At 40.3% G+C, this 72,089-nt stretch overlaps 2 protein-coding genes across 2 annotated transcripts in view; both read left to right on the forward strand.

Moving 5' to 3' along the window:
* Positions 1 to 269: 269 nt before the first annotated feature.
* Positions 270 to 21,736, forward strand: SAMD7 (sterile alpha motif domain containing 7). The gene is made up of 8 exons (XM_047099024.1): positions 270 to 372; positions 2,853 to 2,979; positions 4,236 to 4,360; positions 8,191 to 8,269; positions 9,400 to 10,019; positions 11,049 to 11,170; positions 18,328 to 18,438; positions 21,569 to 21,736. Exons 1-8 carry the CDS (start codon positions 270 to 272, stop codon positions 21,734 to 21,736), a joined length of 1,455 nt encoding a protein of 484 aa, XP_046954980.1.
* Positions 21,737 to 49,444: 27,708 nt separating this feature from the next.
* The window catches only part of SEC62 (SEC62 homolog, preprotein translocation factor), a 24,132-nt gene continuing 1,487 nt past the window's right edge, over positions 49,445 to 72,089 (forward strand). The window contains exons 1-7 of the mRNA XM_047099169.1: positions 49,445 to 49,542; positions 57,499 to 57,607; positions 58,541 to 58,646; positions 63,729 to 63,933; positions 64,185 to 64,277; positions 67,194 to 67,254; positions 68,178 to 68,297. Coding sequence (XP_046955125.1) covers positions 49,507 to 49,542; positions 57,499 to 57,607; positions 58,541 to 58,646; positions 63,729 to 63,933; positions 64,185 to 64,277; positions 67,194 to 67,254; positions 68,178 to 68,297 — 730 coding nt within the window. The 5' untranslated portion in view covers positions 49,445 to 49,506. The remainder of the gene's footprint in view (positions 49,543 to 57,498; positions 57,608 to 58,540; positions 58,647 to 63,728; positions 63,934 to 64,184; positions 64,278 to 67,193; positions 67,255 to 68,177; positions 68,298 to 72,089) is intronic.

Consider the following 72,089-nt stretch of genomic DNA (forward strand, 5'->3'; position numbering starts at 1 on the left):
CTACTATATCAGATGTGTAACAAAATTTTATAGATCACATTCAATCTCCTTGGCATTACAAAAAGAAAATAAACTGCACCCAAGAACCATAGGATCCAGAACAGTTATGTTACCAAGAAGAGTTTTAAGCAGATTTAAATTAGATCAGACTTGTCTTTGATGTTCCATTTCTTCATCTCTGTTAACCTGATAGCCTTGAGTTCCCTGCTTACTTCACTAAACGCGTGACTAACAGTAAAAAAAACAATCCTGCTGTGTTGTTGCAGACAATGGACCCTACAGAACCTCGTAAATGTATTCCTCTGTCTGGTGAACCCGGTACTCCGGAAGAAAGGCATTTGTGCCAGCTCTCTACTGGAATGACATTAGAAGGTAATCACCTTGCCTCAACAGCCCCAGACACTGTTGCTGCCCGTGGGGCAGAGGGAGATATATGGGAGCTCCCCGTGGCCCCCTTCCAAGTTCATCTTCAACCATGGGGAAGTCCTTCGCCATCTCAAGCACCTGCCCCTCTCAGCTTCTTGGTCTGAAGGCTCCCTCCCACACCACAGGAGTTCCTTGCATCTAGATCAGGCATAATCCAGGGGCTGTTTACCCGTCTCTTTGTCTTTCATTGGGACAAATCCTGAGGTGTGTTCCACAAGATGTCTTAGCAGCGTTGATCCCCAGTTGCCCAGAGTAGTAATCCACACATTAACTCTCCCTGTATCAGCTTTTCCCTTCCTGATTTCACTTCCCCACTCCCCCTTGTGAGCTCCTTGGGACCACTACCTGCATTCAAGTCCTTGTCTTAAGGCCTTCTTAGGGGGAATGCCAGAATAAGACAGCCTCATCTGTTTTTGGTGACTAACTTTTATGGCATTTCCCTCAGGTGACGTGTGTGAGGAAGAGGGGTGGTCCAACATCTAGGCAATCCTTGCTCTGGAGGGATTCTGCACCTCTCCCTTTCTTCCTTCTTTTTCCTCCTCCTTCCTCCTGATTCGTCTCCAGCATCACATAAAATGCAAGATAAACATTATATTTTATAATTTTAAAGATTCTATCTCATTCGTGGGTAAGTTCAAACTTCTGCCAAAGACAGTCATTTTATGACACAAATGAAAGTTCAATAACACCCAGTTGTGTCCCACATTGTTCTGTTGTGTAATGGACTAAGGGGAGGAAGGGGGCTGTGCACCAGGTTGTGCACGGAGGACCTGAGATTTCAAGGCACGACAGTGTTCTTGACTGAACTGCAAGCCCATGTCTGACATATGCCCAACATTTGTTCTTTGTTGGCATTCTCACCGTGGCTGGCAGGTACCTGGCAAATATTTTTATTTTAATCCTGACTAGTCACTAGACTCTCTGAGGTCACTATCAGAGAGGAAACTATACTGACCTCACAGAAACCTAGTGAAAAGAAATCAACATAAAGAAATTTTTTAAATATATGAATGGGAAAAGCCAATGTTAGGTGAACTATGGACTATGACCACTAGGTTTCAGTCTTAAAAAGAAGCTAAAAAAGGGATTGTTTATTTAAATACCATTATATTTTTAGTTTTTGAGCTATATGAGTATATTAACTGTTTTAACAATCAAATCAAATATACATACAAGGAAGGAAAAAATGAAGATCACTACTTTGAAAAGCAGAACATTTTCTTCCCAATTCCCTAATTTTTCAAGTTTATTTATTTATTTTGAGGAGAAAGTGTGCACAAGTAGAGGAGGGGTAGAGAGAGAGGAAGAGAGAGAGAATCCCAAGCAGGCTCTGCACTGTCAATGTGGAGCCTGATGTGGGGCTCGAACTCACCAACCGCAAGATCATGACCTGAACTGACGTCAGACACTTAACCGACTGAGCCACCCAGAGGTCCCTCCTAGTTTCCTTTTTAAAAAAACACAGTTGTAGGTATCTGGGTGCCTGGGTGGTTCAGGCAGTTAAGCATCTGACTCTTGATTTTGGCTCAGGTAATGATCTCACAGTTTGGAGGATGAAGCCCCCACTTCAGGGATTCTTTCTGTCTCTCTCTCTCTCTCTCTCTCTCTCTCTCTCCGCCACTCCCCCACTAATGCGTGCATGTACGCACACTCTTTTTCTCTCTCTCAAAATAAATAAAATAAAATATTTTAAAAACCATACTTGTAGGTATCTTGAATTGTTTGAAGTGACAATGGAGGATGAAGGAAAAGAGACAATGACCTGCTTGACTAGTATTTGTTTAATATTTAAAATTACTCAAAGGACATGAATAATTAACAGGAAGATGTAAATCAAAATGTTATCCTTTTAACAACGGTCCCTATTTCTGGTCATTAGGTTCTTCAGATAAAGTTATGCATCCTGTGTTTATGTATATTTGGATACAACTTGCTCACTTGTTCTAATTAAACACAGTCCTAGTCTATATCTACTTTAACTAGATGTATTTTTAGCCACTATGATTTTCCCCTTTTCTATTTTAATCTTAACAATTAAAAAGGAAGATTTTTCTAAAGATTGAACATATGGGAAATAGACACATTCGTACCCCTGGAAATACAAAAATCAAAATAAGTTGTAAGAAAGGAGGTTGGTATTTCTGGAATCTTGCAAGGCTGGTTTAATTTTATTATTGCTTGTAATATGGTGTGGTATTTCCTGTGAACTCATCAACGAATTCCAAGGACAAGCTGAAAATCACTAAGTTCTGCAGTTGGGTCTGGGAGCTCACAGTGAAGGGGGTTTTGTGTAAGTGAAAGTTTGGTATAGCTGGTCTCCCCAGATGTTGGGGAAATACAAAAGGTGTTCGTTGTGTTCAAGAGAAATTCAAACAGTTCACTAAAAGTGTAGTTGTTTGTTTACATATTTATCTGATTCTTTTTAGAACTCCATCAGTGGCGAGAGATATTGATGATAAATCCAACGATGGCCATGAATCCTTTATTGACGGCACCAGGGCAGCAGAGGATGCCACTGGTTCCTTCATCATTTGAACCTCCAACGGTGGATCGGTATTTCTTTCCAATATACTATTCTGTTCGAAGGAGAAAATGGATGACCATTAACATTTCAAATGATGGTGACTCCAGTTTTGTTTTCTTGTCTAGTGTCACTTCCATGAACTGTGGTGCACAAATGCATATCAAGATGCTCTGCTGGCCACACGTTCAACACACTTCCCATCACTTCCCATCTGGGGCCTGATTGACACACTCCACACATAGCTAACAAGCACTTACTATGGGACAGGCATCATACAGGTATAAACATTGATGTAATCTGCAAGGACTGCCCTAACAAAATACCACAGACTGCATGGATTCAGTGACAGAATTTTATTTCTCCTAGTTCTGGAGTCTGAAAAGCCACAGATCACGGTGTCGGCAGAGTTGATTTGTGATGAGGCCTCTGTCCTTGGCTTGCAGACAGTCGCCTTCTTGCTGTGCCCTCACCTGGCATTTTTCTCTGTTCATGCACTCCTGCTTCCTCTTCCTCTTCTTCTTCTAAGGGCACCTGTCCTATCCGATCAGGGCTCTGCTGTTATGGCCACATTTAACCTTACATACCCCATGAAAGGCCCTATCTACAAATATAGTCACAGTGGGAGTTTGGACTTTAACCTATGAATTTGGGAGGAACACAACTCACTCCATAACAGTTGAGTACCCTGGTTTTCTCATGATAGAACAATTTTTTTCTTTCAATAAAAGTGACATTATCAGTACTTAGGTTGTACACTCTAGCAGTTTCTTATTTTCCCCTCTTTAGAATATTTTGACATTCTGAGAGGAAAGTAATGTCCATTATTTATTGTTGTTGTGGAGTGTGAACAATAAATTTTGACTTCTCGAGACCACTGAAGTTTGGCAAAACAAACTGCCCACCACATAGTCAAACACTGATCCCAGATGGCAAAACCCAAGGCAAAGTGTGTCCGTTACATGAGGAAAGAATGTGGTCAGAATAGTATGTTGGTCATGGGAAATCAGAGAGCAGTATTAATCTGATTAGATTTTTTTCCAGACATTTCTAAAACTTTTTTTTTTTCTTGATGTTTCTGTTGTGTTGTCAGCTGGGTCGATCCTTCCTTAGTAGATGTTTCTCACCACAGTTCCACTGAAACCAAGAGGCTGCAGGATTTTTGCATCTTATTTTTGGAAGAGATGATAGAATCTCATCTGGCAATTAGAAAATCTCACTGCCTATGCAATGGAAAATTTGTACTGTTCCATCCTCATTTTATCTATTTTATATCTTTTTTTCCTAGAGATTTATTGTCTTCCACTGTAGCTCCTGCTGACCCAAGACAGTTTTGTGTTCCTTCCCAATTTGGATCCTCTGTTCTACCAAATGCAAATATGCCAAACGTGCTATCCAATCATGTCTACTCAGGTATGAGCAATAGATGGTCTGTGGCACCAATGTGACCTGGATGGCTGCATTAAGTTCTGCCACCGTGCCATCTCATTTACTGCTAAGTTTGGCAAAGCTGTGTGGCAGGTGTGCTTGTAAGTTCTGCACTTGCTACCTAGGTTTCAATCATGGTTCCACCACTATGTGACCATGTGTAAGTTGCTTAACGCCTCCAACCACCAATTTACTGAGGAATAACATGAAAAGTTGCAATATCTCTATCTGTCTTATCTTACACTTGAGGAACTAAAGGGGTCATGAGGAGATGAGATCTGAGAGTTAAGGGGGCTTGGGGCTGTTTATCTCTGGCCTGATAGGTCACAGTGGAGGCTTGCCTTTTATCCTGAGTAGGAGGGGAAGCTTTTGAGGAGTTTGCACAAAGGAGCGACATGGTCTGACTTACATTTTACCAGGATAGCTCTGGCTCCTGTATTTGAGACAAACTTGATAGGATCAAAGCTCTGAAGATAAACTGATGGGAGTTAATGGGCTATCAGAAGAGCCAAAAGATTATGATGGGTTGGCTCTGGGTGGTGACAGTTGCATAGTAACATGTAGTTGGATTCTGTAATTATTTTGAAGGTAGAAATAACAGATTTTCTCACAGTTTAGATATGAGCTCTGTGAGAGAGAGGTCTTAAGGAGGATAGCAAAAATTTTGGTCTGAACAATAGGAGAGGTAGAGTTGCTATTCACTGTTGAGGAAGAGTGTGAGAGGAACAGAGTTCTTGGGGTGGGAGAGATGTTATGGGCTCTGTTTTGCTCCTGTTACGTTTGAGGTACCTAACAGATAATCAGTGGGAGATGTCAGGAAGGCAGCTAAAGTGAAGAGAGGACTTCTGGAGACAGCTTGGAGATATAATTTTGGAAGTCGTCAGCATAGATGAGACTAAATGAGATCATCTTTAGAGTGAGTGTGGATAGAGGTTAAACGGATGATATCTAGGACATACCAACAAGATCCAAAAGATGAGAAGGATCAAACAAGGGAGAAACAGGAGAAAACAGTGTGATGGGAGGAGACCCAGGAGAGCCTGGTGGCCTTGAAGGCAAGGGATGAAGTTTTAAGGAGAGAGTGAGCATCTGGGTCAAGTATGCCTCTCATAGATGAAGTAGACGAAAACTAAGAATATATTATTAGATTTAGCTGAGTGGAGCTCATTGGTGATCTTGATAAGAGCAGTTTCAGTAGAGGGCTATCAATGAAAACATGACTGGTGGGGGCTCAAGAGAGATTAAGAAGAGAGAAATTCCTCATCATATAGAAGATCAAACTGATGTATCTTATCCCCCAAAACTGTATTCATGAGTTTCTGTTTGTCCCTGCTCTCCAATTCCAACAACTCTCAATAGATAAGAACAAGTAGGAGTGAAAAGCCTGGCACAAGAAAAAATATGATTGGTGCCAGGGCCAGTGAAGACACCAGTCTGCCTGGATCTGAGCATGTTGTGCATGGATCCAGTGCAAGGGGATAGGGCGTAGAAGCCAGGGCCTGACTGAAACTGGACACACCCACTAGAGTGTTCCAAGGACCAAAAAGGTTGTCCCAAAGGCTAATCCTGGATGAAAACCCCATCTGGCATCAAGAACCCAGTAAATCTACAGCCCATGGTTACAGGCAACACATAAATAGACCAGCGAAATAGTTGCATTGCTGACTCAGAGCCCATCTTAGTGATAAAGAATCTGGAAGCTGCCAATGTTTGGAGGCAAGCAAGCAAATTCACCACCTGTCTCAGGGACAGAGGTCAGGTCTCCTGCCTCAAGGCTGATGTGTAGGAGAGTAAGCAACAGAAAACTAGGGCCTCAGTTCTATAGAAACTGAGCTACTAAGTTAGCAAAATAGAAACCAAGACACAAATCTATTTCAAAAAATTGGGTATCAGGAAGAAAGTAGGTTATTACAGCTGGACTAGCACTAAGTTTGATGTCATCTATTTAGGAAAGAGAAAGAAACTTGGAATAGGTTTGGGGATTCCAGATTTCAGAGGGTCCTAAAATCCAGGTAATTAAAATTGTGCCCTCTAAACTGGACTTCTCGTGAGAAATTTCTCAGCATTCTTTTGCAGTCAGTACCTCATGGGTTGATAGTTTCACCCATGCTGGCTCTCTAGAGAAGAATATTTTGACCCCCCACTGAATTATAAAAAATATAAAGCGTTAGCATTAGGAGGATTTTAGAGGTCACCTCATCCAATCTCTGAATTTTACAAATGACAAATAATCTCCCTTAAAAAAGACATAGCATTATTTATTTTAAGATGGGTTATTAATAGGAGTTAATGAGCTCTTCTAACTTAGTACAAAGCATGTGCAAGAAGAAATTCTCTCATGATACTGACCGCTGTGTTAGGGAGAACAGATTTTCACATGTAAAACTACATAAAACAAGTACAATTTGTATGTCTATTATTGTTGAAGTATTCTCTGTGGACCTGTGCTGGTCTATGAAGAGGTGGTGCAAATAAATGCATAAATAGATAAACTTTTGCAGCAATTTGACAGGGTAATTCTATGTCTATTAATCTGATCATTTTTTTTTTTAATTTTTTTTTCAACGTTTATTTATTTTTGGGACAGAGAGAGACAGAGCATGAACGGGGGAGGGGCAGAGAGAGAGGGAGACGCAGAATTGGAAACAGGCTCCAGGCTCCGAGCCATCAGCCCAGAGCCCGACGCGGGGCTCGAACTCACGGACCGCGAGATTGTGACCTGGCTGAAGTCGGACGCTTAACCGACTGCGCCACCCAGGCGCCCCTAATCTGATCATTTTTTACATTACACTTGTATTTGTCCTTGTTTTCATTTCAATTTTATAAAAGTTTGTTTTATTGTATTTAAAAAAAAAAATATGTTTATTTCTGAGACAGAGAGAGACAGAGCATGAGCGGGGGAGGGGCAGAGAGAGAGGGAAACCCAGAATCTGAAGCAGGCTCCAGGCTCCCAGCTGTCAGCACAGAGCCCAGGGTGGGGCTGGAACTCACAAACGGTGAGATCATGACCTGAGCCGAAGTTGGTCACTCAACCAACTGAGCCACCCAGGCTGTTTTATTATATTTTTAAAAATGTTTTGGCCCATGATAGGTGGAAATTTTAAAAGAAAAAAAAATACTGCTTTACCATAGATAGGTTAAAAAGCATCGGTATAGACTTTAAGTGCATTAGGAGTACAGAGAAAGAAAAAAAAATCAATAGAGCATAAAGTTACCAGGCAAGAATAGAGCCTTGAATTCCATAATGCTGCTGTTATTTCAAAACACTTCAGAAGATTGACACAAAGAATGTAATTTCTACCAACTTCATTGAAGGCATTTTGCAAAAAGTATCTTCCTCAGACACACCAAAAAGTCCACATAGAGAGCTTTATATCTTATCCATGAAATCATTGCATTTATTTCCAGGGGTTTTGGTGCACAAGAAGCACTTAGTTACTTTTTTTTTTTTAAGGTCAACTGATTTCTCTTGCAGCAAAAGAAAAGAAAAGAAAAATGATCAGTTTTTGCTTCAAAAGCTAGAAACAAAGAGATCCACAATTCATTTCATTTTTTTTTTCCTTTTCAAGTATGGCAGGAAAATGTCACCAATCATGAGACCTATACTTAAAGAAAAATAAAATTATCTAGTGTTTTATCACTCCATCACCAAAGTAACTCTAAGATGCTGAACAGCAATTATCTGATATTGTTTCCAACACTGTGCTCTACTGGTGGGTGGATGTTCTTTTAAATCATTGTATTTTATTTTTATTATTTTTAAATGGACATTGTTAATTTGTTTGTGGGGTGGGATGGTGGTTTTCTTTTTTAAGGTTGGGGCATTTTACCACCTGAATCCATAAAGGCAATGGCGAGAAGGAATGAAATGATTCAGAGGCAGCATACTGCCAGGTAAAATAATGGTGTTGTTTTTATTTATTTTCTATTCACTTGTTCATTGGTTTTAGATGGATAGATAGATAGATAGATAGATAGATAATAGATATAGAGATACTTTTTATATGCATTCATTATATTTGTATTTTGTGTTGTATACATATACAAACTCTAATTATATACATATTAGATAGATAGATAGATAGATAGATAAATAGATACCCGATTACATACAAAAAGCACTTCAGGAATATTACAAAAAGAAATATATACAAACATATATTTAAGTTAGTTACAGATAAAAGTAAGATTAGAAATTACATAGTGAATCTATGTCTGTAGATCTTAAGAGTTTAATAATGTCTCATAATTAAAATGCCTAGTTGTGAGTCCCCTGAAATTCATATCTGCACTTCTGTTTTAAAAGACTTCAGTTCTGCCCAAATATAGGAGCTAGGCTTGCCAACCCCACTTCGGATTCTACAAGCAGAGAGCCCAGGCAGCCCCATGTCAGTGGCCCCAAAAGTGGACTTCAGCTGTAACAACTAGGAGAAAGAAAAGACAGCAATAATGACTAGGGCATGGCCCTGGGGTACAAGAAGGCCTCAGACTCAGTTTTCCATCACTGAACCCTAATGAGTCCAGGTGATAACCAATGATCAAAATAAATTAAGCAAAACCCCCAACAAATCCTCCCCCACAACTCCTGCCAATTGCATTGATTTGTAACAGTTGAGACTTGCATTGACTTCCTTGAGTCCCACTAAGATTATACTTTGGGGTTTAGAAAACTCTTTCCAGAACTTTGATTTCTTCGAGGATTAATTTCTGGCAAGAAACTACCCTGTGCTATGTTATTCCCATTCCTGCAAAATTTGCCAGATCTATTAGAGCTAATGCTTTAAAGACAGGCCTTGGACTTCCATTGTGAGATTCGGCCAAACCTTTCATCCTCAGATCTCATTCCAAACTCTCCTTCCCGGTGATTTTCAAGGGAATTCGTGTTTCCACCCAACAAACTTCTGATAAGTAGTGGGAAGACCTGGGAAAAGCAGAGGTTCCATCTCAAGGAACACAGAGAACCATTAAGATTATATTTCTAGCAGTTTTCTTGGGGTGTATCAAATATATTGTTTTGTTTTTAGGATGGAAATGGAAATGCATGCATTTTACCAGCAAAGGAGAATAGAAAAAGTGAATCCCAAGGGACTAGCAGGACCAGGGATACCATTCCTCTATACCTCCAGCATCCCTCCTGGCCCAGCCAACTACCATGGGAGGAGCATGCTCCCTGCCAGTGACCTGCATTTTCACAGAAGCACCCTGAGAAACCTTCAGGGAACCCCCACGCTAGTGGCAGCTGGTCCACATTTTCTAGAAAGCTGGGGTCAGAAATGTCGTCTCAGGAGAGGTGCTGGGAATCAGAAAGTTCTAGACAGCGATATTGAGAGCTCTAAAAGTCAAGGAGAAGAAAAAATCTTAGGCCAGACTCATGTGATTCCCTACGAAGAGGATGAATTTGCAAAAGAACAAGAAACCGAAGCTCTCAACAATCAGAAGTCAAGGGAAACCAATGAACAGCCAGCTCTTGGCAACACCTGTGGGGAGCTCGAGCCCACCCATAAAAAACCTTGGGGAGCTCATGGTGCTCCCCTAGAAGCAAAGGCCTGGGATGGTGCAAAGGAGAAGACTTCAGAGCAAGGCTTTGCAGCCTGTGGTGAAAAGAATGGGGTTTGTCCCCCAATTCCTCGACCGTCTCTGCCAGGTAGGTGTCAGGGGCCAATGGCAGATTCTAATGAGCCACAGGTCACCACGTCCTTAAGTTATTACATAATGTACCATTCTCATCGTGTTTCCTTTTAGTCTTCTTTTTCTTAATCCTATTTAGGACTACGTCTTCTTGAAGTCCCTTTATTATGTTTGTTCCAATAAGCCATATTAGTGAAACTTGTCTCTATTTATATATTGCTGCATAGAGAATTTCCAGCCAAAGCTAGGAAGGCAAGAATGAGCAAGGATGGGGAAACCTACCAGAATTTTAAATTAAATTTTTAATTTAATTTGCTATTAACTTCTTCAATACAAAATAGAGGGATTTCTTCCTTAAAAGTATGAATTCCATCTCCCCTGTATTTAAGTGCAGAAAACAATAGACAGTTAAACAAAAGCATTAACTTTCAGTGCCCATTCCTGTTACGATAACTTATTACCTAAAACATTAACATACTACCCTCCCAAACAAACACTGAATAGTTTCTAGAACTTCTTTTGGTAAAAACATTTTAAAACACAGGTATTTGGGGGAGGTGGTTGTAATCTAGTCACCAAACCAATTGTGTTGGTGACTTACCCTTACAAAGCGTTAATTTGCCATTTCGATGAATATGTGGCTACATTCTCATGTCACCTAGAGAGCATGATAATTCATAGAACATCATAGAACATGACAGTGTTCATCTGGAGAATGAAATCCACAGGGCATGTCTATTAGAACCTGAGAGAAAATGAAGCAGTATGGAACGTCTTTGTTTATTTACGATAATGCTGTCGTTAAAGATCCTTTAGAAGAAGGAAAGAAAGGAGATTGCTAAATTTTTTAGAAAATATCTCTCAGTATTGTTTAAGGAGCTTGCACATAGATATGAAGGGACCCTCTGTGGTATATATATAAAGGGACCCTCTGTGGTAATAGAATATAAGGAAATTAATGTAACTATACATAAAACCGTGCTCTTAGTTTCCCCTTTTCCTGGAAATTGTATACCACAAAATAATTTCCTTTCCACTTTTAAAGGAGCGCACCCACTGGTTACAATTGGGGAAAATCTGTCTTTGGATGAAGATATTCAGAAATGGACCGTGAATGATGTGCACAACTTCATTAGGGGCCTTCCAGGTTGTTCAGATTATGCTCAGGTGACTGAACATTTAAGTACTTTCATAAAAATAAGACATTTTGAAATATGTTTCCTTCAACACGGGTTCTGCCAAACTTGCATTTTTCTCTCAGAGAAGTTTGCTTCTCTGAGTTTGCTTCTAAGCTACCCCTTGTATGTCATCGACTGACCGGGGACAGGAGCCTCTGATTGCTGAATCTTGGGTCATGTCCCCACAGCCCATCTGCAGGGGAGGCTGGGAAAGCCAATGTCTGGCATTAGTTTCTGTTCCATCAAGATTCCTGGGAGATAGGAATTTACCCAAAATTAGGAGATTCGGAGGCTAAACATCCAAAAATATTGAGAAATGATGAGTACTTTCCCTATTCTTCCATATAGCAAATATTGGGGGGCACATACTTCTGCACCAGAAGTTTTAGGCTACTCATAATAGGTAATAGAAATATATTCTTTATTCTAAAAAGAATAACAAGCCTATAGATCTGAAAAATAAGAAATTAACTACTTTAAAATTCTCTATTTATGCCAGGGCAATATGCAAAAGTGAATACGCATGTATAATTCAGTCTGGTAGATAAAATACTATTTTTTTGAATCATAATGAACCATCAGGACAGTTGGAAAGAAGACTAGCTCTCCTCATATGGGAAAACTGGTGACAAAAATAATGGGTTGGCCGGTTTTTGAAGTTTATGTCAATGCTACATTTTCATATATAAAGTTTATTTTTTCAAGTGATTTAATAACACAATTTTAAGCTGCAATTTGCTTACTAAATCTGGTGTCATTATCTTTGGTTTATATATCAAAGAAAAAAAGGCAAGGAAAGGACATTATAATTTAACATAATTGATGTTAGAAATGACTTTTTTCAGATCTTGGTTTTATGATCTTTTTTTTTTCTTCAATTTAATGCCATTAATTCTTCTACTTTTTCTTTTTTTTGTGTTCTGTTTATGGGACTTATGGAAAATTAGATAGAGTAGTAGTTAAGAGCATGGCTTATGAAACTAGAAAGTACAAGTTCAAACCCTGGCTTTTCCGTTATCTGGACATGTGACCTAGGACAAGCCGCCTGTCTTCTTAGTGCTGTTTTTCATCTGTAAAATGGGGATAATTATATAATTTATCCTCAAAGGATTGTGGTAAGCAGTAAAGAGGGCCTGGCACCTTATAAGTTCTTGACGAGCGTTAATTTCACCATGCTATCAGAGGCTCCTCAAGGTAACGGGTTCCTTATCAGGCAAGTTGTATTCTTTCAGTTATCCACTTTGTCTTTTTGCATACTTTGTAAAAAAAATTTGTCCTATTTTCTCCCATTCAACGAGTCTAACCTTATTATTTTCTTATTAGTCATTGACCATGGGGCAATCCCTTTTTAAATTTATCTATTCCACTTATCAAGTGCCGCACCAACTGCCAGTACAGCAAAGTTACCAAATTTTGATAACAGTCCGAAATAAGCAACAGTTGAAATCAGCAGTAAGCAATGAACATGTGATTGCTGGCTTCTGGTGGGCCGAATCTGTTTGGCCCCTCATTATTCTTCATCAGCCAGTGATCCACAGGCATGGAAGTGCCGCTTATGAGACCCGCTCTTGTAATAAATGATGCTACATGCATTTCATACTTTATCATCCCAAATGTCTTCTTGTGGGTACGTAGAAGTCACATAAGCACGAATACCCCACACTTTGCTGACTCATTATCTCTCACCAACAGGATGTCAGCGCTCCTTTCCCCACCCCAAGAAATGGAACAGTTATTTCAAGGTGTTTCTCAAATGTGGTTAGGGTCAAGTTCTGCTCTTGTTTCTTCATGAGTCTATTCCCTCTCAGCTGGTAACTGCTGGTGAAATCAACAGCAAGAACATTGCCCTGCTGGGCGTGCCCCTGCCGTGTTAGGGACAGTATTCCATACAGAAATGGACAGAGACCCCTTGGATGCAACTGAGCACAACAAGCTCAGAAGCAGCACAGCTCAGGCACAGCTGTCACTGGAACCCTTGTCTAGTATGTCACAGCCTGGGATTAGTCAGGGTCACACCCACCATGTCTCCCACACCCACCCTGCCATCTTCTTTCTCATCTCTGCCTTAGGTGGCCACTCAGCAACCTCCTACCAACTGCCTCCTGTAGGTATAAAAAGAAAGCCAGAAAAAAATAACCACAACTAAACCTCAAAGCTCCTATGCAAATGAATTCTTTTAAATAGATAGAGAGAGAGAGGGTTGGTAGCTCAATTGTTCAGGGACGTCCAGGAGAGCCTGTGACACATCTTGTTTGTTCTAAGTAAATGTCTCATTCAAGGAACTCAGCAGATAAAATATTCTCTCCCTAAAAGAACTGAAATTACTAAAATTATGTGTACATTTATATGGTGCTCCTGGCTTAAACTGCTGTCTTGACAATGAAGTAGGAGGGACATGTGAGTGACACTGGCATATTCTGCAACTTTGCCTCAGGCCCAGGTTCATCCGTCAGGGCTGAGGCTTGGGTCCTCATGCAAGTCAGTCCCAGCTGCCAACCTGTCTCTGTTTGAAAAGGTATCCTGGGGCAGCTGGGTGGCTCAGTTGGTTGAGCATCTGATTTCAGCTCAGGTCATGATCTCACAGTTCGTGAGTTCGAGCCCAGCATCAGGCTCTATGCTTATAGCTCAGAGCCTACAGCCTGCTTCAGATTCTGTGTCTTCCTCTTTCTCTGCCCCTCCCCCACTCACACTCTGTCTCTCTCTCTCTCAAAAATAAGTAAACATTAAGAAAATTAAAAAAGAAAAGAAAATAAAATGTATCCCTTCATTGCTCAATGGAATCCCTACAAAGGAAAGAGAAATGGGCCAAACCTTCCCACCATTAATACTGTTTTCACCAGTACCCCTTTCTCTGAATGACAGCAGGATTACATAGCGAAAATCCTGGATCAGAATGAGAAACCTTTTATTTTCTAAGTTCTCTACTTGGCAAGCTCAGCTTCTTGGCAACTCACTTAACCTTTTCTACACTGGTTGTCTCATTATTATAATAATGCCTACTTTTTGCTGAACATGGACTATATGCGAGGCACTGTATCAGGCACGTCGTTTAGATTATCTTTTAAATTTAATGTATACCAATTCCATGAAGAAGATATTAACTCTATGTTGCAGCTGAGTAAAACTGAGCATCACAGTGGCTAAGAAAGTGAGTGCTTGAAAAATGTGTATAAGACTACAAATCTAGCTCTTTCCACCACAATTACTTTATGCTGAAGATATTGGGCCATATGGTTTATAGTCAAGGGTACCTGGGCCCCTAGGTATCGTCAAAGGTGGTAAAAGGAATCCTTAATTTATTTCTAATACTTCAAAAAACGTTAAGAGAAATCATACGTTTCCCTAAGATAAGGTTACAAGCCTAACCAAAGTGTCGACTTTTTCACTTTAGCCTAAGATAAGTTAGTTCATGTTAGGCATTCTATAATTTTCTTTTTTTTTTTTAATTTTTTTTCAACGTTTATTTATTTTTGGGACAGAGAGAGACAGAACATGAACGGGGGAGGGGCAGAGAGAGAGGGAGACACAGAATCGGAAACAGGCTCCAGGCTCTGAGCCATCAGCCCAGAGCCGGACGCGGGGCTCGAACTCACGGACCGCGAGATCGTGACCTGGCTGAAGTCGGACGCTTAACCGACCGTGCCACCCAGGCGCCCCATAATTTTCTTTTTTTTTTTTTTTAATTTTTTTTAATGTTTTTTATTTATTTTTGAGACAGAGAGAGACAGAGCATGAACGGGGGAGGGGCAGAGAGAGAGGGAGACACAGAATCGGAAGCAGGCTCCAGGCTCTGAGCCATCAGCCCAGAGCCCGACGCGGGGCTCGAACTCACGGACCGTGAGATCGTGACCGGAGCCGAAGTCGGACTCTTAACCGACTGAGCCACCCAGGCGCCCCCGCCCCATAATTTTCTTAATTAAAGTAGGAAACAAAATAATTACTTAGCAAACACAGTTTATAAATAACTAAAATCTATTAGAACAAGAATTTCCTAGTACAGAAGCTTCCCCAAAAGACTTGACTTTCCAGTCAGTCCTGAGGCATGCCCTCCAATATAGTGGACACAAGGCAAATATGGTTCCCCTTGCCACTGAGCTTAAAGTCCAGAAGAGGGACACTAGTAAGGAGTTCCACATCAATGTGGAGATGCTACGAGAGAGCAGGTACGGAGCATGGTGGGCACACACGGGAGGGCCTTGTGGCTTCCTGAAGGGAGAGGCATCTGTAAGTGAGATTACTAGCTGAGGGGGGAGGTGAGGTGGAAGAGAGGCAAAGGAGAAATTTCCAAGTGAAGACCAGGAACCAGAAAGAATTTAGCACAGTTGGGATTTCGAGATAGCTTCCAGTGGCAGAGAAGGCCAGGACCAAGTGAGAGAGGGGACAACGGCAAGATAAGAGGCTGGATGAGGGGAGGGGGTCGGGTCACAAAGAGCTGTGGAGACCCAGGGAGGGACTGTGGCTTTATCCTGGAGGCAGTGGAGGTTTTAAGCGTGAGTGGCATACTTAGCTTTATATTTCAGAAAGGTCACTCAGGTTGCTCTTATGAAAATAGGTTGAGGGCAGCAAGACTAGTGGGGAAGCTCTAGATCCAGGGTAGCACCAGTGGGGCGGGTAGACAAGAACACTATGGAAAAGGCAGAACTGGCGTGATTCAGCTTGTGAGTTTAAGGTATACATTAGGGAGCCTTCGGCAGAAAGAGATATTCACTGAAGCCAAGAGAGAGACTGAGACGAATCAGGAAGACCAAAGAGCACCGGAGGCAGAAGCCTAAGGAACCCTAACCCATAAACATGGATAAAGAAATGATAGCCACACAAGTGACTGAGAAAGAAAGGCAGAGAGTACCCAGGAGGGAACGCCTTGCAAAGGCCAGGAAAGAGCTTTTTTCTTTTCTTTCTTTTTTTTTTTAATGAAAAAGTAGTCAACAATGTCAAATACAGCCAGGAACACCAGGAATATCCATGCACTTGGTAACAGCAGAGTCACCAGAGACCCAGAGACAAGCAGGTTTAGTGGACTAGTGAGGGTAGAAGTCAGAGTCCTTGAGACTGAGGAATGACTGGGCAGTCATTGAGGCAGGGAAGATCAAAACTCTTGAGAAACTGGCCTGTGAAGGGGATGAGAGGTATGGGGCTGTATCTAGAGACAGAGTGAGGAAGCGTTTGTGTAGGTGCCTTATTATTGTTTGCTTAATGATGGAGACTTGGGTAAATGCCAATGGGAAGGAGCCAGCTCAAGAGGGGAGACTAACACTGAGAGAGGGGGTTATCTACTGAGTGAAGCCTGAGGTGGGAGGGGTGAGGACACACAGTACACATGAAGAGATTGTCTTCAAACACTGAGAGACCCTCTTCCACCATATCAGGACCAAGGGAGAAAATATAAGTTTTTAGGTTGCTGGGCAGAATTAGAGGAAGTTCTTGTCTATTGGTTTCTTTCCTTTCCTTTTCTTTCCTTCCCTTCCCTTCTCTCTTTTCCTTTTCTTTTCTTTTCTTTTTTCTTTTCTTTTCTTTTCTTTTCTTTTCTTTTTTCTTTTCTTTTTTTTCTTTTCTTTTCTTTTCTTTTCTTTTCTTTTCTTTTCTTTCAATTAGGAAGCTATACAATCTGCTGAAAATGAGGGAGGATTCTGTAAGATCTTAAGTTTGAAGAGCGTGAAGAAAGCTTGAAAATAGAAAAAAGAGAAAACTTATCAGTAAATAGAGGATTGCTGGGCAGATCGAAGCTGGAGATCATGAAATTACCGCACTACCAAATCTGCCCAGATTTTTGATTCATCTCTTTATCTGCCTGGAATCTTTGTCCACCAGTGGCCTTCCTAGTTTCCAGAAGAAAAGAAGGCACGGTGGCATCCACTACACAGGCAGAACAGATAGGGCCCCGGAAAGGCCGAGCGCCACAGCATTTGCCTGCATTTCCCTCTCCTCCCCTTGCCATGCACGCAGGGCAGTGGACCGAGACACTGCACCTGTCAGCGTGAGAGGTAAAATTTGTCTGCCATGGTTTCCACCCACCACACTTTACTCAGCCTATTTGTCCATTCATTGGTTTGCCCAGCAACATTTATTGCACATCTACCATATCCCAGCCACAGCATTATAGGGGCACTGGTAAACAAGTCATGGGCCTGCCCTCAAGTCATAACTATTCCAGGTTGGAACTGAGTTCCAGAGACAGAATTACAATGTACTCCAAGAGTCATTAAAGAGCACAGGCATGCTACTGGATCACAGAAGAGAGAGTAACTGAAAATAAGAAACTTTATGACATTTTGTGTCATCCTCAAGCAGTCTTAATGGTTCCTTCAAAACTAAAATACCTATATATGAACAAGAATTTGGGGGGTGCCTCAGCCGGTTAAGTGGCCGACTCTTTTTATTTGAAAGAGAGAGAGAATGTGTGTGTAAGTGGGGAAGGGGCAGAGAGAGGGAGAGAGAGAGAGAATTCCAAGCAGGCTCTGCACTGTCAGCACAGAGCCAGATGAGTGGCTCAAACCCACGAGCCGATCTGAGCTGAAATCGAGAGTCGGATGCTTAACCGACTGAGCCACCCCGGCGCCCCAAGTGACTGACTCTTGATCTTGGCTCAGGTCATGACCTCACATAGTGAGTTTGAGCTCCGAGAAGGGCTGCACACTATCAGTGCAGATCATGCTTGGGATTCAATCTATCTGTCCCTCCCCCTCTTGCATTTTCTCTCTGTCTCTCTAAATAAATAAATAAGGAAAGAAAGAAAGAAAGAAAGAAAGAAAGAAAGAAAGAAAGAAAGAAAGAAAGAAAGAATTGGGGGGGGCACCTAGCTGGCTCAGTGGGGAGAGCATGCAAGTCTTGATCTCAAAGTCATGAGTTTGAGCCCCACATTGGGTATAGAGATTACTTTAAAAAAAATTGTTTATTTTTATTTATTTACTTATTTTATTTAAGAGAGACAAAAGGGGGGTGGGGAGAGGAGCAAAGGTAGAGAGAGAACCTTAAGCATGTTCCACGCTCAGCATGGAGCCTGACACGGGGCTCGATCCCACCACTGTGAGATCATGACCTGAACTGAAATCAAAAATCGAATGCTCCGCTGACTGAACCACCCAGCTGGCCCACACAGGAATTTTTTCCAAAGACATGCAAAGTTAACACCTTTTGTTTTTGATAAAGGTATTTAAAGATCATGCCATTGATGGAGAAACCTTGCCATTACTCACCGAGGAGCATCTTCGCAGCACTCTGGGATTAAAGCTAGGGCCGGCGCTCAAGATTCAGTCACAGGTATGGTGAGTTCTCATAACCAAATATGTATTAATGGTATGAGGCTTAAGAGAAATATGTTACTTTTCTCCTGTTGTAATATGCACAATACCCACTTAACCTCTTTATTAAGCTTTGCCCCTCTGTGGGTGGGGACCTGACAGAAATGGAGAAACCTGAAAGCTTTGGGTGGGGTAGTGGTACTCATTCCTAGCTATGGTTGGGAAGGCACAAAGCAGTGGTGTGCTGGTGAATGTTTAACAACTAGTTCCCTTTAAAAAACAAAATGAACGCTGACTTGTAGCATCTGTTAATTTCTGTAATGTAAATATGCCTACGATGGCTGACAAACTCCTAATGTCATGTCCCCGAATTCAGAATCGGGGAGAGAGGCGCAGCAGTGCCCCATTTTAGAGTATGTTCACCATATGGATACACATAACTGACCTCAGGAGCAGAATAATAATAATTAATAGTAAAATCGTTAGGTAAAAACAATTAAGGAGTGATGAGTCTTGAGTATTGATGACTCGAGTTTTCAATATAATGTGTTTAATTGTAAATTTAAATAATTTAATTTTTAACAATGCCACATTTAGCAACTGCGTTGCAAACTTCCAGAAAATGTAACGATTGGCTCTTGAGACTGGACCGAGCCAACTCCAGTTCATGACTTCTCACCATCTCCACTGCTTCCTTCAGGACTAAAGCACCAGTATCTTTCATTAGATTACTGCTTTAGCCTTCTGTTTGCCCTGCTCTGCCTTTGCCCTCCCAGCGCCTATGCACAAAACAGTTCAGGATGATCCTTCTAATACATAGGACAGACCATGTCACCCTTTGGCTCAAAAGTCTGCAATAGCTCCCCATTTCCTCCAGAGTAACCGCCCAAAGTTTATGTCATTTGTGCTCCTCTCCACCCACCACTATCCTTACCTTCCTGACCTCATCTTCTACTTACCTCCCCTCTGCTCCACACCCCCCAGTTACTGCTTTTGACCACTTGCCTCTGGATGCTTCTTAAATTTCTCGGCAAGCTCCACCTAAGGGCCATTCCCTCTGCCTTGAATGCTCTTCCCCTGATATCCTCATGCTTTGTTCCCTCACCTCCTTCATCTTTGCTCTGCTATGTCTTCTTAATGAAGCTTGCTCTGATCGCCCTATTTACAATTGTACCCATGCACACTACTGCTGTTCCTTTTCTTCTCTTCTTTTCTTCCCCAACAGCACCCATCATCTTCAATCATACAATGCAATGCATTTATTATATTCATGTTTATTGTTGATTCCCCCCCCCCAACCCCACTAGAATGTAAGCTCCATGAGAGCATAGGTCTTTGTCTGTTTTGTTGACTAATGTATCTTTAGAGTATACAAGACTCATAATAGGTCAAAAGTTATTTGTTGAAAGAGTGAGTTTCCTAAAAGTGAAACCAAGAATCATCAACTGATTCCTCCCAGAATTTATACAGAACTGAACCACTTTACAATACATATTTACGCAAAGAACAATGAGACTTCAAAATGTCCTTCGAAAACCATTTTTCTCTGCCAAAAAAAGTTTAGGGTAAAGAAGTTCTTTATTTCTAGTGTAAATACCTTAATGTTTCCATTGGTATTCTTTTTTTTTTTTTTCAACTTCTTATTTTGGAATGATTTTAGGTATAGAAAAGTTGCAAAGATAATAGAGTTCACCCAGCTTTTCTTAAGGCTAACATCTTACATAATGTGGCACATTTGTCAAAACTAAGAAATTAACATTGGTACAATATGGTATTCACTTTTAAATAATTTATTTTTCTTTTAATTTTTTTTTTGTTTATTTATTTTTGAGAGACAGAGAGAGAGCACGAGCAGAGGAGGGGCAGACAGAGAGGGAGACAGAGAACCTGATGCAGGTTCCAGGCTCCAAGCCTGGACAGCATCCAGAGCCCGACACAGGACTCAAACTCACGGACCGCGAGATCATGACCTGAGCCGAAGTCAGATGCTTAACCCACTGAGCCACCCAGGCGCCCCAACCATTTATTTTTCTTTAGTGAGGATACTATCCCTCTTGGCAGTCTAATGACACTGCATGTTTTTTTTTTTTCTCAAATCTGATTTACTTTGGCTTTAATTTATCACTCTGGCACTTATTTTTTTCTGCCTTAACAACGTGGCCAGCTCTAAGCCTTTCTTTTTTCTTTTTGACTATAGTTGGCATACAGTGTTACATTCTCCAAGCCAGTCTTCATCTTGTCCTCACTTGCCATCGCTATTAGCCCCAAATCATTTTCACAAGGCTGTAGTCATTTCCTGTGTTCACACCTAATGTGTATAAGTAACTCCACGGAGCCCAAGTGAGCTCTAAAGTCCAGGCTCCATCTGCCTGCACAACAGGACAGAGCTCCCCAGAAGCTGTGGGGGAAGATCTCAATCTCCAAAATGGGAAGCAGGGGCAAAATTCCATTATAGTAAGCCCTGCTGAGAAGAAGAAAACCCACCCGGATGACCAGAAACTTAGAAGGTGGACCTGAACAGGGCATACAAGGCATACAGGACATTCCTGGAATCTGAGAACCCAGTATTATTAGAATGGAAGAAGCTGGGTTTGAGCTATGACAATGTGAACGATGTAGAAATCCCCTGGGTCCCATGGAGGGTGAGGTTTGTGCAAGAGTCCAGTGGTTAATGCTGGGGCACCGAGGCCCAAAGCGGCAATGTTTATGTCTCAACACTAGGGCAACTTGAAGCCACCTGTGTGCTGAATCTCCCTAAAGAATTGCAGCCTCAGCTTAGAGAAGTGCCAGTTGGGCATTGGTAAAGGTGGAGTGGGGTGTCTGTGGGATCTGTTGAGGGACCCTTAGGAAAGGGTGAGGTGGAGTAAACTCAGAGTGAAATGATTGTGTCACAGATGAACCACGGCAGACCCAGAGCCAGGAATTCCAAAGTTACTACCACGGTGATAACCAGTTTTACAGTAATAAACACTGGATGTTTCTGAGAGAAAGAAAAAGCCCCCACATCCTAGAACGGTGTCCCTCACAACTATCTAGATGCCCCATGCCTGAAATTACCTATCCTTCCTGCCATCTGTGCCTAAGCAGAGGATGCTGGGTTATTGAAAGAATCTACAGACTTAATTGTTATAATCATTTTGTCTCCAAAGGTATCTCAGCAAGTGGAAAGTATGTTGTATAAGAAAAGTCTTTTACTTCCTACCCATACAAAACAACCATTTGATCAACCAGCAGATACATCCCCTCTTTTGGATTTTCATTCCTGGGGTGATACATTGGATGTTCCTTGTTCCCAGGATATAACAATTCCTAAATGAAGCGAACAAGATAGCGTGAGAAATTAAAACCCTCAAGGAGCAAGAACAGTCTTTATCAGTTTTCCAAAGAGTCCGGGACATTCTGAAGGGCGTGTGAGGGTTTCCCAAGATGAGATGGAAGCTGGGAAGAAGAGAAAGCCAGCCCTCCTGGAGCCCTTAAGGAGGCCTTGCCCGAGAGCCTTCCTAATGTGACTTCAGCCCAAAGTGGCTGCAGGTGTATCCTTGGAAGCAAATGCTGAATGAAGGAGAGCATTTGCAAACACCAAAAAAGCTACAGTTGGGTGATTCCGTGAGGAAATCTCCGAAGAAGCCAAAAGAACCAATACTGAAAAAAAAAAAAAAAAAGAGTTCCTTATCTCCCTTCATTCATTTCCCATCCCCCAACCCAGAAAGAGACCAAGGCAATCCCGTGGAGTTGAAAGATGTAGAGGAAAAAGTGGCAAAGTACAAAAATGAGAAAGAGAAGCTGACCACAAGGCCTCCACTTTTTCTCACTTCAGGCTTCCAGGCTGAAGAAGGACCAAGCCAGGGAAGAACAGAAGGTTTTTTTTTTTGTTTTTTTTTTTTTAATTTTTTTTTTCAACGTTTATTTATTTTTGGGACAGAGAGAGACAGAGCATGAACAGGGGAGGGGCAGAGAGAGAGGGAAACACAGAATCGGAAACAGGCTCCAGGCTCCGAGCCATCAGCCCAGAGCCTGACGCGGGGCTCGAACTCACGGACCGCGAGATCGTGACCTGGCTGAAGTCGGACGCTTAACCAACTGCGCCACCCAGGCGCCCCAAGAACAGAAGGTTTAACCTTTCAGTTCAGAGAGACTGTTATTCAGCATTTTCTTTCTGACATGAAATTGTCATGACTCAAAATAAGTCCTAATTATCTGAGACGGAGATGAAAAGTAACAGTACCCACCTCAGATTTCCCACAAGGGGTGGGGATAGAGTTATCTCTGCAAAGCAGGTTTGAATTGGCTGGAGGGAGGGGAGAAGATGAAGGTGACTTCCTGCTTGTCCCCGTGGAGTCCCTCTCAACTTTACACTTAACAGAAAGCCTCTGAAAAGATACACAAGAAACGGCTAGGAGTTTGCTCAAGGAAGGGACTGGCAACAGGGGCATGAGGGAAACTTAGCACATACCCTCCTGTACATTTTAAATGTCCAACGATGAGAATGCATTTTCTATTTTTAAAATTTACATTTAAAATGAAGAAACTGTAGCAGACAGCCTCGAAGGTAGCCCCCAATGATCCCTGCTTCCCGGTCCCTGTGCCCTCGTGTAACGCCCTCCCCTCTTAGGTGGGATGGACTTACTGACTCTTTTCTAGTGAACATAATATGAAAATCATGATGGATGTCACATCTTTGGTTCTTCTGTCTGGGATGCTCTTTCTCTCTCTTTGGAATCCCTGCTCTTGAGGGAGCCAGCTTCTATGAGTCCAGGCAGCCCTGTGGAGAGCCTGAGTGATGGAACGTGGAAACAAATCTTCTGAGGCTTGTCAAAAGCCACATTAAGGAACTTGAACGTGGCTTCTCCTCAATGAAGTGTCGAGATAACTACACATGCAGCTTCTGCCTACAGCTTGATGGAGGGCCTGAACCAGAGGTCTCCATTGAGTCGCTCCTGGATTCCTGACCCACAGAAACTGCAAAATAATAAATGTGTTGTTTTCAGCCACAAAGTTTTGGAATAATTTATTTCACAGCAATAGATAACTTAAACAAACAAATAAAGTGCATTGTACAACATGTATAGGCTGGTACCCACATTCACTTTTTGGTTTAAAGGTGGGTTTTTGAAGTTATTTCCCTACAATCCAGGCTAACATCATCAAGCTTTGCTCTCTTTCACTTTTAATCTGAAAGCAGCAAGGGGTTTTTGCCAACATAAAATTATATTGTACTTTCAAATATCCTTGTGGATTTGCTAACTTACTTTCTATGGAGAGAGAAAGAGAGACAGAGAGAGACTGAGGAGGGAGAAAAGGAGAAAAAGAGGAATAATCTGGGAAAATTTCAAAATTTTACAAAGTTTTGTCACATGCCCTTTCAACTGTTACAATTCTCAGCATAGAAAAGTTTCACAAGATACCAAATGTGAGTTAACAGATGTTATGGTGGGGGATAAAAAGGAAAGTTTAATTAATATTTTTAGTGGGAAAAGGATCATGTGGTTCAATCCGTATGACAGTTTTAAATTTCTTATCCCTGCTAAATGAGTCAATCGAGTTGGGAACTGATTCACTTGAACACATGTGTCTCAAAGTCGCACTAAGGAAAGTGTTCTGACATGCCTTCCTGGCATATACTATCACCAAAAAAAGCACTGTGCTTAATCTTAGATCCATGCATAAAAAAGCAGAGGATGTAGGTGAAGGAGGGTCCTCAGCGCCCTGCACTCTTCCGGTGGAAGGGGGGGAGGCAGGGAAGGAGGCTGGAGGTGGTTGTGCACACTAAGGTTACTTTCTTTCCAGATGAAAAACTCCGGGGTACTTTTTAACAACAAACCCGCTTTAGAGACAGAAATGGTATTGGGGAATGAACATTTCACCCACATTATCATATAGAAATAGTGTTTACCTTTTCGGCAAATACTACTTTAGTCTTGAGCATACTCTGTACCTTTTGTGAGAATAGAAGAAAGGACAGCGACAAAAAGAAGTCTCTCCTATGTTTGAAAACCAATCACAATGAAACTGTGTTGGCTAATTAGGATCTTCAACTTACGAAATACTCTGTGTAGACAGACTGAATAAACATCCACACAATGGAGCGCTATGCAACTGTTTCTATAATGGAAGTATTTATTACAGCTCTTAGAAAGCAAAAATAGAATTTGCATATCATCATTTTGCACCCCTAAAAAATAAAGATCTAGCTGATGACCACGAATGGCTGGTACCCTTACGAATAGAGAAACTACCAGACAATACATGCCTCCTTACGGAAGTCCATAACAAAATCCAAACTGTGGGAAACTGCATGGTAGAAACTGTTTTAGTAACTATATAGTAGAAATGACCTGATTTTCTTCAACAAACAAATTGCAAAGAAAAACAAAGAGAAGAAAAAGGAAAATCAATAGATTAAAAGATACTAAAGATTCAAATCACATAGATGTAAACATTCTGGAAACAGGTAGTTATGATGGTTGCACAACATTGTGAGTGTAATTAATGCCACTTAATTGTACACTTAAAAATGATTTAAATCACACATTTTTTAAATTAAATGGAGTCTGGCAGAACACTCAAGACTCTTGAGTCAGAGACAAGGGACTTTATTACTCATGACACAACAAGAAGCCCAAACATTAGCATATTTGTGTTGGTTTTCCTTGCTCTCAAGTGCCGCAAGGGTAATAAAGATGGGCCTAGAGATCGCCTGTACATGCAGTGTCTTGCATCACAGCTGAAGAGCACTGAGCTTGGGAAACCCACTAATTTTATAGCAAGCAGTAAGCAAGCCTGCTCTTTGACTGGGCTGGGGATGGAATGTTGGAGGGGAGTGGGGAAGAGATATTATGTCATTTCTTAAGGTTACCAGTACATAATTAACCCTGAAAATTGGCCCTGATGAAAGAACAGTCAGGATCTTGCAATCTTGGCCCACCCAGAAAGATCTGTAGGAACAAAGGAGACCCAGAAAAGAGTGTCTCTTCCAACAATATCATGCCATGGATTTGCTTCAAAAAATCCATTGAGAAGAGAGGGTATTAGTCAGTGGGAGTATAGGTGAAACAACTTTGACCATGAGTTGATACTTATTGAAGCTGGGTTATGAGTACATGAGGCTCACTATGCTGTTCATTCTTCTTTTATATATGTTTGAAAATTTTCCATAACAAAAGTTTTTTTAATCTTATTGAGTTATCATATACATTATGTGTGTGTTCTAATATTTTCTGATAGTATATTTAAAAATGCGTATTTGCTATTTAAAATCTGTGGAATATTTATGGGGCACCTGGGTGGCTTAGTTGGTTGAGCGCTGACTTTGGCCCAGGTCATAATCTCATAGTTTGTGGACTTAAGCCCTGCATCGGGCTCTGTGCTGACAGCTTGGAGCCTTGAGCCTGCTTCAGATTCTGAATCTCCCTCTCATTCTCTGTCTCTCAAAAATAAATAAAGTGTTTAAAAATTTTAATAAAAATAAAAAATAAAATCTGTGGAATTTTTTATTCTATCAATACTAAGATAATAACTTCAAGCAAATGCAGTTACTCATGATGGTAAATATTTATATTGTAATTTTATTACAGCTATATGAAAGGTCTGTTTTATAGAGAGTTGTAGGCAATTTATTGTACTTGTCCATCCTGTCCTGGGGAAAATGAATGTCTCTTCACAGAAGCCAAAAGTACAAGGTCTGAGGCCTTTGATATATCTGCTAATAGTCACAAGATGTCATTGTGCAGCCATGAGAAGTAATCTCCCCAGAAATGCAATAGTTTGCCTAACATGATTGGGTGGCATTTTGAAAAAATCGGAATGCTTTTAGGCTGTGCACATTTAAAAAACAAAATGCATTTCTAGTATATTTCACCACTACCCCTTTGGCTCATTCCCTACTAGGTAATTTTATTTTGCTGGCTAGAGTGACATAAAGTTTATTGACTGATTATTACATTGAATTCAATGCCTACTTCCTTTCATCCTGCTAAGAAGTCCTTCTCATCAAATAAAACATAAAAGCAAGAGTTTCAAACACCTTGTTGCTATAAAAATTTTTTATCACCTCTTGTCTTAGTCGGTTTGGGCCACTATAATAAAATGACACAGACTGAGTGGCTTATAAACAAAAGAAATTTATTTCTCACAGGTCCAAGGCTAGAAGTCCAAAATCCAGGTGCCAGCATGGTCGACTTCTAGTGACAGCCTTCTTCCAGGGTGAAGCCTGCCGGCCTGTCATTGTATGCTCGCGTGGTGGAAACCAGAGACAGCAAACTCTTGTGTCTCTTCTTAGAAGGACACTAATCCCATTCACAAGGGCACCATCTTCATGACCTAATCACTTCCCAAAGGGCCCTCCTCCTAATAGCATCACAATGGGGGTTAGGATTTCAACATATGAATTTGGTGAGGGGACATTCAGTCCATAATACATTCATCAGCCCATTTGCTGTCAGTCCCCTCTCAACATTTTTCAGCTCTTTGATGCCTAAAAAAATACTCAGCAATTTCAGCTCCCCTTCTGTGTCTTTGGGGGATGGGGTGCGTGGCAGGGAGTAGCCAGGTTTCTGCACTTTTTACTTCCGCAGTTGCATTCCTATATAGAAAACAGCAAATTTCACATTAAAAAGGATCAGAGAGTTACAGAGTTTATCCAGATGATAAACCAGCTGTTATAAAAACTTAGAAACCCTGCTTTGTAACTATACATCTTCCTAACCATACCCCTCCTAAGAGCATGCCTTGGGAAGCACAAAACTAAAGAGTATATTTCCCTTTGGGGGATCACTGTGATGCTCCTGCACTGGAGACATCAGTCTTCATACTCATCATGGGTCCTGCCATCCCACCATTCTTGCAAAGATGGTTCTTCACTGGGTACCTGAAGATCACTGTCAAAACCCAACCTGTGCCACTGATGTGTGGCACTGGAGGATGTGGGCTACGGGGGGCCCAAGCATTTGCGTCAAGGGGGAGAGGCCTTCAAGCATAGGAAAATGTATAATGTATTCTGTTTTTTTGTTTTTTGTTGTTTTTTTTAAAAATTTTTTTTTTTAACGTTTATTTATTTTGGGGACAGAGAGAGACAGGGCATGAACGGGGGAGGGGCAGAGAGAGAGGGAGACACAGAATCGGAAGCAGACTCCAGGCTCTGAGCCATCAGCCCAGAGCCCGACACGGGGCTCGAACTCACGGACCGAGAGATCGTGACCTGAGCTGAAGTCGGACGCTTAACCGACTGAGCCACCCAGGCGCCCCTAATGTATTCTGTTTAAAGTAGAAACTACCGAGGAAACCTCTCATCAGAGCAAATGTCCCAAAGCGCATCTGTAGCCTGACCAAAAGCTCTACCAGAGAGAGAGCGAGAGCTGTGAAATCAGAAGAAGGAGAACAACAAGAGGAAGAATCAAGGGAGAAGATACAACCCGAGTCTACTGTCCAGCTACTCACCACCCATGGCAGAACAGAGTTAGGGTAGTTATGTTTCCCACCATACAAGGCACCCATCTTTTAAGCTAATTCCAAACACCAAAGGGAAAAACAACACTGACTCACACATACAGTCCATTCCTGACCAGAACCTTGGCTCATAGAAAGAGAAAATGTTTTACTGTATTCTGGGTGGAGAAGAAGGGACATCACAGACTGTGATGGATTGCACTCTTTCTAGTCACACTGCCAAGGAAGATGCCAGGACACTGGCAGGACAGCACCTGGCAGATGGCCATCCATCGTCTGCTTAACTCCCCTCCCCCTTTCCAGCCACTTCCTCCTACTGAAATCACTTCAGGGTCTCCTAAATTAGGGCTCTGAGTTTGGGCTCTGCCTTTCCCAGATAAGTAAACTCACCCCCAAGAGTTCTGCCCACTGTGAGAATTTTTCAATCCTCAGAAGTCTCACCCGTCCCACCCTGGAGGGATGACCCTCCCAGTCCTAGGGACTAGGGTAATAGCATCCTTTGTTCTGCTTCTTGGCTCTAAATTCCTTAGACCACCACCCCATCCATTCTAAATTCAGCCTACCTCACTTCCTGAGCACTTCCTGTAACAGGATGATATCCATTCTTTCTTCCAAATTGTTCAATTCTCCTACAGTGGTCACCTCAAGCAGTCTGCCACTCATAGCCCCAAGGTCCTGGGAAATGACTCCAGAGAGACAGAATCAGAATCTCCTCTTTCTCCTAGGGGACAGCCCTCTTCACACACACACTAAGATACAGAATCTAGGAGCTATATTTATCACTTAGCACTGAAATAGTCTTCCTTTGGTGTCTGCAATCTATTCTGCTTCTTCTCTCTACTTATCTGGGTCCTCAAATTCTGCATTAAGCACTTCTAAGTCTTTATTCCATACTGTTGTAGAGCTCTTTGATGAACTTAACTGGACACATGGTGTAGAATCCATAAGGCAAAGTTTCTGGGTCTGTTGTACATCGGAAGCCTGTTTCTTTTCTAAGATAGGCTGTGCCACCAGCTGCCTTGAATCACAAACTAGAAATGTCATTCAACTGCTCTCCAAACACTGCAAAATGTCCTGCAGAAACTGGATATTTCAGTGCTGTCTGTATGGGCCAGGCAGATAATAGGCTTACCTGTCAACCTGTTTTTTGACATCTCATGACTAATACAATCAGTTCTATAAAGAAAACACAATATTTGCTGGAGTTCTGTCAAATTCAGTGCTGTGCTTTGCCTTGATAATTTGCTGTAGTTTTCCTTCGCCTACATGATGGAAATTACAAGTGCTTACAAAAAGCAGTGGAACATTTGGTAAATAATAGTTGAAAACAGTTCCCCTGATATTTTTAAGACTCCAGTTACAGATTTCTACTATAGCAACATTTTCTTTTCAGATACACATTTAGGTCCCCAGACACTAGAATAAATAGAAATAACTTCATTCAAAATATCCAAAAGTAATTTTGTCCATGTGAGGTTTTGTTGTTTTGGTTTTTTTATGAATTAGATGATGACCAGATGGTTCGTTGTTTCATGGGATTGGAACTACTATGGTAATCCAACAGTTTTCAAATCCTTTAAATTGGTCCTTATTGCTTTATATTAATACCAATGGTTTGCCACTAAAACCACTCATCTAAGTGAGCAAACACATAAAGATTCATAGCACAGGATTCAGAATGAATCAGCCAATATCTGATTGTACATGTCTAACTAAGAGAGATATCAGCCACCCCAAAGGACAAAACTATAAAAAGCTGTTGTCTTTTTAGTCCTGGGAGCATATGGAAAAAACTCTTTATTTTTGGCCTAATGGCTGCTTCCATGCCAGAGGCATAAAAAGTAATTATTCACCAGCCTTTGCTTATACTCACAAGCACATTCAGCAAATGACATCCACAAAACAGATCCTAAGCACTCCTTCCCTTATGGAGAATTTTCCAGAATGAATGGTCTGATTGGGTTACTGCTTATGATTACCATCTTTGAAATATGTAATTCATAAATCAAGGCTTTGTTTTAAAATTTAGGATAAAGAGGGGCACCTGGGTGGCTCAGTCGGTTAAGTGTCCAACTCTTGATTTTGACTAAGGTCATGATCTCACGGTTTGTGAGATAGAGCCCCAAGTCGGGCTCCATGCCAACAGTGCAGAGCCTACTTGGGTCTCTCTCTCTCTCTCTCTCTGCCCCTAGCCCATGCTCTCTCTCAAAATAAATAAACTTAATAAAATAGAATAAAAATTTAGGATTAAGAATAACAATACAATGCAAGAATTCTTGTGAAGATTCAAACATTTTTCATGAACACGAAACTATTTAAAACTATTTAAAAATAGTAGCTTGTTTCAATTATCTTGTTTTGAGATGGTATGTCAATTCAGATGCTCTGTGACACAATTGCTATACCTCTCTGTTCCCAAATGCTTCCCAAATGTTAGCTCCTCCTGCTGAATTCGGATAATGGAGAGACTGAGGAAGGCCAGGAGCACTACCAGTAAATGATTTTAAACAAGGACAGCAAAACATACACCAAGTTTCATTTTTTGAAATGACAAAACTCTCACTGTGCACACAATGTTTCTAATAATACTATAATGTTAAAGTTCAAGAACAAGATAACAAAATATGCTTACAAGTTTCCCATTGTTTCAAGAACTTTGTTTTCCCCTATGCAATGGACAGAGTTGCCCTCATTAAGCTGAAATACTTACTTGAGATTTAACACAGCTGACCTCACAAAAAAATTTTTTTTTAATTTGAAAAATCATCATTTACACTTTCTAAGTTAGAAAAAGATTTTTAAAATGTTTTTGACTCTCATTTATCTTTTCTGTGGGTAATCAATGAGTGTGTCCCTATTGGTCCATGCTATGCCAAGGACAGCCATTTGGCCCTTCTTTAGCATGGACAGGTATAGCAAGTAATGTGACCATGAGAATTAGTGCAAGGCACTTGATGTCCAAGAGGTGGCAGATGGAGTAAGATAGGGCCATGCAAATATAGAAACAATGCCCTCCCTGTTCATGCTCTCCTCCAGCTAAGGCTTCCTGGAAGCCACAGCTTTGCTGGAGACTCGAGACCACTAAGGACACTTCAGCCTGAGGCTCAAGAACACCAGAGCACAGCTCAGTTGGCTCTCTGAAGAACTCACATGGCATATCTCAGTCACTTTTTTTTAAATTTTAATTTCAATTTTAATTTATTTATTTTAATGTTTTATTTTTGACAGACAGAGAAAGACAGAGCATGAGCAGGGGAGGGGCAGAGAGAGAGGGAGACACAGAATCTGAAGCAGGCTCCAGGCTCTGAGCTGTCAGCACAGAGCCTGATGCGGGGCTCGAATTCACAGAGTGTGAGATCATGACCTGAGCTGAAGTCAGCCGCTTAACCGACTGAACCACCCAGGTGTCCCTCTTAGTCAATTTTTTAAATTGAAAATAACTTCTTTTTCTTATTCCGTAAGTAATGCACGTTTGTTATGCAGAATACAGAAATTTAAAATTAACACCCCCTTCCCACTCCCAAAAAGAGGTGGGAGGGAATATCCTTTCATTCCCCCACTTCTTGGTTGAATTTTGGTGTATATTCAAAGTTTGGTCACTCCTCTCCCTCTCTCTCTCTCTCTCTCTCTCTCTCTCTCTCTGGGATCTTATTGTGAATATTCTTTTGAATTATCTATACATCATTAATTTTATTCATCATTCATGTCTCACAGAACCTAGCACAGTCCTGCCTGAGTAGGTATTCAGTAAAAGGATGAATAATTGAACATCCAAACCGGCTCCCCCGCCTTTTTTTTTTTTTTTGCCTTATGCTGCTGGAAATAATATAACAACTGCTGCACCACATCTGTTCCCATGTGCTTGCCAAAGGAATACTAGGTATTGGCATTTATCTGAAACCATCAAGAAACCACAGTATTTACTAACTTCCTCAGAAAACCCCTCCTTAAAAGGAGCACTTCACAAGTGAAGAAGCCCTTAATTTGGAGTTAGAAGATCTAAGTTTGAATTCCAACTAGGTTATTGTATTTCTCATACAATATTTCTTTCTCATACAATATTGTATTTCTCATTTTACTTCTTTAAGCCTCCACCTTTTAGTCTGTGAAATGAAGGCATCAACCTATAGCATCCCTAGCAGTTAAAATCTTATGATTTATCAAATCATATGATTTATCATATTCTACCCAAATATACACACACATATATGTGTAAATTTTTTATTTTTTAGTGAAGAAAGGAGCCAGGAACTGGCCTTTGAGGTACCAGTATGACAAAATCTGGTTTTGTTTGCTTATTTTCTAAAAACTGAAAATCTGTAGGAAATCAGCCTATAGACACTTTCCATGGCTGGGGTGCCTGGCTGGTTCAGCCAGTAGCATATAATACTTTTGTTTGTTTGTTTGTTTATTATTTTTGAGAGAGAGACAAAGCACGAGTAGGGAGGAGCAGAGAGAGTGGGAGACACAGAATCCAAAGGAGACTCCAGGCTCTGAGCTGTCAGCACAGAGCCCGACACGGGGCTCAAACTCACAAACCATGAAATCATGACCTGAGCTGAAGTCAGATGCTTAACTGACTGAACCACCCAGACGCCCCAGTAGCATATAGCTCTTGATCTTGGGGTTGCGAGTGGAAGTCCCATGTCGGGGGTAGAGTTTACTCAAAACAAAACAAAGAAAGCATTTTCATGGCTAAGTTGGGAAAACTGAAAGCATGAAAACCAGCAAAGAAAAACAGAATAATAAAAACATCCATGTGTGGATTTTATTCATTTTTAGTCAGATTCTCAGATGAATGTTGCAATTTTGTCTGAGGCTCCCTCTCTTGTTTCATGGCTTTACACTTTGTTGTGTCATAAAATACCTGCCTCCCCGCTCCTCCCTACTCTGAAGGACACAAGCAGAGAACCGCTCTTCACCCATCTGTGAGTGATGATTCTGCTTGGTAAAGGAACCTAACAACTGAATCAAAGAAAGCCTAGTATCAAAACAGATTGAGACAGGAAAGTGATTGGTAATTCAAGCGTCTGGGTGAAGAGAGTTAGGACCATCACCACCTACTGTTTCTTGCCAGTCAAGCTTGGAGTCATTTTAAAACCCCACACTAATTCCTGGGATGCATTTAAGAAATGAGAGGTTTCTAACAAGACCTGAGCTATGTAGGGGTCTCCTTCATGCCCGCGCCTCTTCACCTGCCTAAGTGGAGGGCAGGTGAAGTGTAGTGGGGGACTGCGAAGGACCATGCTGGGCAAGCCCTGCCCCTGGAAGTCCGTCCACTCACGTGCACCAGGGCTTTGGAACTCACCACCTCCAGTGTCTGCTTTTTCCAAATGATCAGTCAGAACAGATTTGTCCGTTCCCAACATGACTGAAATGTACCCAGTTCTTACTCATTTCCTCTAACTTGGGACAGTTTGCCCCTCCGCTCGTCCCACCACAGTGCCAGGCCTGGTCGGAAGTGTTGTCTTTGATTCCTGGGGTCTAGGCCAGGCTTTGCCCATCCAGCTATCGCTGCTGTGGCCGCCAAATGGGATGTGGGCTTAACACCTGGGCTCTACTGTTCCTGTGGAGCCAGGGCTGTTTCCACTGCAGCCAGGAAAGCAGTCCTCTGTGTTCAGCTAGAGTCGCTGCTGCGGCGTCAGCTGCTCTTACTTCTTTTGTTTCTAAACTTTGGGTTTTAAAGTTAAAAAGAAATACTGCCTATGGTCACATGGCTCAAGAAGGGATACAGTGTTATACCTCGGCCCCAATCCTGTCTTCCAGCTATTAATCACTCTACCATAACAAGAAAAAATGTACATATATTCTTTTACCCGCTCCCCCTCCCCGCCCCCCGTTTTATGAAGGCATTAACATACTATGCTTGGAGCTTAGTATGTGACAAAATATTACACTGTTGCCAGCAATGGGGTGAGTGCCTACTGCCTGCCCCACACTCTTGCCATCAGTTTCATCAAAACTTTTGATCTTTGCTAGTGTTACAGGTGAAAAATATCAGTATAATTTTAATTAGTAAGGCTCATCCTGTAGGAAGTAGCAAAAATGCCTGTGGGAGTTACCTGTTCATACTCTACCATCTGAAGACAAAAGGAGAGACTGACACAACCCCCCCACCACCACCACCCCCACCCCTGCCCCCCCCCCCGCCCCCCATGTTTCCATTATCAAGCCCGCCCACCCACCGGCATCCAGCATTCCCTCACTCCTGAGGCTCTTTTTTCCAGAGTTCTTTGCCTGTGTCTTCTCAATCTGGTAGCATCTGGAGCCTATCTTAAGCCTAAACCTCAAGGGCCAAGGGAAGGAAGCTGTTTCCAGAACCCCAACTGAGACATCTGAATGGAGAGGCTCACCTAGCAAGAGCTGTGATCTTCAGCCAAGGGCACAAACAGACCACTGCCTCCCAGCAGGGAAGTGAACCAGCAGACTAAGCAACCTGACCCTCTCTTCCCACCCTCCAATCTCCTGCCAGCACTCTCCATTGGCTGAATGTAAGCAGAAGGCTGAGGGGGAGGGAGACCACTGATGGCCCTCCTGATCACAAAGCAATCCACTAAAGGGTAGAAAGGGGATCTAGAAAAGCAAGAGAAGACACCAAACGTGCTCACAAAATGGAAAATCTCATGTGTCTTTGTAACTTGTTCCTTGGATTCTTTGTCTCTTCAAGTTTCCAAGCTTACTGAAAGACAAAAGTTTTCAGTCAGGACTTTCCATGCGTTACCCCATGTTAGATTTTGCTGCCAGGTGGGCACTCAGCTGCATAGTAGCCATAATTGCCTCTGGGTTACTTCTTGTAAATTTTTTAAAGCTCATCACCTGAATCCTGGATTAGCACGATTAAAGTCACATAGAAGAAAAAGAACTAAATAAGGATGACACAATTAGTATTATTCATTTGCAACAGGAGGATGTTTCATGATGATCTGCTTGTTTCATGGGTTGGAAATAGCTAATGTGTGTGTTCTGAAGACTAAGTAGGCTAGGGAAAACTATTGTTTCAACTCTAGATCCTGTTGTCTCATTACCTTAAGACAACAGGTACAAACGAAACCCTACTGATATTAGTATCTAAATCTTAATAGTGCCTCAGTCCCACTTGCTCAACTATCTGTAAGAGGCCCAATCTCTAACAGTGTCCTTATTTCTGGAAATTTGCTAGAATCCTCAGGATCTTACATGTGTCCATGAGTCGGTAATTACCGACATGAGTCGGTAATGCCCATTATTTGCCATTCTGGCAAGTTCGGCTAGGTTTCCAACTTCAGGGGCTGATGGTTCCATAGAAGTGACACACAGGACTAAACTGCTCCTGTGCCCAGAGCTGTGCCTTGCGTCCTGGTGGATTCGAAACTCAATAATGCCTGGAACTACATCTAGGGTCACTGAGCTAGAGTCCTGCAGCTGGTCTGGTGGAGTTGGAAGTGAAATGTTGTCCTTGAGGTTAGAGGTCCAAATGTTGATCTTAGAAGGTGAGGAGGAGATTGCTCCCTCTGGGTGATGCTCAGGAGATGCAGTACAGGGTCCCACGGCAAGGTTGCTTGAATCCAAAGCATTAGTGCATTTAGTTTCACAGTTATTTTAATTAATACACTGAACAACCGTTGCCAAGGGTCACACCTTGGCAGAGGTCTGTGCTTAGGTATGTAGTACAGTCCCCACCCCCTTTGAAGTTCTGTTTATGGGTCTGACTTCCCCACCAGGCTCTTTCTTCTCTTATAAGGTACTCCTATTGCTCTCATGCCCCACATCACTCCTCCGGTGAGCACCGTGCCAGTCCATCACACATGTTGGATATGCCATCACAGAGCTCAAAGTCTTTTTCTCGCAAAGATGTTCAGCCCGGATATAGAGAAGTGGATACAAACAGATTCACAATGAGAGATGTTCCCTAGGTCCTTCCACAAAACCACATGAGCTCTCTTCCAGACCCTCTCCCCCAACAATACAACTGCACAAATAGCACAAAAGGGAGTAGTTCTTGTGGAGTGGAACAGAGAGCATAGTACCCAAAGATCACTGTGTTGTCTCCCATTCATGAGCCATTCCTAAGTGATGGTTTCCAGAGAGTCAAGCCAAACTGAGGACTAAATAAATAATAAATAAATAAACAAACTGTTCCCTACAGTAGTATCCCAACTAATAAGTGTAGAAGGAATGATGGAAACAGAAAATTACCATTTGGCAAACACAATTGTAATAACTATTTTAGGGTTAATGGACCCTAAAAGGAGTGGGCAAAAGTATCATGAAAAGCAAAATGTTTACATAGTTTCAGACTGTCACCTCATTAGATGCTTATTAATTTCAAAGGGAAGACAGTAACTTTCCAGCAATGCAATCTGCCAGGTGCTACCTTAAGTGATCAAAATTAGCATCACCAGTGATGGGACACATCAAACATGTTCCTGCCGATAGGATGCATTGACAGGCACAATGTCACTTCTGTGATACTCTTGCCCAAAATGTGTCATCTGAACGTAATCAAGAGGAAATATCAGACAAACCCAAATTGAGCAACATTCTAACTAGCCAGTGCCCTCCAAAGAGTCAAAGTCATGAAAGACAAAGAAAAATTGAGGATTTTTTTTTTAATTTTTTTTTCAACGTTTATTTATTTTTTTGGGGACAGAGAGAGACAGAGCATGAACGGGGGAGGGGCAGAGAGAGAGGGAGACACAGAATCGGAAACAGGCTCCAGGCTCTGAGCCATCAGCCCAGAGCCTGACACGGGGCTCGAACTCACGGACCGCGAGATCGTGACCTGGCTGAAGTCGGACGTTTAACCGACTGCGCCACCCAGGCGCCCCAGGATTTTTTTTTTTAAAGATTAAAGACTAATGAATTGTGAAAGCTAAATGCAATGCAGGATTGGATCCTGAGCAGGAAAAACAAACAAACAAACAAACAAAAAAAACATTAGTAGGACATGACAAAATTTGAATTAGGACTATAGATTACTAGGTAGTATTCTGTCAAATTAGTTTCCTGCTTTGAAAATGGTACTGTAGTTATATAAAACGCTAACATCTGTAAGGTGGATAAAAAGTAGATTATAATTCTTCACATTCTTTTTTGCAACTTTTTCATAAGTCTGAAAGTTTTTCAAGATGGATAGTTGAAAAAAAGTTAAAAATAAATTTTAAAAACCATGACTGAACAAAATTCATTTATTACACTATTGGTTTGTGGACATAATGAAAGCATACATGTTAACTGAAAGAAGTAACTTCAGTCTGGAATTTAAGACTAGACAAGCAAATTTCTCCTTTTGATTAGTCATGTGTAGAATTATTCAGGCATTTCTTAAAAGCACACTTTAAGCTTTCAGCATTTATTTTATTACCAAAACTTGAATGTCAGAATGGCAATTGTATGTGAAAATTCTTAGGTAATTCAGGTCTGTCCTTGTAACAATATGAATAGATCTCTGCTGGCCATTGTTTTATTATGACAATAAGAGTACTAACTACACTGACCTTCGGATCAGCAATTCCTGGGTAGAAGGTGGATGGAAGAGGAAAGTTCTCCACTTGGCAAATTAAAGACCAAGACCCCCCTTCCCCCCCCCCCCCCCCCGGTAAATCCGTTTCTTTACAAAGTATAGCTTAGGAAAGGAATTTAGTACTTTTTTTTAATGTTTATCTTGAGACAGTGCGAGTGCGCAGGCGCAAACGTTGGCGGGAGGAGTGGGGGGCAGAGACAGGAGAGAATCCCTCGCTGTAGCTCGCTGTGCAGGTACACCTCGTGAACCCTGAGGTCAGGACTAGAGCTGAAATCAAGGTCTGAGGCTTAACGACTTTATGCTCCCCCAGCCCCCCCCCGCCCCCTCCCCCCAGATTTGGGGGAACACTGCCCAAGGACAAGGAAAGAGCCTTTGCCAGTCTGGGACTCTCCCCAGACTCTCCAGGAATTTCTCTGGACTTTCTCTCGTTGGGGAACTGACGACTTCCTGCCAAGGTTACTTCCTCGGTGAGGATCCAAAGCCCCAAAGGGGAACCAGCCTGACCACCCTTGCCTAAAAGGGTGAGGGATTTCCCCTTTTGCCCTTTGCAGGGATCCTTCCCTCCCTCTCTTTTCTCTTTTTGGCCCTCCGGCGCCCTAACCCTAGTACTTCCCAGACAACTTTTAAGTCCTCCAGGCGGGGCGGCTCCTGGGTGGGGTCTAAAGGTCTGAGGGCGAGCAGGTTGGACCCTCTGTGCCTGAGAGGGCCAAGGACCCTTTTCCTCTGCTTTCTCACTCTGACCCCTGAGGTCTGCTCCCAAAGTCCGGCACTACTGGCAGCCCGCCCAGGGTGAATCCACAGAGCTTGCAGACTTGGTTGGGCCCTTTCCTGACGCTAGCTAACTCTTAGCAGCCTTTCCCTTTGTTCCTGTGGAGCCAGCTGCCATCTTGATCTCCAGACGAACGTGTTCCCACCCGTCTGAGTGGTGGTGTTCTACTCCTTTGCCTGACGGTCTGGCCTAACCAGTGGCCGGCTCTCCCTGTTGCTAGGGGACACCCCAACAAGAGGTGCCAGGCAATTTGCAAGGACCCTTTTCTTGGTGGGACCACCCAACTTGGTGGGATGCCCCAAAGGAGTCAGTCACCTTGTATGTGCAGCCACCACAAAAAGAGTCAGTCGTCCCATATTAGCCGCAACTCCTCCCTGTGGTGGGACACCACCAGAAGAGTCGGTCACTTTGTATTAGGTCTGGTCCTTTTTCAGGTCAGTAGGACACCCTGGCTGAAATCATGACCACGAGTCGGAGCTCCTTTCCCTTTGGAGGGATGCCCCTTTGGAAATTGGCAGCGGTCTTTCCCACTATGGGACAAACCCCCTCTCTTCCTTTCCATTCACCTTTGGGTTATGTTCTTAAAAGCTAGATCGAACTTGTGGTATATATGTACAATGGAGTGTTACTCGTCAATCAAAAAGAATGAAATCTTGCCATTCGCAACTACATGGATGGAACTAGAGGGTATTACGCTAAGTGAAATTAGTCAGAGAAAAACAAATATCATAGGACTTCACTCATAGGAGGACTTTAAGATACAAAACAGATGAACATAAGGGAAGGGAAGCAAAAAGAATATAAAAACAGGGAGGGGGACAAAACATAAGAGACTCTTAAATATGGAGAACAAACAGAGGGTTGCTGGAGGGGCTGTGGGAAAGCGGATGGGCTAAATGGCTAAAGGGCATTAAGGAGCCTACTCCTGAAATCATTGCTACACTATATGCTAACCAACTTGGAAGTAAATTTTAAAAATTAATTAAGTTAAAAAAAAAAAAAAAAGCTAGATCAAACTTGACCCCAAGGCCTAAGGATGTTTCCAGGCCTCACTACAAACTCCCAGGTCAAGAGGTATGACCCTCCCATGAACTCTTTCTTAGATACTATTTTCCAGCTTGACCTCCTTTGCTAGAACTCCTCCAAATGGTCAGAAGTCTCAAATGTGTCTTGCTTGGTTTCATGGCCCTGAATCAGGACCTCGACCTAGGAGCCTCTTGCAAAATGTGTTTGGCTGCTAACAAAACACCTCCTGACATATTAGCTACTGACTCTCTCGTTGTTCCTCCTCCTAATAGACCTAGGTTACTCTTGCTATATCTGGCAGCTTCCCCCTCATTCATTTCCCATGTTAATGGCTATGATATCTGGAGTCAACTGTGGTTAGTCTACTTCAGGAAGGGGACTTTAAGGAATATTCCCAAGCAGCTGCCACTTTTGTTTTGGGGAGGTAATCTATCTTCTCTGGCCCAGCATGGACTACCCATTTCCACTTGTGGATGAGAAAAAACAAACAAACAAACAAAAAACATGGCTTCTGCTCTTCTGTCCAAGCTTACATGCTTTGGAACTGGGAGTCCTTTTTCTCAGCCCTCAGGCAGCACCTCACCTCTGCCTCTCCCCACCCCTCCTCCTGTTTCTGCACCACCTTGGGTGTGGCCTGCAAATCTGGCCTTTGGTGCCTCCAGCACCATTGACTCCTTTCCTCCCCTTGCTGTCTACAAGCAAAGAGCACCCCCTTGGACTTACACCACCCACTTCAGATTTCTTCATAGGTGTCCTAGGTAAAAATTGGCAATGGGGAACAAATTGATTGACTTTTAAGTAGACCCAAGTAAACATAATTCGCTATTTATTTTTTTTTATTTTTATTAAAAAAAAATTTTTTTTAACGTTTATTTATTTTTGAGACAGAGAGAGACAGAGCATGAATGGGGGAGGGGCAGAGAGAGGGAGACACAGAATCTGAAACAGGCTTCAGGCTCTGAGCTGTCAGCACAGAGCCGGACGCGGGGCTCGAACTCACGGACCGTGAGATCATGACCTGAGCTGAATTCGGCCGCTTAATCGACTGAGCCACCCAGGCGCCCCCATAATTCGCTATTTAAGCTAATTGAAACTTTTATTCTACCAAAGTTTGCTGAAGGTTAAATAAGCTCGTGATCTCTGTTGCAATTTGTTAGCAAAAGATGTCTCAAAGTTTTCATCAGCAATTGTTAAGACAGATTTCAAAGTGTTTGGTAACCTGAAACTTTAAAATTTGCTTGAATGATAAATTGGATGAATTCATTGGATATCTAGGTCTTTTCCAAAGAGGATGAAATGCTGAAGCATTGATTATTAAACATAAGGTTTGTCTGCTTTTGACATCTTATTGCAAAAAAACCAAGGATATTTGAGTCTGTTGAGAAACATGCTTTGTGTTTAATTGATTCATAAATTTGCCACCCACAGAATTCTGATATAATAGTTCACAACTGGTTACTAGTTTTCACTGGAGACTAAGATTTCTAAGAGTTAAAATTCTGCTAAATAATTAGACTCATGGAAATAAGGGAAATAACTCTGTATGTAGGAAAGTAGGAGATGTGTAAGAAAGATATAAGTGATGGGAACACATTTTTGTTGACGGTAAAAGAAAGTAATTTTGTCCTAAAATGAGACTGATTATTTGCAGAGAAATGGCATGTGACAGAAATCTGAATGTAAAGGAAAACTGTAGGTTTACGGAAGGGAAGTCTTTGGAAAGGAATTTTATGCATGGTCAGGATAGACTAAGATGGAAAAGAATGGATTCTATTTATTTATTACTGTTTATTAATTTTTGAGAGAGGGAGACAGAGTGCAAGAGGGGCGAGGGCAAAGAGAGAGGGGGACACAGAATCCAAACAGGCTCCAGGCTCTGAGCTGTCAGCACAGAGCTCGATGTGGGGCTTGAACACAAGAACCGTGAGATCATGACCTGAGCCGAAGTCAGCTGCTTAACTGAATGAGCCATGTAGGTGCTTTGAGAAATGAATGGATTTTATAACATTTTTTTCCACGTTTTTATTTATTTTTGGGACAGAGAGAGACAGAGCATGAACGGGGGAGGGGCAGAGAGAGAGGGAGACACAGAATCGGAAACAGGCTTCAGGCTCCGAGCCATCAGCCCAGAGACTGACTCGGGGCTCGAACTCACGGACCTCGAGATTGTGACCTGGCTGAAGTCGGGCGCTTAACCGACTGCGCCACCCAGGCGCCCCGAAATGAGTGGATTTTAAAAGTACACTGGTATAAGGTTGAAATGCTGCTTTCTCTCTGTTAATAAAAGTGTTTTTGGATTGTTGGTCTGTTCTTGATAAGCAAATGTAAACAAAGTTTTGTTTTTTTTTGTTTTTTGTCTTCTTTAATCTGCCCAGAAAAACCAGTTTCTATGTTTTGTCTTTATCAGGTCTTTGATTAGCTATAATCCTACTTAATCTTGTGCTTTAAAACTTTCTGAGATTTTTTTAAACAAACTTCCCTGAGATTTAAATTGTAAACAAAGTCTCTTTGACTAATTAGGCTTGTTTATTTGGCATGTTATGTTCTGGTATAAGGTCATCACTCAATATTCTGATTATTAAAGCATTAAAATGAGTAAGAATTTTGGAAAGTAAAACTAAAGCTGCGTTCAAACTGAATAAGAATTACAGTTTTTGTGACTCTTATTTAAAACATTGCAGGCTCTCTAATGTTTGCTCTTCCAGATTAAGGAAACTTTCTCTTAGGATATCTGTGACTTACAGAAATGTGATAAAGTATTCATTTGTGAACCAATTGAAGCATTTAACTTTTCTCTCGACCTGAAACCTCTGAATTCAGAAACTCTGAGTATTCTCTCTTCCTTGACAATCATAGTTATTTGCAGAAGTTCAATAAGAATCTCTTCTCCTTGCAACAGGGTACCATTGGAAACAGTGGTTATTTTACCAAGGCTTTGATTGGAATGTCATATTTGAGAGTGACATTCATAGACTCTGATATGACCAAACAGCTTTAAGGAACTAAGGTTGACTTTATGAAACATGGAGCCATAAAGCCCCTTGGAAATGTTGGCCTGATACTTTGCTTACAGAGTTCCCAGCAGCCTTACCAGGTGAGTAAAGAATGTCACTTCCTGGCAGGTGCAGGGATCTCAGGATATTTGGAAACCTCAAGAAGAGAAATTCACCCAAATCTACAGGTATTGCAGGCATGTCTGACAAGTATTTGGGTGGGCTTGTAGCCTAGAAAGGCTACTAAAAGTTCAATCTAGATTCCTTATGAAAAGTTCCAGCAAAACAGATTTTAGAAATCTGTATGATCAATCACTATTCTTGCTGAGTATGAAAAAAATTGGCCAAGTTCGTTAAAATTGGACTTGTTTTTCAAACAAATAAGTCTTGATTTGGCTATCTCTGTAAATAAGGGGGATTTTAAAGAAAAATTGGTTTTCAGTAACACACCTTTGCAAATGTTAAATTCTAGTTCTGATTCTCCTGAAATGTTTATTGTCTGCCTAAGCTAGACAACTTGAGGTAAACTTCAGAGAAATCACCACCATAGCTTATGTATAGACAGTCTTCATGCTTGTTATTCTATGGGGATAATAAGAGGATCCCATGGACATATGATTATTTGAACATCTGGAAAATGGAATGGATTCCCTGTCAACTGTATAACTCAACTCTCACCTTGACCAATTCTGTGTCTGGGATGACAAAATAGTTCCTTAAAATCCAGAGCATTCTCCACTCCGTGGGATTAACTATGGACTCAAGGAAACAACAAATGGCCCCACTTTCCTTAAGATTGGATTGGATGATGCACTTGATCCCCATATCCCCAGACAAGTCTTTTCCCACTTGTCAGTGATTCCTCGTAATTAGGATATTGTTAAGGCTAGACATCAAACAAAGAGGGCTTCTTGATGGTTTTATCCGTTAGGCATATTTGTCCCAGGAACTGCCTCTAGTGATATAAAATTGCAAGTAGAGGCTTTAGCCAAGCATACAGCAGCCACCTTTAACTAAGCTCAATAGGCTGTCACTCACAAATCCAAAAGGTAGCCCTCCAAAACTGAATGGCCCTTGATATCCTGACTGCAGCTCAAATAGGAACCTAAGCTTCATTAAAACAGAGGGTTCTGTATATAGTCCAGATTACCACGAAAATATTTCTGGGTTTCTAACTAACATGAATACTCAAATTGGTGCTTTAAATGATCCCTCTTTTTACTTTAATGATTGGTTAAACTCCTGGACTAGAGGAAGATTTGTCAGCTGTCTTGGTCGGGCTTCTTTTAATTTTTGTTATTCTAATTACACCATATGTTATATCCCTAGGACAAACTGACCACCAAACCAGTGCAGTCCAAAACCTGACCCCTCTTTCTTAGGTAACATACATCCAAAACTTACATCCAGGGATTGGGTATACCTTAAGACTCTTTTACAGGACAAAAAGCCACTCAAACCTGACTGGATCAGGCCCTATCAGGTTCTCTTGACCACTCCCAACAGTGGTAAAACTTCATGGCTTCTCCCTGTGGATTCATCTTTCCAGAATCAAGAGCATTCCAGCCCCAGGTGTGGAGCCCTCTGCCAAGTACAGTTGTGAGCCAATTGGAGATCTATGCCTGTTACTCAAACAAGACTCAGATGATACACACCCGGAGACCTAGACACCCATGAATCCGGCCCCTTGCCAATCCCCACTCTCTTGAATTTAATCATTCTATGACATTATCTTAGAAAAACTTTCTCAATTCTTTCCTTCTGAAATTCACGATTTCTCCTTCCCAATTCCAAGACTTCATTCTCAACCTTTCCCTTCAGGATGACCCCTCCAGATTTACTCAGTCAGAAATCATAACTTACCTGGAACTGTTTCCCCTTCCTGTTCTGCTCTTACAATACAATCACAACCCCTTTTGGGGCTAAGCTTTGTCTTTCTCATTGTAACCTTCTTTTAGCTTCCTTCTTCTGGGATGCAGCACAAGGATGGTTTTCCTGAAAAGGAACCTGTTCATGGCTATCCTGACTCCTTCCCTTCTTAAGACCCCTGGCCCTCAATAGTCATGCTCTTAATTATTGGTCCCCCTATCTTTAATCTCTTTGTTAAATTTGTCTCTTCTAGAATCCAACAATTCCATATACGAATGATGGTTCAACAGGGATTCCAGCCCATAACATCAGAGGGTCCCCTCCATAACTTCACAGAACCCCTGATGAAGCAACAAGTTTAGATCATGTCGTCTATAGGCTCCTCATTCAGTAGGAAGAAGCTACTGAAGATGAGACTTCCGCCCAAATGCCAAAGATTTGTCATTGTCGATCTGTCGGGGGTGGGGGGGTGGGGGGGGTGGGAACGTAGAGGCTGCTTGTAGGCAAACAGGCTTGAGCAATGGAATGTAGAAAGGGCCACAGGTGACCACCTGGCTGAATACAGACAGGCCAATCAGGTGCTCCACCTCAAAATACCCATAGGCCCTAACTGGTCAATGGGCGGCTTACAGTCAGGTACAGTTACCAAAAAAGGGAGAATTCCATATGTTGTCATACTTCCTCCTCTTCTCCCTTTAGAAACAGCCCCCACCCATTGCCTTGTTGCAGACACCTCTCTGCTGCCCTTTCCGCTGCTCCCTTGTGGTGTATTCAGTAATCTTCTATCTTCTTTGTTCTGCATCAGGTGAATTCTTCCACTACCCATGCCACTGGCTTCCACTCAATGGTCGCTCTACATTTGGGTCCCTTATCCGATTATACAGACACCCTATTTAGACATTACATGAAGTAGGGACTGGACTAGACATTGAGTCTGAATGGTTCACGGTCTGGTAGAAAGGACACAACAAATTATAATGTGAACTTAAATACTAACAGTGAGTGCATAAAATGTTATAAGAGGTAGAGAAAGAAACAACCGAGTCTGCTGAAGAGAGAATTCAGGACAGGTTTCTCTGTGGAGGTAACCTGTTACCTGACCCTTGAAGGATATGGCAAGTGGAAAGGGGAAAAAATAGTAGACATGTAAGTGAAAGTGCACGTGGAGGGATGAGGGAATAGGAGGAGAACTGTGGTATGGATGAGGTATAGAAACAGAAGAATGTTTGCCTTTAGCCTAGAAGGCTGACCTAATAGCCTACATAGTTTCGATAAGGATCAAACACGCATTGGTTGCTACATTCTGGAAGGGTCTCATGACTGCCTGTATATCTTGCCAATAGTTAATATTGAGCCGAATGATAAGGACCACAGAAATCTTACTAAAGTAGATTTATGAGTAGAAATTTATGGATAGAAATTCAAAGGAAACATGATCTAATACTCCCTATGCATCCCCTCTACCTTGAGCACTAAGCATATAACCACCAGCTTCATACAGCAAAAGTACAGCTCTTTCTGCTCAAGGGTCCTGTCCTCGTGCTGCTTAAATAACCTTACTAAGTTGCTCCAGAAAACGTCTCAAGAATTCTTTCTTGGCCATTGTGCTCGACAACCCTATGTCAAAGATGGACTTTGTGTCAAAGATGTCCCACAGTGTCAAAGATGAAGGAGGAAAGGTAGGCATGAGCTAGGTGATTCTAAGGAAGAAGACAGTTGTTGGATATGGTCAGCTAGCACCCAGCAGAAGATGGAAAACTAAAATCTTCATCTCCCGATTACCTTACAATTAGAGTTCTGGTTCTAATTTGATGCAGTGGCAGGATATCAGGACACAAGTAATGATACCCTCTTCCTGCTGCTGCTGGCCTTTTCTCTGCTAGCAGGCAAGGTCATGGAGTTACAGGTCTTTCTATAGCTTCACTGCAGTGTCCAGTCTTGATTGTGGGAATTAAGAGGCAGTTGTAGCAGTGCTGGCAACAACCTCTGATGCTGGCTTCCTAACAGAACAGTTATCCTAGTAATTTCTTGGACTCAGTATTTCTAATAGTGGATTCCTGACTCCACCCCCCCAAAGATAGAGATCTCCCTAACTGATCTATGCTGCAGGGTTCCAGCAGTCATTCAGAGAGTCCCAAGCCTTTCAAGGATTTGGGAAACATCAAATTCCCCTAATTAAGTTCCTTTCTTCTTTTTTTTTAAATGTTTATTTATTTTGAGACAGTGTGAGTGGGAGAGGGGTAGAAAGAGAATTTCAAGCAGGCTCTGGACTATGAGTGCAGAACCTGACACAGAGCTCCATCCCACAAACCATGAGATCGTGCCCTAAGCCAAGATCAAGAGTTGGACGCTTAACCAACTGAGCCACACAGGGGCCCTGGAAGTCCTTTCTTATTAAAATACCTAGATTAGTTTCTCTTTTATGCACTGAACTCTGACTGATGAAGTGAAAATAAGGAAATCCAGTGTCTGAATGAGAGTATCCTGGTATCTGAATGAGAATGATACTGCTAAGATTTGTGTTTGATGAGACAAAATAATTACTATTTCAGTTAAAAAGACAAGGTGATTTTTTAATATTAATCATAAAAATAATTTTTTTTAATTTTTTTTTCAACGTTTTTATTTATTTTTGGGACAGAGAGAGACAGAGCATGAACGGGGGAGGGGCAGAGAGAGAGGGAGACACAGAATCGGAAACAGGCTCCAGGCTCTGAGCCATCAGCCCAGAGCCTGACGCGGGGCTCGAACTCATGGACCGCGAGATCGTGACCTGGCTGAAGTTGGACGCTTAACCGACTGCGCCACCCAGGCGCCCCATTTATACTAGAAGTCTAAAGAATCAACTAATTTTAAAATATTAATCAACTTTCAAATAAAATGGGACTTTTATTTTATATTAAATATATTTATATTAAATTTCTTTTTCTTTTTGATAACAACTTTAAGTCATTAACTACGTTTTTTTAATTTTTAATTTTTATTTTTTAAAGTTTATTTATTAAAGAGAGAGGGAGGGAGGGAGGGAGGGAGGGAGGGACAGATAGGGAATCCCAAGCAGGCTCCATGCTCAGTGCAGAGCAGAGCCAGACTTGGGGCTTGATCTCACAACTGTGAGATAATGTCCTGAGCAGAAATCAAGAGTCAGACACTCAACTGACTGAGCCACCCAGGCACCCTAGCTACATATTTTTAAATGCTCTTATAAAAACCATGTCCAAAAAAGGCCTGGCTTTCATTTGCTATACTTCCCTATAATTTCTTCCTTTTTGATTTAGTCACACATATATATGTTTAACATATACAATGGACCCAAAGACAGTGTTATTTAAAACAAAATATGAATGTACCAGTTTCTAGTTTACTTAAGTCTGATCACTGCAAATACATTTTTCTTTTTTTTTTTAAGTTTATTTACTTTGAGTGAGAAAGAGAGACCGAAAGCAGGGGAGGGGCAAAAAGAAAAGGAAAGAGAGAATCTCAAGCAGAGCCCGACTCGGGGGCTTGATCTTGAGAATGGCAAGATCACAACCTGAACTGAAATCAAGAGTCAGTAGCTTAACGGCCTGAGTCACCCAGAGCCCCTGGAATATATTTCTATATACTATTTCCTTCCAATCACTGGTATGGTAGAACCCAAGAAATTGAATTTTTCAAATCCCCACCTATTCAACAGTCCTCCAGAGAGGCAATCCACAGTGGAGAACCCTTTGTTTAGTAAAACATGGTAATGAGTCTATAAGCCCAAAGGAATCCAGTAAAGAGTGAAGACCTCCATTTCTCTTTCAGAAAGAGCCCTAGGGAGAAGTAACAGAGCTCAGGGGCAAAGAAAAGTTTTGCTTGGGCAAAAGACAGCAGGAGGGGCAATGCTTTCCATTGGGGAAAGAAAGAACAGTCCAATGACAAGAGTGAGACTTTAAATTCAAAGGGAAATCGGAGCAAGAAGTGGCTAGGATAAACTCCCTGCTACCCGCATCAACCATCAAATATATAAATAGAATGCTGGAAAGAACGTTTGAGCTGTTTTTATATAAATATTAAATAAAAGACATCTGACATTTGGCTTGTGTGAACATTAGCCATCACGAATGCTGTACACAATTGGGGAGCCATGGGGTTGGGGAGTGGAAGATGGCCTGGGGCATAGAGAAGGTAGAGTTGGGGAGAATGATTAGGAGGCTCTTGCAATAATAGTTCAGGTAGGTAATGCTAAAGACCTGATCAAAAGCAATGGCGGTAGGAATAGTGAGGAAGGGAAGAATTCCAAACATTTCAGTTGTAGAATCAATTGGAGTGGTGACTGATGGACAGAGAAGCATGGTTGGGATGCCTCCAAAGTTTCTAATATGAGTAACTGAGTGACCAGTGATGAAGTTATCAGAATTTTAAAATACAGCAAAGGGGGCAGGTTTTGTGGGGAGAGTGGTGCTTTTTATTTTTATTCTTAATGTTTACTTATTTTCCTTCAGTAAGCTCCACACCCAAGGTGGGGCTTGAACTCACAACCCCAAGATCAAGAGCCCCGTGCTCTACAGACTGGGCCAGCCACGTGCCACATGAAATGGGGATTTTTAATCGGGACATTCAGTGGAGAAATCCAGGAGACAGATAGTATATTTTGAAATTGTTAGCATGACTAAGAATCCCTAGAATAATAATAGTTTTAAGTGTAATTCACTCCCAACTTCTTAGGTTCTCTCTCCCATTTATCTTACTAGCTGCTTGTACTTCCCTAGGTTCCAACTCTTGGATTCTAAAGGTCAGTTTTGAGAAGCAAGGTAGAAAATGGAGTGGAGGATCCAAACTTTGTTTTAGGTGAGCGGTACTACCTCGCACTTCATATGGTAAAAGAAAATTAGGTTAGGTCTCAATTCTGCGGTCTACCAACTGTGGAGACGTAGATAAATCAGTTCATATCTCTGCCCCGCAGTTCTTTGTTTTCCCATCTTTTAAATGGGGTTAGAAGAATTTACACATGGGGAGTGGGTGGGTCAGGACTCGTTGAAAACACAGGAATAGCCACAGAGACGTCTGAATTCCGTGGATCTTAGTGATACTATCTCTCTGAGAAAGACTCCACCCCAAACGTACTGACCCTGAGTGGGGTGGGGCCCGGGAATCTGTATTTCAGTAGTTCCCAGGTGATTCAGATGCTCAGTCAGGATTGAGAACCAAGGACTCTTTCCAGCCCTTCTGTTCTCTGAACCACTTCTCCATTTCCTTCTGCTCCCAGAGATTTCCAGCTCCCGCAACAAAAGGAGCGAGTGAGGAGGAGCGAGAAGGCGTCAACAAAGCCCGGCCGGCCCGGGTCCCAGCCTCTCCCTGGCCCTCTCCCTCCCAGGGCGCCCGGCGCCGGACGCTAGCCGCCAGCCGCCACATTACATAACGGGCCCACGGCCCGCTCTCGCGAGGTTTCCAACCCCCCCCCCCCGCCCTCCGCCCCTCCTCGCTCCACGTCAGAGGGAACCGGGCGGAGCGGCCAACATGGCGGAACGCAGGCGACACAAGAAGCGGATCCAGGTAGTAAAGGCGAGCCCCGGGGTAGGGGGGCTTCAGGGCGCTCGGGAGTAGAAGAAGCGAGGGAAGCCCCCGGAAAGGCGAGCGAAACCGAGGGCAAGACGGGGTGGGGGCTCCTCCGCGAGGCCTCAGGGCGCGGGCTGCGTCGTTGTGAGGGGCCTGAGGGGGGGCGGTGTTGGCGACGGCAAAGACCGAGGCGGAGGTGGTGGGGCAGCGGCGGAAGGTAAGAGGCGCTGCGCTCGGAATCGGCGGCGGAGGCGCGTCCGCCAGCCTAGGATTCCTGTGACTGCTCCGGCCCTGGCCTCCTCGCGAGCTCAGACACCGACCTCCCCGGGCTCCTCCCCTCCCTTTTTTCTACCTCATCCTCTCGCCTTAGTTATCCCGAAATTAAGGCCATGGTAATTAGGGTAGGAGGAGGCGGAGGGCTGACCTAAAGCATTCGGTTCTTTGTGCGCAAATGGGAGGAACGTAGGTGAGGGAGTAACCTCGGTGTGGTCAGCTGCCCCGGGGGCCCGGGCGACGGTCTGGCAATCCAGATGTTCAGTTGCGTATATCCTCCTTTCTCAGTGTTAGGAACAGGCCAGTTGAAGCCTTCCGGCTTTCTTCCAGGCGACACGGTGTAAATAAACACAGCGGCGTTGGTACTGCGACGACCTGGTCGCGCCCAGAAACCTCTCACATGCCAGTGTGCCGGCCCCATAACCTACATAACATGCCTCCCTCATTCCACATGCCTGTCATCTGTGCCCATCTTCCCTGCCGTTTTCCCCCTGTTGTTCTAGCTTTTTGCCAAGAGGATTGAACACATGGAACGTCTTAGACTCAGGACGATTTCTGTTAGTCGTTGCCTCCTAAGCTTATCTGCCTGGAAACCTTCCGACGGCATCAGAAATGGATAAAATGTTGTGAGTTGTTACAATGCCAATCACAAATTGTGACACTCATCATTGACTTTCTGTTCCTTGGTATTTCATTGCCTAGAATGACTTTTTTCTGTGTAATGTTTCGTTCCTCCATTAAAAAAAAATGTATCACTTAATTGGACTACACCAGAGGTGATTTGAGCCATGCACGTTAAAATTCTCCTGAAGACTAGGAAGCGCTAGGGGGGAAAAAAGATGCCATCGGTCAGTAAATTTGGAATTGTGGGATTGGGCAGAAGTAAGAAAGTCTTCCGAGCAGAGCACAGAAAGAGACAAGTTCCCCCAGGTTCCAACAGGTCATCAAAGCAGGGTTTAAGGGGATTATGGAAGAAGTTTCTAATGACCCTATTCCCAGTGGCAGGATTTGGTGTTATCGTACTTGCATTAGAGTTTGTATTGAAGTTGCCAGTCAAATGTGTACTCACCGTACGTAAACTCACACACAGAGTGCATTTTATGCCCTTTAACACACATATTTGCCCAATTTCAGCTTTAACGGTGTGAAGGTGAACCTTACTCACTTTTGAATAGCGGCTTTTTTTCCCCCGTCTCGATCCTGTCTTAAAGAGTAAGGTAGATGGAGAAGCTGTGTGGTGGTGGTGGTTGTGTCAGGGACCTAAAGCTGGAGCCAGAGTGTTCTGTTTGCACCCTCGTTTCACTGGTTACTGGTTGTGTAACTTTGGGCAAGTTACTTAAGTTTTCACCTCGACTTACAAATTGTAAGAAAGGATATGTACCTCAAAAAAAGGAGAGGTTGTAGGGTTGTTGCGAAAATAGGTGAGTCAGTGATTTGCTATTAAAGATTATAGACGTTATTAGGAGTGTTTGGCATGTAACTCCTTCCTTTCCCCTTCTCCAAAAGGATGAAAGGTTTGGGTTGGCTGTTTTGGTTTCTGTGAAGCACTCTGACGTACTGAAGAAAGATTACCAGCTGTCCATTCAGTGAATAAACCATCACCTTGTGAATTCCGTAAAGTAGAGCTATTTATCCACTGCTGTGAATTTGGGGATTAGATATATGTGTGAGGATCCGATTGTTAAACATCAGTTTGGCATATTCCTAAATAAAAGCATATTAACATTTATTATTCCCATCCTGGAGGTTTACACATAGCTGTGCTAGAATGTTGTAGAGATCTTGGGAGTGCTATTTGGAGTACTGCTGTGCAGTGTTAACAAACTAATACAAGTGTACAATATCTTACAATGTCCTTGGGTCCCCCCCACGCCACCCCCCAAATCAGAAACTGTAATATTGGCCTCACTTTGGACAAAAAGATCAAGTGTAATGTCAAAGTTCAGAGTTTAAGTTACAGAAAAGATTCTTTTATAAGACTTTTGGGCAAAAAAGTCTAATATTAACTGAGTTTCCTGTTTGTTACTTGATGTTTCATATTTAGAAAAGATTCTTATGTTTAATAAATTCAAGTGACCTTGAATTGTAATTTTACATTGGAGGAAATGATTGGTATAATATCAGAGTTTGGAAAAGTAGCTAATTCATTTGCTTTTTCTAGTGTTACATAATTTCAGATTCTGATATCCCATCAAAGTTGGAAAGAAGGGGACTATTTTGTCACACTTTCTTCTTGGATTCACTTTACTGATCACTGAAAACTGGAAGTGAGCTACATGTTTATTAATGTTAGGAGATTTTAATGATTGAGATTCTCAAATGAGAGTGATCTCAATCCAAATTAATGAACCATTTGAAAATAAATAATTTTAAGATTTAAGAAATGAATTATGCAAGTTTTAAAAAATATACAGTATGTGCATATTGGTTAGCAAAGTGCTTACTGGTTTGGAATCCTGGTATCATGAAAGTTTAGAGTTGAGAAGGATTTTCAGATAGTAGAATTTGTTTGGAATCCTTTTGCACAAATGCCGTTCTTATGGGAAAAGCAAGATGGTAAAGCCCTATAACCTGGTACCCCTTACCATTATCCCATACTCATCGTCCTTAAACTCTTTTTGGGACCTACATCTAAAAGTATTACTAGTATAAAACTTACTGATCTAATATATCACCATCATTTTATGGATAAACTAAGGTTCAGTGAGGTTATGTGACTTGACCCAGAGTCAGTCATCAAGGTAGTAAAACCAGATTTAGACCAAGTCTTCTAGTTCCCAGTTGAGTGTTCTTTATACCTCCCCAGTGGTTTAAAAAAAAATTTTTTTTTTGGAAATACTTTAACCCTGAAGTCCTTATATTAAATAATATAACATAAAGATTTAATATGACTTGTCCCTGCTAAAGAGAGAAACCTCCCATTTAGTATTCTGTTTATGTGTATTTGGTTGAGTTTGGGGACATTTAAATGGTTTACTAATTCTTAGAACTTTGGTAATCTGCATCTCAGTTAATTTTATTGTACCCATCTGTCTTCCTAGCAGTAAAACCCTGACATGTCATGGGCCTGTATGCTTAATTTCAGAAAAGGGAAGGAAAGAGAAAGTTTGTGACTATATAATCTGACTCTCTGAGACCTTCTGAAGAAAATAAGACAGAACCCATGAAGCCAGTCCTGAGTCCGAAAACTCACCCAGAGGCTTACTGGAGGGCTTACAATAGGAGTCAAACACAGAAGAGCACTGTCATAGTCAAGATACAGAGACTCTTGTGAAGCTTTATTAGTAACATGTTGTGTGACTTTAAGCAAATAATTTACCTAAGTCCCCCTCCAGCTTTCAGGTTTTACTCTGTTAATCTATTTGCATTTCACAAATATTTTACACTGCTTGCATGAAGATACGAATTTATAATTTGTTAACTAACCTTTTTCTTTTTTCCTTACTTCACTTGACAGATCAACCAAACTTATTTCTTCTGAATGTAGCAATTAAAAAAATTCTGTAACAGGGGCGCCTGGTTGGCTCAGTCAGTTAAGCGTCTGACTTCAGCTCAGGTCACGATCTAGCGGTCCACGAGTTCGAGCCCCGCGTCGGGCTCTGGGCTGATGGCTCGGAGCCTGCTTCCGATTCTGTTTCCCTCTCTCTCTGCCCCTCCCCCTTTCATGCTGTGTCTCTCTCTGTCTCTAAATAAACGTTAAAAAAAATTTTTTTTTTAATTCTGTAAGGTAGAAGACTGGCTTTTTTTTTTGTTTTTTAAGTTTATTTATTTTTGAGAGAGGGACAGCACGAGCAGGGGAGGGGCAAAGAAAGGGGGGCGGGAGAGAGAGAAAGAATCCTAAGCAGGCTCCACGCTGTTAGTGCAGAGCCCAACACAGGGCTCAAACCCACAAAACTATGAGATCATGACCTGAGCTGAAACCAAGAGTTAGATGCTTAACTGACTGAGCCACCCAGGCACCCCAAAGACTGGCTTACTGACTCTTGATCTAATGTTTTTTCTCAAAAAAATTCTTGTAACTACTGGCTAAAATAAAATATAGCTAAAAATGATAACCCCTATTTCATTACAGTATTTGCATGTTGATCTATTCTAAAGTAAAAATAGTATTTAAGTAATTTAAAAAGAGTGTTCTAACCAACTTATATAATTTTGGGTTGTGAGTTGCAGCAGCCAGCATCTTGGTATTTGGGTGCAAAGAATGGCAGTCTAGCCTCAAAAACCTTATTGGCTCTTTGCTTTCTAAGACATTTGAGCTCATTCATTGAGCTATAAAGTTCTCTTCATTTAAGGGTTGATGAGCTGGCTTCTCTCTCTCTCCCTCTCTCTCTCTCTCTTAAGACTTTTTAAATGTTTTTTTATTTATTTTGAGAGAGAGAGAGGGAGAGAGAGAGACTCCCAAGCAGGCTCCATGCTGTCAGTAGGGAGCTCAATCCCATAAACCGTGAGATCATGACCTGAGCTGAAACCAAGAATCGGACACTTAACTGACTGAGCCACCCAGGCACCCCTGGCTTCTCTTTATTAGTGGTTGATGCTATTCCCAAAAGGCCTTCACCTTTTTGTTAGAAGGTTTCTAGAAAAGTTATGAAAATATTCTGAAGATTTGTTCACATCAAAAGAGAACAAAGAGGGGAAGTATTATAGTCTAATGTGTAAACAGGAAGAGGGTAAGACTGTTTTATACTCTTTAGGCTTTAGCAGGGCAGCAGTGAGAGTGAAGACTCCATGGCAGGATCTCTCTAACCAGCTTCCCATGGTCATGTTCTCTTGGTAGTCTTCTTTCTGGCTTCTTCAGGCTTCAAAGCCAGAATCTTTCTATCTGGCTTCAAAGCCCCAGCAGATGGAACAAATTCTATACTTTTCTCTTAAAGGCATTCTACAATATGATAACTTATATGTGGTATAATGGACATTTCATAATATTTCACAAAACACATTGGAAACCTATTAAGATTTGAACTTGAAGAAGGAGCAAGGAAGGTTATCAGTTGTGTTACACCAATATCTTGATAGAATTCACTACATTTCTAGGGAATTACTTCAAGGGAAGTTATTGATACTTTTTAATAAAAAAGTAACTGGACAAGTAACTGTATCTACTTGGGAAAGATTATCCAAGTCCATATTTTCTGGGTCTCTTCTGTTCATTGTTGCTTAGTAGTATCTTTAATTTACCAAGGAGGGAAAAGGAATAAAAGTAGATTACTTGAGTCTGTCTTGATGTTGTTAGAAGAGTTTGGTGAACTTTGAAGTTAGTTGTTAAAGTGAGGTTTAAAAGTGTTATGGATTCATGTAGTATCAGATTCCCTACTGTATAATAATAGAATAAATAGACTTTTCCATTTCTTGTGTATCCTCATATCAGATTTTACGTGTGATGCCTCTGTCAACAATCAGTAGATGAGTACATTTATACCTGTGTTTAGTAAATGGTTTGATTGGGTGCTAGTATGAGTATAGACTTGTAACGCCTAAAGTCGATGTGCTTGAGAAATATGTACGGTATGATTTCAGAAAATAACAATTGCTATTTTGTATAATTATAACAAAAGATAGGTATCATGCTTTACAAATTTTGGTATTAACTGAAGCACCTAAAGGTATTCTAGGGTATACACTCAGTAAGTATGTATTTGAACAATTTATGTTTATCTAGACTTATTTCCCATGGTTATTTTTAATCAAGCATATAGAGTAATAACTTATCAGTTAATTACATAAAACTTTACATTGACAACAGATGTATCAAATGAGAAAAAAATTGAGCATAGGTGGGTGTGATAATAAAATAGAATTGGTTTCCATAAGCCAATTAGTAGTAGCTCATTATTTTCAACTATTTGTAATATTACTTTTTGGAATACACAAATATATAGGATATTATTTACTAATAGATGAGCCTCTTAGAAATGCATTGTATTATTCAACCAGAATTTAATACTATCATTTAACATATGATACTAACATGTTAATATATGTTAGTGTGATTTCAAAAATTGAAATATAGGGGTGCCTGGGTGGCTTAGTTGGTTAAGCGTCCAACTCTTGATTTTAGCTCAAGTCATGATCTCACAGTTCATGAGATGGAGCCCAGTGTAGGGCTTTGCATTGATAGCACCAAACCTGCTTGGAATTATCTCTCTCCCTCTCTCTCTGACCTTTCCCTGCTTGTGCATGATCTCAAAATAAATATTAAACACACACACAAATTGAAATGTAGATTTTTTCACCTTTTAGTGTGTCAGAAAGTATACTTTGTGGTTCAAATCATTATGAACCTTGTGGTTTTAGTGAACTGGGAGTGTTAACTTTTGTGAATTAATTTTTGTTAATAGTGTTAATTTTGAAATGCAACGTTTTCAAGATTCTACTTTTGTATGATACATATTTTTCTATATAAAACTAAAGGTTTTTTATTCATGCAAATATTTGGTTTTTACTGTAGTCTTCATTTGGATTGAATAGTTTGAACTTTTAATTTTTATTGCCACACATAACCCACAGATGGGGTACTAGTAAAGTATAAGAATCATACACTGTTAATTGGGCAACTGGGAGAAGAGGATTTGGAAAATGCAGAGTAAGAAATATGAGAAGTAGCTGCCAGGTGATTTAACAACCAAAGTACAGGCTTTCACTTCATCCAACAAGTTACTCCTTTTCAGGATAAAATTGAAGCTGGTACTTTGGTTTGTTCATTGTTCCTCGTTTTCATCAAACATAACTGAATTCAGACTTAACTGAAATTTGTGGGAAAACTGACATAAAGACTGATAACTTGGATTATTTTTTCTATTTTGTGTTATTAGAATGTCTTATCTAAAACATAACTGTCTTTAGCATTAATTGTTTTCAGCATCTAGATTCTTGGCAGATAGTTCTTTACGAATATTTAGCACTTCATTTAAGAAACAGACCTTCCCGAAATTACTCACATTTAGATTATACATTGCTGAGAATATTGCTTGAGTGCTCTCTGTATCATGCTTACATATGTAATTAGAGACAGTCCTTTTGTTTTTGTAGCTTATAGCACTACAACAACTTCTAAAAGTGTATCAGATGTATACAAATGTAGATTGCCTTCATTTTCTTCAATATATAGGTGGGGAGAATATGTACACAGGAGTAATTGAAAGGGAAGAGAATACAGCTCTTTAGTATCTGAAATAGTATTCTTATGGCTCCCACACTGGGACAGATCTCTCTGGTTAATTTGGGAATTCCTCCTGTAGTTTGTTGTCCATTGTTCAGGGCACATAGCTTTGTTAAATTTAACATTTGCTTATGGCACCTGTTTCTACTTACTTTGACATTTGGGCACTCACTACTGGCAACCTCTTAATCTTTTAAATTACTGCTTTGTGGCTTATAAAAAAAGACCGGGCAAGAGTGAGGTGAGCTAGTACAAAGTAGTTACCATACTGGAAAAACAACTCAAAAGAAATGCCTTAGCTGAGGTGAAGAGGCAGGTTTTGGCCCTATCAACAAGTATTTGAAAAACATGTAATTTTTTAAATCTCTATTCTGTCTTTTGTGTATATTATGAGGTCTCCTCCAGAGAAGACTTGAAAGAAAGGCTTATACTCCACTTTAAAAGATTTGTAGAACACATATGTAAATTCAACACATGAATTTGTGAAGTAAATGATTACACTAAATATTCTTATTTTGCAGGAAGTTGGTGAACCATCTAAAGAAGAGAAGGCTGTAGCCAAGTATCTTCGATTCAACTGTCCAACAAAGTCCACCAATATGATGGGGCACCGAGTTGATTATTTTATTGGTAGGATTATATCAGTAAAATTCTATTAGTGTACATATTTTATGAAGATACCTAAATTTGAGATATGTAGACATTTTAAAAGTGCTTTCCAAGTATTATACAAAGATGCAGCTGGGTAATGGACATATGGCAGTTGATTATCCTGTTCTTGCCTTTTTTGATTGCAAATGTCAATAGTAAAAAGACAAAAGAAAGTGCTTTGTTGCAACACTAGTTGCAATTTTTTTTAATGGGATTTATTTTCAGTGATAATACTACAGTTTGTTCCGATAGTAAAAGTACTTGAAGATAATCTTTTTGTAAAACTCTGGAATAGAATTCAATGGGAAACAAGTTTGATGGAACCAATGTAGGAGCTTTGGTTCTTCACATAATCCAAAGGACCTCATCATAAGCTAATGTCATCTATAATATGGCCCTGTAGCTTATAAATAGTGGTTGAAAAAAAATAATATGAAAGTAAAATAAATGCTAGTCTCATCAGACCTACTATATTTAGTTTCTTCTTGTGATAGCAGTAGATTGTTCACAGAGCTTATTTCTCAGTGGGTCACGGTAAACTTGATAACAGAATTTCTATTACTGTCAGGGGAAGATTTTTGGTTTGTTTATTCTACATTTAATTGTGATTATGTGATAAGAATGATACTTATTAATTTTAAATGTTTTTGTCTAGAACATTTCCACATAATATATCTGGTCTTAGTTCATATTTTTGAGTGTCAGTTATTTCCCAACATTACTTTAAAAAGACCCTTATTGCTGTGTTTCACAAATTTAAGTTTTGAGGAATTGTTTATCTATCGTGATCATGTCCGAATTAATTTCCTTTGAATTTGGTTTTATTTTCTGATGCCAGAATATCTTATAAATTATTACTTAGACATAAATTCCCATGTATACATAATTTAAAATGATAAATTTTTTCTTTAGCTTCAAAAGCAGTGGATTGCCTTTTGGATTCAAAGTGGGCAAAGGCCAAGAAAGGAGAGGAAGCTTTATTTACAACAAGGGAGTCTGTGGTTGACTACTGCAACAGGTAGTGTTTATTTCTTAGTGATGGATAACATAAGTAGTGATTTCAAAATACTTGCATAGTCCTAAAGCTCCTTCCCCATTTTTATCATTAAATGTAGTGATACCAGAACATAGCTCAAACAGAGCTTTTTCATGCAACCTGGATTTTTTTCAGTACCTTTGGAAATGCATTTATTTGGTATTAGACTATGATATTTTCATAATTTTAATTTGTATTATATTACAATTATACATTTGCCAGGCTGACCGAGCTGAAAGGTCAGCAATACAAATCCTATACCAGTGTTAAAAGTAATCAAAAAAAGTCTTTCTTTTCTACGCAAACGGCTAGGGAGTCTTTCCCAAAACTTGGGCAGGGATTCCTAATAGACCTGCTATATCTGGGTTGTTTGTTTTTGTGCCTGTATGGGGTTAGTCAGTCAGGTACCCTTCCTTATTTTGTTGGTGATTGCTAATGTATTCCTTGTAAAATCAAGGCAACGACAGCATCTGCCTTTTCTTGATTCCATGGTGAAGCATAGATAGTTCAGTAACATATCCATGTTTTTCATAATAGGTACTTCTCCTTTGGGAAAAACTTCTGATGGTGATTGGTATACAAAAACCACTTTCCTCTGAAAATAAATATATTGATTTTTCTTTCAGTTTTTTCTCTTGGCTTACTTACTAAAATAATTAGGCATATTTATTAAGATGTTAATAAACCAAATTTTGTTTTTATCACTGAAGTTTATAATTGGTAGGAATCTTACATTTTAGATTATTTTATGTTTGGTAGGGAGATACACATAGTATTTGCTAATATGTTGTTTAATGGCATTTAAAGTATCAGTCACATGACACCCCTCTAAAAACCACTGTTTCCCAACCTGGTTTTAAAACTGAAGTTAGGGGTGCCTGCGTGGCTCAGTCAGTTGAGTATCCGATTCTTGATTTCAGCTCAGGTCATGATCCCAGGGTCATGGGATTGAGCCCCACATTGGGCTCCACACTGAGTATCAACCTCTCTACCTCTGCTCCGTTCCCCAGCTCACTGACTCTCTCTCTCTCTCTAAAACAAAACGAAATAACAAAAAATAAAACTGTGATGTTAAAGAACTATCAAATATTTCTTAAAATTCTTAGTTGCCAAAAAGTAGAGTCACTGTTGGACCTTTCAAAAACAATGAAAATTTCACTGTTGGGGCAGGAATGAGCTAACAGTGATGTACCTGGTATTTTTCTTTACAGCCATTTCTGTAGAGCTTCAAAGTGCAAATTTCTCTGCCTGCCTCAAAAATAGATTTTTGTTTTACATATGGTGTGAAAATTAAGATACTATACATGAAAAAACAGAGAAGCTAGGTAATTTACTCAAAAGTAGTAGAGCCAGAATTCTAAATCCAACACTCTGGCTCCATAGTCCATGCTCCTAACCACCATGATATACTACCTCCTCCAACAAAATGATGATGCATTTAATGAAGCAAATTAAGATGAAGGGTTCATCTGTCAATACTATTTGAATATTCAATCTGTGAGCCCAGAGAGAGCAGCAAGTATTAATCCACATCTCTTGTCCTTTTAGGAGCCTTCATCCCTTGTTATATGAAGAGCCTTAAAGACCTAGAGATATACTCACTTTTCGTTGTAGATGTTATTCCCATTCATGCCAGGTTGTTTGTGTCCTTTCTACATGGAAATAGAGAAGCATAACTACCTAAATGTTTCAGAGCCACTTCTGATAAGCCATGGCCAGCCCTCGTGGGTTCCATCCTGACTACAAATAAAACCACAGAGATATTTGTCTAGTCTCATTTTATGAAGTTGATCAGTAGACTTGAGGGAGTCTGAAGAAAAACAAAACATGTAGGATGATACACAGAGCAACCTTTTCTAATGTTCTCTGTGCCTCATAATGGCCTGCTTTGAGTATGAATCTAACTCTACATGTGACTTCGCATCTCCAACCCACTACTCCAGTAATGTCTTTCTCACTCTCATTCATATACCACACTCATTCTTTTCTGGTCTTTCATTGATCATAACCTGCCATTTTCCCCAAATGGTTTTTTGTCAATCCTGCCTGCCTCTGAATATAAATATCCCTCCAGTTCTATCTCTGCCATGTGCTATTCCACAGGTCCTCCAGCCCACATTAATCTTTGTATCTAAGGTTCTATAGCATTTATAAAGTTAGTTCATACATTGTACCCCTTAGCTATTTTAGAATTGTTGCATATGAATCAGTTTTTAAAATTTCCTGCCAGCCATATCTGAAGGCAGTTATAGGACTATTTTCTGCTTTAGTGTAACTCCATAGCAATTAGCACAGTGTGGGCATTTAATAAAACGTTACCATTGCTACATGGGTGAAAGTCTTAAACATGTCTGGCTTCAATAAATGTTTGTTAAACCTGAAAAAAAAGTAAGAGGTGAGGAAAAAATACAGTTTAATGACTTTGCATAAGCTGCTTTTAACAATCCCATTTGTGTATTCAGCAGTTATAAAATATCTGTTGTATTCCAGGCCCCAAGAATACAAAGATGACTGTGACTTGGTCCCCACCTCCAAAGTACATATTTTAGCCTTTTAGAGAAGACTCATGACTAATTACAATGCATTGTGTTCTGTAAGGAGGACAGGGATGAGAAAACGTCAAGAGTGGCTTCACAGAGAAAAGGTTTAATCAAAATTTGAAACATAAATAGGTGATTACCCAGCAAACAATGGGAGAAAGGACAGTCAATCCTGGCAAAGGGAGCAGAACATACTGGAAGAAGGAAGTAGTTCTGTGGAAATGTAAGAGAGCTTTGTGTGAGTGATTTGTACTATATATGTTAAATAAATGAAGGCACTGGTTTTGTTACAATAGTAAATGTCATCTCACTTTTCCAGTCATAGAGTGAGTTGAAGTAGGCATTCTCTAAAGACCTGTCAAGGAATATGTCAATAATTTTACTTACTAGTGAATAGATTGATGCTATAATGTAATAATATGAAACCAAAGTACGTGTATGTATATTCTGTAACTATTAAATGAAATTCAAGGTTTTGCTATAGCAAAGTTTGCTTACTTTGAGTACATATATTCCAGGCACCATGCTATAAACAATCCACATGTGATTGTGAGATAGAAATTTTACTAAAATTAAATAATGCACCCAAACCCACATAGTTAAGTGGTAGAGGTGGTATTTGAGCTCATGTACCTGAATATGACTTGTTCGACACCAGTTTTATTGTTTAATAGTCTGCATTTGACCCTTGAACAACCTGAGGGTTAAGGGGTGTCAACCCCACACAGTCAAAAATCCATGTTTTTAACTCCCCTCCAAACTTAACTACTAACAGCTTTCATTGACTGGTAGTCCTACCGAGAACATAAACAGTTGATTAACACGTATGTTGTATGTGTGTTATATGCTGTGTTATAAAGTAAACTAAAGAAAAGAAAATGTTATTAAGGAAATCATAGGGAAGAGAAAATACACTTACAGGGCATACTGTATTTATTAAAAAATAATCCATGTATAAATGGACCTGCGTAGTTCAAACCTGTGTTGTTCAAGGATCAACTGCACGTGGGTGGCAGATACTAATGGTACAGTCTGTGGGACATTTCAGACAGTTGCAGAGTTTTATGCTATGTAGATCTGAACAAGCAGAAGGCCAAATGAGAAGACCTAGAAATTAGTTTTGTGGAAATGTTCATGGAGTGGACCCCAGTTGGGCAGCAGAATAAAGCCCAGCCAGGCAGTTCAAAACAGAGGCCTCAGAGGGCACAACATAATGACCAGAAATAAGTGGTCACTGGACAGGAAGAAAGCACTTAGTTAAGAAGTGGTATGATGTGCTGGAGCAGGCATTAGTGGAGGTAGTGGAGGTAGAAAGGTGGGCAGTCAACAGGCACAGATGGTGGATTTGAGACTTAGTTTGTATGTTGTGTTTGGTAGTTGTACATTATCAAGGAAGGAATGAAGAAGCAAATCAGGAACTCTGAAACTGGAACATAAGATTTGAAAGGATGGCTTTTAGGTAAAAAAAGTAAGGGCAACTCCGTTTCTTGAGTAGGATTGTGAGGCTAGAAAAGAACTACCACTTAGATTGACTTAATTTAGGGTCTTCTAAGCTCATCAGATGAAGAAATGAATAAAGCAAAGATATCTTAAGTAGTTTATACTAGTAAAGGGAGCAAACAGACATAAATTATATATTAAGTTAGAAGATGAATGCAATGGCTAGGATAACAGGAAACAGGAGAGAGGATGGGGGATGGGTTTATAATTTTAAACAGGATAGGGCTACTTGAGAAGGTAACATTTGAAGGAAGTGAGGGAGTGAACCAAAAGGACATTCTTGTTTGAGGGAAGAGCATTCCAGGCAAAGAAGGGCATACAGAGCAAAAGCCCTCGGGTAGGAATGTTTAAAAAAAATAATTACTGAGTAAAGAACAATGCACTGAGAGAAATTAGTGAAACAAGGAATACTTGGTGTTTTGCCAGTATATTGTACAATTTTCAGTTTGTTACTGCTGTGGTTGTTTTCAGAGTCCAGGAATATCACCTTAGCATACTTAGTTATTCATTACTTAATTGAAGATATTTCATAATAGTGGCAGGCTGAATCATGAGAGAAAAAAATAACATCAAGGAAGACTGCTGAAAACACGATTTAGATCATTCAAATCATGGGCACATTTTTAATCTGCTAACATTTCTTAAACTGTTTTATTTATTTTCCCCTTCTATCTGCTCTTGAATTTGAAATTTAACATTAAATAAAGAAGCATCTTGATTTACTCTTAATTCAGAGAAAAGTTTCATAAGGATAATTCCAAACTTGTAATCTGTTATATCTAAATTATATGGTTGAAAAATAAAAATTAGGTGAAAAACTTATGTAATCAAATTGGCAGTACATGTTTTGATTAGAGGTGGGTTGACTATTTTTCCATGGATTTACTAGTTGTAATTTCTTTCATGAGTTGCCGGTGTATATTTGCTCATTTTGGGGGGGGGGCAGAGGGGTTAGTGTTTTTTCTTTTCAGTCTATATCTATATAATTGATAAGGAGTGTAATGTCATGCCATTTTTCCCATAGGCTTTTAAAGAAGCAGTTTTTTCACCGGGCACTAAAAGTAATGAAAATGAAGTATGATAAAGACATAAAAAAAGAAAAAGAGAAAGGAAAAGCCGAAAGTGGAAAAGAAGAAGATAAAAAGAGCAGGAAAGAAAATCTAAAGGATGAAAAGACAAAAAAGGAAAAAGAAAAAAAAAAAGATGGTGAAAAGGAAGAATCCAAAAAGGTGATTTTAGCTAAATTTAAGTAAAAATAAAAAATTATTATTTGCACATGATCACTGGCATATGAGCATTTTTGAAATACTGTGCAGCAACCACTTAAGATAAATATATTAGGGTTCTTACGAATACCATGGTTGAGAATTTTTATTTCTGTGTCTCAAATAGTGAAACTTTTTTTGACTATGAATGAATGTCTTATTGTTTTTGCTTTTTGTGTTTTTTTTTTCGTTCTGCTTAACTTGTGTTTTAATAGGAAGAAACTCCAGGAACTCCTAAAAAGAAGGAAACTAAGAAAAAATTCAAACTTGAGCCACATGATGATCAAGTTTTTCTGGATGGAAATGAGGTGAGCATATCTACCTTATAAATAGAAATCCAGTTTTCCATAGGAGTTTTTAGAGTTATCTGTGATGACTTTACTAAGAAAAGAAGTAATTTTGGTAAATCTAACCACATAGGCACTACTTTTTAAAAAAATCAATAATTTCTCTGAATTAGAGTTACAAACAATGTATAGAATATTAGCCAGAATTAGGTTCAGCTGTCTGTAATAGGAAACCTGAAATAACAGTGGCTGAAAACAGAATAGATGCTTGTTTCTCATCAGTTAAATCTGAAATTTAGAGTACAGCTATGGCAGCTCTATGGTGCAGCTGTGTGGGGCAATTAGTAAAGGTGACCTTATGGTCCAAAATGACAGCTAGCCTTATATCTGCATCCAAAGGAAGAAAGGAGAATGAGGAACATGCCTCCTCTTTAAGGACATCTTCCAGGAGGCTAACAGTTGCATTTCTGCCTGGATTACCATGGCCAGAACCTGGTCACATGGTCATGCCTACCTGCAGTAAAGTGTTAGAAATGTGCTTTTTGTACTGGTGGTCATTTGCCTAGCTAAAATGCAGGATTTCCTTACTATCAAAGAAAAAAGAGTAGAATGGTTAATGGAGGGCACCAATAGTTTTCTGTCTTTTATATTCAGACTATACACTGACTATACACTACTTTAGAGGCCTAAGATTTTCAATGTTCCTTAATGCTTTACTCAAGGAAATTGTATTTCTTTTGTAATGGAAGATTTGTGTGATGGTAGCCTTCCATGAAGACTACTTAATTTAGTCATTTAACCAATACAAAAACATTAGTTATATACTGGCCATTGAATTCTTGTGAATTTCAAGGCATATTTGTTTTTGTTGTATCTAATACAAAAGTAGTATATATAAAGTAGTGGTTCCTAGAGCTATGAGTTTGAAATTCTGGGAAAGCTTTTCAGAAAATATGTGCTCTTGGCTCATTCTAGACATACTTGCATGAGAATCTGTAGTATGGAATATAAGGGTGGCACGTGTGTGTAATTTGTCTAACGTGTCCCAGGACAATTCTGATGTGAATCCTTGGTTAAGAACTGCTAGAAGAGAAGACCACAGTTCTCCCCTAATGTGAAAGTTCAAACACCTTCAGTTAAACATCAAACATTAGCTATATGCAAGGACATTATAGGTGCTTGGAAAAGCATGATAAATAAGATAAATTCTCTTCTTGGAAGTGCTTGTAGTCTAGCAAAGATACAAGCTTTTAAACATATTACTGTATCATAGGTTGGTGACTGTTAGGATAAGAGAACATCAGTTAAGAATAGTAAATTTAAGGGGCGCCTGGGTGGCTCAGTCGGTTAAGCGTCCGACTTCAGCCAGGTCACGATCTCGCGGTCCGTGAGTTCGAGCCCCGCGTCGGGCTCTGTGCTGACAGCTCAGAGCCTGGAGCCCGTTTTGGATTCTGTGTCTCCCTCTCTCTCTGCCCCTCCCCCGTTCATGCTCTGTCTCTCTCTCTCTCAAAAATAAATAAACGTTAAAAAAATTTTTTTTTCTTTAAATAAAAAAAGAATAGTAAATTTAAGACAGGATAAGTAAGGTCTGGAGACCTTGAACACTTGAACTAAGTTTTGAAGGATGATTGGCAGATTACCAGGTACACTGAAGGAGTGTACAGATCTATTAGGTGAAGGACACAGCCTGAGCAAAAGCAGGAGTGCTTGCATTCCTGAAAATACTATATTTTGTTCTATAGAAGGCAACATGCTTTCAAATTTTAAAAGTGGGAAATGTCTTTAAAAACTGGATTTTTAGAATGCTAACTGGCAGGTGTGATGTCTATGGGTCTGATTTCTAGGGGAAATGTGCAGTTAAAAAAGAAGAATGGTGGGTGCCTGGATGGCTCAGTTGACTAAGCATTCGACTTCGGCTCAGGTCATGATCTAGTGGTTCATAAGTTCAAGCCCTACCTTGGGCTCTGTGCTGACAGCTCAGAGCCTGGAGCCTGCTTCAGATTCTGTGTGGCTTGGGTCATGTGATCTTGCAGTCATGAGAACGAGCTCCTCGCTTTATGTGGAGCCTGCTTGTGATTCTCTTTCTTCCTCTGCCCCTCTCCCCTGCTCACGTGTATGCTCTCTCTCTCTCAAATTAAAAAAAAAAATTTTTTTAAAAAGGAGAAATGGAACCCCCAGTGTTAGAAATAGAATGAAATCAAAGACAATAGAGTTCTGGTCAAAATAGAATCAGGAAATGGAAGAGTAGTGATATTTATAGAAACTAAGAGATAAAAGTAGGAATTTTAGATGGTGATTGGAGCAGAGTTCTGATTGTTCTGAATGAAGTAAACTTCTCTTGTGTAAAGCAAATCAAGCTTTAAAGCAGTGGTTCTCAGCTTATGGGCTACAGACTCTCCACAAGGGAGGAGGCAATGAAATTATTGCAGTTAGTCATGGAATCTTTATGTTCACTAAGCATGGATCTTCATTAATGATTCTTTGTGTTTCATCAGTGAGAGGGAATAAGGTAGAGTTGATTGTTGCTGGATCTGTAATAGGGCCTGGCTGAATCTATCTTAACTGTGCTCTTAGCCCAGACTGCTTCTCCTTATACCAGTGTGCACCATTACATTAGGAACAAAAAGTTACACAGTTGCTGCTCTTTGGGTGAAAATAAGCAATGGTTTGCACACATGAACAAATTGTTAAATGCATGCAAGTACATGGAAATTTACTTAAGTGCCTTAAGGAATTTATAGTTTAAAACATTTTTTTTTCTAACTGAATAAATACCCAAAGAAACACTATTCCTGAAAGAAGGGTCTTTGGAATTTGTTTTCTTAGAAACTTAGTTCTTGTATGTGAAGAAGTTGGAAGTGACTGTTATAGACGATACAGAATTAAGCTTAACTTTCTAATGTAACCTTAAGCACTGGGGTTTCTTGATTCTTCTAGGTATTTGTGTGGATATATGACCCGGTTCACTTTAAAACATTTGTCATGGGATTAATTCTTGGTAAGTACAATCTCTAAAATTTAGAAAGGAAAATAAAAATGCAAAAGCCATAGAGAAAAATATTTAACATAAAATAGTTATTTTTTAAAGAGGTGTACTTGAAATAAGGTCAGAAGATTAATGACAAGCTGAGAAAAATATTTACAAGACATTAAAGCAAAAATGAGATTAACAACCTGGTAGAAAAATGGTAAAGGTGGTCCACGGGTAAAGAAATACAGTGATCGATAATCAACAATAAGGTAACTTAGCCTTGAAGGGGTTAAATAACTTGCCTAGAGTTACTTAGCTTATAAATGATAGAGGTAGAATTTGAATCCTGATCTTTCTTGCTTTCTGAAGACCTAGAACCAGACTTCTGATTTCTTCTGATTATTCCATGTGGTCCCATTGTACTTAGAAAAAAAACTGGAGATGCTTGTATCCAGTTTCCCTAACTACCGAAAAACCAGCAGAATACCTGCTGACCTTTTCAGTCTGTAGGTGCCAGAGCTTCACCCCAGACTCAGAATCTTCAGAGTGGAATCATTTTTTGGTTTAGTGTTGTTCAGAGGTTGTTTCGGCTCCTCTAGTTAGCAGACAGATACATTCAGACAATAAGACATTGCTTGAAAGCAGCAGCAGTTGATCATTTAAGGAGCTGACAATGTCACATTTTTAAACAACACTTTTTTCTAACTATATGTAATTTATACTAGAAAAATTCTAGCCTCCAAGAGTAATAGTTAAAATGTTAGGTTGAGCTATGTGAAATGGCTGATAAAATTTACCATTTTCTATCTATAAAAATGGCAATTTTATATGTCTTAATATGTTTATATTTCAGTTTTTCCCCCTAGGAATATGATGACTGTTATTGCAACCAAGGCATTTAAGTTTTAATCTAAAAGTTCTCTATGTAACTTTGTCATTTCTTGTTCTAGTAATTGCAGTGATAGCAGCCACCCTCTTCCCGCTTTGGCCAGCAGAAATGAGAGTAGGTGTTTATTACCTCAGTGTGGGGGCAGGCTGCTTTGTAGCCAGCATTCTTCTTCTTGCTGTTGGTAAGTAGCATTAAGTAAATTTGACCTCAGTAAGGAATATACCAAGCAATTTGGGCTATAACCTGGAGCTTCAAGTAAAGCTTAATTGCAACACTAATGTAGGCAAATCAAGGAGTATATGGACCTACTTTTTGGGTCATATCCCAAAACTGACTCAGGCTTGAGGTAGAATATGTACCTGATTAGATTTGGTCTGTTGTGAAGAAAGTATTTAATGTGTCTTCATCTGCATGTAGATATGGCTTAAAGTTTAGCTATCATAGAGACTAATATTTTTACGATGGTTGATGATTTATGAGACATAATCCTTTTAGTAAGACATTTTTGTATTTTGACTTAAGGCAAATGAAACTTGTATTAAATACTTAAATTGTGTAAGCTTAATAAATATATATTCAATTCAGTAAATACCATTTTGGGGAAAAATTTTGCACCTGTGTACCAAAATAAATTCTAGATGCATTAATGTGTTATAAATGGTTTTTAAAAATCAAACAAGGAGACATAAGTAATGTTTTTTTTTACACACCTGGATGAATGGGGTCTTTATAGCTAAAGACAATATAAAAATAATCTACTTCAAATGAGGAAATTGAAAACAAATGATTAACAAATAGCTGAAAAATTCTTACCACTAGTAGTCAAACAGTAAAATTAAGATAATGGAATAGTTTTTTGCCTGTTTAATTAGGAAGTTTTGTTTGTTTGTTTGTTTGTTTTTTTGGAATGGAGATACTCAGGGCTCCTGGATGGGTCAGTTAAGTGTCCAACTCTTGATTTTGGCTCAGGTCATGATCTCACGGTTCTGGAGATCAAGCCCTGCGTCAGGCTCCATACTGACAGCACGGATCCTGCTTGGGATTCTTCCTCTCCTCTCTGAAAATAAATAGATAAACTTAAAAAAAAAAAAGAAAAGAAATGGAATCACTCAGTGCCAGGGAAGATCTGACTGAAAGGAAATGCACTTAAATATGAAGAGTGGTGGTAGTTGTGAATAATTTTAATGTTGTTCTTTATACTTGTCTGTATTTTTTACAATGAGTATATTACTTACCATGGGGAAAAAAAACATTATTTTACTTAAAATCCTAGTCTTTGAAGATATTTCCATAAAGGGTAGGCAGATTTAATTTAACTTTTTTACTTTGAGAAAGAAGTGGAAGTTTTTCTCAGCTTATCTAAAGCTGTGTATTGATATTTAAACTTACATACAGTATATTATTCCTTGATCCACCTAGATTTTATATTGGTATATGGTACTAAGTTCTGATTATTTTCCCTAACTGACAAATCCACCTTTCCACTAAGGCATAAGAGAGTACTTCCTATACAAAATTTAAAAAATCACATTATTGACCTAATATCTGTTGTTAGAGGACATACTTTGACCAAGATTATCTGAACTGAGCAAATGTTATTCTGAGGTTCTGTGATACATAATAGATTGCTGTGTTATAAAGCATTACTCCTATAGTCCTAGCAATTTGCCTCTGCGTGACCCTTCACCCTGGACATCAGGGTGTCCTGAGTTAGTGCCACTAACTGCACCCTGTAACTTATGTAGTATTTTCATTCAGTTTATCATGTTTATGGGCTTCTGTTTTTTCTCTGTGATCTCTGACTGTGTGAAGCTTTCTTCACCCACCTTTCATATTTTCCCTCTTCTAGCTTAGTCACCTTCAGAAAATACCCTGATGGTTCTGCATGTAACACAGTGCATTTGTGGACCAAGAAATTATATCTAAGATTGTGAAGCAGCTAACTAGTGGTAGTATACTACCTGCATCAAGAATGAGAAGCTATATTAGGGCACCTGGGTGGCTCAGTTGGGTAAGCGTCAGACTTCAGCTCAGGTCATGATTTTGCGGTTTGTGGGTTCGGGCCCCACGTCAGGCTCTTTGCTAACAGCTCGGAGCCTGGAGTCTGCTTCAGATTCTGTGTCCCCCCACCTCTCTCTGCCCCTCCCCCGCTCACGTCCTGTCTCTCAATAATAAATAAATGTTTTTTAAAAATTAGAAAAAAAAAGAATGAGAAGCTATAAACTTAAATTAGTACCTTCTGGCTCTCAAATCCCTGAAAATTTAGAAGCTCTTTCTTTTTGCTCTTTAAAATATCATTTTTTCAGTAGTGTTTTCTATCATCTTTCATTTTAAATATCCTATGGATTTAAGTATGCATTATAGATTAAATAATCTTGTAAATTAAAGCAGAAAACAAACCCAACATTTTGTTCCTTCTCTTAGGCACTAGAGTTCCAAATATACTTTCAAATAGTTTTGATCTGTAGCTGAGTTGTAAACTGGATATTTATTTTATATTATCCTATGAAGTATTATATATTAGTCAAAATTCTATTTGGTGCTACTCTGAATATGTATAAGACCTTTGGCGGTTTTCTAAATGCGTCCCGTTTAGTATAAGGATGGTATGACAGTACATATCACAGTGGTTTTCCCATGATTCTTTCACTTTTGCCCCTGGTAATCTAATGCCCCATAGAGGAAGAACTGTACAACCTGTTAGGATTCTGCTATGCCCAGTTTATATATGTGGAGAATTTAAGTTTCATTTGTGCCATTTCCATATTGCTTTTCGTTGGATTTGAGCCAAAATTTCATATTATGGACCACTGGTCTTACAGCCCTACAAAGTCTATAGTAGTATCATAATTTTATTTGGAGAAAAAATGTGCAGCCTCCTTAAAAGACATTTGTTTTTATCAGTGGAATTTATTAATAAATCATAATTGCAAACATATTTGCCATTTCTGTTTGTACCACAAAAGACATTAATGTGTACAGTCTTTCAGAATATTTATGTTCTTTGTGAAAATAGAAATTGCTGCTTCATAAAAGTCAAGGCAGCTATAACTATTTCCTTTTATTTACTCAAAGCAGAATAATGGAGGAGGCACAAATGGCTGAGCTTTTTGCAGACCTGATATGTAACAAAACAAAACAGGAAAATCACATAGCTCTGTATAACTGGTAGATGAAGAGAAAACTATATGAAATACTAGGGTTTGTGTTTGTGATAACTTATTGCTCTAAACTTTAAAATTCTCAAATTCTTCCATTATCTAACCACAGTTTTGAGTTTGAGTTTTGAGAGTAACCTCAAGTGCTATTTGTTTAAGCAATCTTTGCTTTGTTTCCTAATATTAGGAGAGGAATCATCCTTAAATAAGCAGAAGTGACATAGTTAATTAACAAAATTGTAGCTAGAAAAATGTTCTTTTATTGTTCAGAAGTGTGTAATTTTACTTAGAAGACTCACCATTTAGGCAGAGTATGCACATGCCTTGGATCCATGATATATTTAGGGCCCTTTGGAAATGTATTTTTATTTCTTTTAAAATCAGCACTAGTAATATATGCACATGTATATAACAACCTATGCAGGATTATTTTATATGTATCCTACTATAGTCATAAAGAGTATAATTTTTAATATTTTTCTACAGAGTAATTGCCTCACAAAGGCAAAAGTGCCTACTAGGAAAGTCAGGGTGCAGCCTTGCTTTTTCCCTTTTAAAGGCTTCTTAAGATATCCTTCATCCCTTACTACTCTGTTCCCTTTTTCTTACATCAGAGTCTCATGCATACTGAAAGATCTAACTGATGGCTGTGCTTATTGATATACGATGTAGTCAGGTGTGCCCTGAGGATCGGAGCAGAATGTTCTGTGCCTGGAATACTGTGGTTGCTTCTAGATTAGTTAGGATTTCATTGTTTGTATATAAGGTACATGTAATGTGCAAATAATAAATTGAATGTTTCTTCAGTGTTTTAT

Source organism: Lynx rufus, unplaced genomic scaffold (genome assembly GCF_022079265.1).
Source record: "Lynx rufus isolate CCGP_SWC_20201006 ecotype Redwood Valley unplaced genomic scaffold, mLynRuf1.p SCAF_5, whole genome shotgun sequence".
Lineage (NCBI taxonomy): Eukaryota > Metazoa > Chordata > Mammalia > Carnivora > Felidae > Lynx > Lynx rufus.

Coding starts and splice junctions, on each gene's coding strand:
- SAMD7 (XM_047099024.1), top strand. CDS start 270: ATGGACCCTACAGAACCTCGTAAATGTATTCCTCTGTCTGGTGAACCC. Junction 2,980..4,235: donor GAACCTCCAACGGTGGATCG/GTATTTCTTTCC, acceptor TTTTTTTCCTAG/AGATTTATTGTCTTCCACTG. Junction 18,439..21,568: donor CGCTCAAGATTCAGTCACAG/GTATGGTGAGTT, acceptor TTGTCTCCAAAG/GTATCTCAGCAAGTGGAAAG.